This window comes from Culex quinquefasciatus, chromosome 1 (genome assembly GCF_015732765.1).
Source record: "Culex quinquefasciatus strain JHB chromosome 1, VPISU_Cqui_1.0_pri_paternal, whole genome shotgun sequence".
Taxonomy (NCBI): domain Eukaryota; kingdom Metazoa; phylum Arthropoda; class Insecta; order Diptera; family Culicidae; genus Culex; species Culex quinquefasciatus.
In genome coordinates, this window is record NC_051861.1 from 85,692,388 (window position 1) to 85,759,522 (window position 67,135).

A 67,135-nucleotide genomic window follows, 5' to 3' on the forward strand; every position below is an offset into this window, starting at 1 on the left:
CCCCTTAAATCAAACGCCACTTTAATGAAGCTATTTGTTAAAAATGTACGTGTAAAAGGTCTCAATAGAAGTTTATGCAACATGTTGTGTCGTAAATTTATCCAATTAGGTTTACTGAGTTGGATAACGTTATGATTTGAATTCCCGGACGCTTCGAAAGCCGGACACTTCATCTTGTTTTATCAAATATTAGGATATAAGTTCGCATTATGAATGTCAAAACTGTTTTATTTGACGAATTCCAACATGAACTTTCATTTAAAGTTTGTTTGAACGCTGTAGTTAATGCCAAAACAATTTAATACAATAAAATTATAAGTTTACCGAAAATGCGAAACATTTCACTTGAAATATTTCATAGGCGTTTGAAGCACCGGGAAAACAAAGTAGAATTTTATGGTTTCGATTTCCTTAAATTCTAGCAAATTTTTATACAAACTATCGATTGTTTTGATGTTAACAGCTTATTGGAGACCTAAAGAATGCCATTCACTAACATTTCAGTCCAAATTTGTGCGATTCATAAGTAAAATCGAGAGTCCGGAATTCGAAGCAAAAGTGTCCGGATTTCAAATCAGCTTTTATCAGTGTCCGGGATTCGAAGCACAACAAGTCATTTTAATTTTAAAATTCTGATGAAAAATTGTTACAAAAGACATATTTTGCATGCATTTTCTTTAAACTGACTGTTTATCCTACATCCTGATGATATTTCTACATTTCCAACTTATTACATGATTTTTTGCCAGCTATAACAAAAATTATATGTTGGGATCATCCATAAACCACGTGGACACTCATTTCAGTGCTAAAAGTAGATTTTTTCAGCACTGGTACACGGATAGAAATCCTATGAACGAATCCAGCAACTTTGTGCTGTCGAATTCGATAACATGGAAATGTTTCCAAAATCGTCAACATTTTTTCCTTTTTTGAACACCAATCAGGGATGGAATAATCGCAAAACAATCAATTTCGCTTGGGGACTTTCTTCACCCGCGAAAGAGAGAGGAGGCGAATCACGCAAATGAAAATCGCTCCCGAAATTCATTAAGAAAATCAATCTGCTGATGATTTTTGGTGAATTTCCTTGTCAGCACCACTTAGAATCATATATTTCACTTTGTTTACAAAATGTGACAGGTCATTTTTCGACGTGTGACGTTACAGTTGCAGGCGTAATAGTGAAAAAGATGTTCCGCCGAATAATTAGATTCCTTTTTTAGATTCCTTTTACCGATCTTTCGTGCGCGAGAGAGGAGAGCCATGCTCCTTTCGGATTATTTCTCTTGATGAACTTCCAAAGATTTGCTTTTGATGATGATTATTCCATCGCTGACACCAATAATGTCGATTTTGAAATCATTTACAGCGAAATTGAGAAAATTGTTGACAATTTTAGAAACATTAGCGTGCAGGATTTCTATCCGTGTATTGAATGGTATTAATTTTCCATTCCGTTATTTTCGGTAGAGAAAAAGGAGACCGTTTCGTCGCTCGAGGCAAAGTAGTTTCACGACGGAATTGCAGAAAAATCTTTTGCTCAAATTTCAACTTCGAACTGCCCACAGTGTCATTCTCACTATACGGGTGGAAATCAATGATACAAATCAAATCACTTTCAAACACCCTCGCCCCCTTGACCGCCCCTAACTGCGACAACTCAGGACTCTTTCCTTTTCTTTTATTGCCGTCGTCTGTCTAAATTGGATGAAAGGGGTTTTATTTTCTTTGCGTTAGGGGTGGGATATTCAAGGGTGGCGTCGAAAAAAAAAGAAATGTTTTCAGCGGTAAAGTAAATTTGTGTGACCGAAGCAATAAAACGCGCTGTGGGTAGTTTCAATTTGTTTCGAGCTGGGGTTTTTTTCGTTTTGGGGAGTGGTGTGGGAAGTCAGTTACCTAAATTTAACGCTTTTTTCCCTGTTCTTTTAAATTTGACAGTGATACCATCACCCACTGTAAGGCGTTTGACAAAGTGTTGAAAAATTGCTTGCAGATGCAAATGTCGATCTTTTGACGTGTTCCAGAGCACCGGTGGTGCTGAAACTGCATTTCTAAGCGTCAATCTGCACCATCAGGGACGTCAGGGATTTCGGTGTCGCGATATGAGTTGTAATAAAATTGGGATTAGCCGCGGTGTTGGAATTCTGTCACTGACGATGCCGTTTTTGGCGTTAACCTATTTTTCGTGGATGCTGCTGCTGATGTGAAGGGGGTTGCCTGGCTAGAGAAGAGATAAATCGGAAAATAAATACCTTTGTCACGTAGAGTGGGTGCTAAATTTGGAATGAGAAGATGAACATTTTGGCCGATTTGTTGAATTAAATAGTGACGTCCAAGTAGTAGGTATACTATTGAAAAGGAACTTAAAAATTGGTTCAGCATAGATTACCATCAATTTTCAGGTTTTTCAGCACGATTGCCATAACATTTTATTTAAAAAATGCCCATCTTTCTTGAATTCCACCGCCAGCAAAATCAAACCTTATTTGTGCAAATTTGCACTGGGAGGGTGAAAAATTTACATTTTCTATCGATTTAACACTTTCGTTCCGGTCATCATCCCGAGTGTGACATTTTTAAAAGAAATATAGGAAGGGCTTTGGCAACGGATTTTTTTTTATTCTTATCTGAAATGTATTTTTTGCGTTCCACTTTTTTGATGTTGGTAGAACAAAAATTAGCATATTGTTTGAAAGATTTACAGTAAAAAAAATCGTCTTTTTGTGAAAAGCATACACTAAATTTCAGCTAATTAACTCTGCTATGCCAATTCATTACACTAATTGGTTTCGATCATGCGTGTGTGTGCACAAACAGCGAGGGTTGGAGGCATCAATAATCCTGTCAGTACTGTCGATGAAAAACGATGACAAATCAATCACCCAGCTATTAACCAGAGGCTGCTATGCTATGTTGACTTTCCGGATTGATTCCTGCACGCCTTATTAATTAGCTTTTGTCCTTTTCTTGGAGGCAGATGGCCCTCCCTTGTCATTGTGGCCTCTCATGATTCACCAGAAAAAAGTTTTTCGCGCTAATTTGCGAAAAAGTTGACTTGCCAGCTCGCAAAAGAATCAACTTCTTATCACCTGAGATTTGGCCTCTCTGGAGCCACGTCGTGCTCAGATGACACTTAGCTGACGTAGGAAAAGTTTGTCGTCCCCGCTCGTCGTAACTGCCCAGAACTCGATAAGAGACCAAGAGGACTCCTCTTTGGTAGCTCAATGATCTGATGAAGCGATTTTTCTCCCACACGTCCACCAAACTGGTGGCCAATTGCTGGAGGAGAAGTTTCATAAATTATTTGCTCGCTGCTGAGCTGTCCACCGGCAGTCCGTCCAATCTCCGGAGTTTTGGCGGCACAGGACCAGTTGGCCGCACGTCGTATTCCATAAAGATAACGATAAACACATAAATTACCCTTCGGTTATCGGATCGCTTCGATTTGGGCTTCGACTCCCAGGGGGGAGGTTGTGGAAATCGACGAAAGGGAAAACTTTGTTTGAGAAAGAGGGAAATGATATGGGACAGTTGAGGGAGAGCAGGTATGACCTCTTCGAAAAATGCATCAAAAATCAGGGAACACAAACATAAAAAAAATAAACTGAAATCTCTTGAAATACTGCGAACCGAGCATTCCAAACCCATAACCTAACTTTCAATCCTAGCCAACCACATCAAACTGTGCGTCAACTGATACCACTTCAAATCCTTTTCCAATCCGTGCCACCTTCATCTACAGAGAAGAGTAATCCTTACCGATTTTTCCCGGTGAGAAAAAAAACCCCCGTTGATGACGTTGACAATAACCGAATGCCTAAGCCACCGTGCAAATAGCCACCCAGCAAACAAGATATCGGAGGAAAAAAGGGTCGTCCCAAAAATAGTCAACCAATTTATCCATTCTTTCCAAACAGGCCTGTCGATCAACGGCTACCGTGAACCACGTGGTGTTCCCCGTGTGATATGAGCCCCTCAAATTTTGGCGTGATTTGTTCGACGGGCACTGAAAGTTTGAAATTGTATGGAAATTGTATGCAAGCTTCAATAGTGCCTAATTTCTGGCGTGAATTGAATCGCTTATTACGCCTCATGTGTTGCAATTTTATTAAAAATTACTTTCACTAAATTTCACATTTTCCGTGCAGTCAGCATAAATGACAATTTAATAGCACCTCGAAATTTGCATACACATCGCTTATATTGTTTCTGGCACTGCCCGGGCGTCCGTGGATCGTCGTTTTATTAAATTCTACCGAAAAACGGGACCTCGTGGACGTCCCCGACCGAAAGCGCGGCGTCGGTGTGTGTGATCCCCGGAAAATCGCAACAACCGTGTCACACACCCGAGCATGGGTAAATAACAGGGGAAATGGGGAATAATACCTTTCTCTGGTATCAATACCAAATTTTGGTATTCCTGGACCCTTTAAAATTTGTCTTAAGGATTATGCAAGAGCAAAATGTGGTATCATACCAATTTAAGGTATTGTTTTGATATTGCAAAATTGCAGTATTTGTCAATGATCGAACACCACATTTTGGTATTCTTTTGGTATTACAGTATTTTATCAAATTCCTCTGCAACTATGGGAAAATTTTGACCAATTTTGACAAAATAATTAATTTTGCGCTAAAATGATGTCTCAAAGCGAATGCTTTCATTCAAACCCGGAAATTTCAAACTTGATTTTAAACATTTTTGATATACCCCCTATAGAAATGACTTGAAATTGTGGAAAATTTCCTAAGTCAGGATGGCACATTTTGGTATTATTTTGGTATTTAAGTGTTTTATCAATTTCCTCTGAAACTATGGGAAAATTTTGACAAAATAATTAATTTTGCGCTAAAATGATGTCTCAAAGCGAATGCTTTCATTCAAAACCGGAAATTTCAAACTTGATTTTAAACACTTTTGATATACCCCCTACAGAAATGACTTGAAATTGTGGAAAATTTTCTAAGTCAGGATGGCACATTTTGGTATTATTTGAATATTGAAAGGTTTCATCAATTTTCTCTGAAACTATGGGAAATTTGTTAAAAAAAATTTACGAGTTAATTAATTTTGCGCTAAAATGACTTGAAACCCAAAAATGTTAAAGATGATTTTATAAATTAGTGTGATATACCCACTAATATTTTTTTCAAAACGTTGAAATATCTCTAAGTCGGGATAACCAAATACTTTGAAAAACGAGTCAATCGACAGATTATAGAATTTTGGTGAATTTCAATTCAGTTTCATTTTTATAATACTTATTTTTCAATCTTGTTATTTTTCAGAAGCTTCAAGAACTTCAAGCACAGGCCGTTCATCAATGACAAATGCATTCGGTGTGGTGAAGAATATCACTAATAACAACATGGAATCATCAGGTGAGTAGATTTGGCTGTTGCATATGAATAATTTCCGTTTTTTTACTAACTGCAACTGTTGCACTAAAAATGGTATGAAAATACCAAATTTTGGTATTACTTGTTCAAATACCAGCGACCATAATGTGCTCTTAGTTGCCCAGTAATAGATGGTAAAATACCATGAAATCAAACCAAAATCATGTATGTGAAAGACCACAGAAATACCAAAATATGATTTTCCAAGGGCGCGGGAATACCTAAAAATAAAACCATGGCAATACCAAGTTTTGGTATTCAAGCGATGTTCAAAAATCCAGAAGACCTCAACTTGGTATTGAAATGGTTTTATTTTGAGGTATTATTTTACCCTTGGAATAACATGGTTTGGTATTGTTGTGCCCTTACACATACAAGATTTTGGTATGATTTCATGGTATTTTACCATCTATTACTGGGCAACCAAGGGCACATTTTGGTCGCTGTTATTTGCCCAAGTAATACCAAAATTTGGTATTCCCGTGTTATTTACCCCTGCTCGAGCACGCACGGCACGGTATACGAGACTTTCCGGGGCACCGAGGTCGGTTCGAAAACTGACGGACGAACGAAAAAAGCGCCCTAATGGCAGATTGAAGCAATTGTATTCAATTTTGTTATCGCCACGCGCTGCTTGGACGCAGGTTCCTGGCCTGAAGTTAGGAGTCGACTTCTTGTCGATGGCCGGAACCCGGGGTGACCCCGGGCTGACCGGATCCGGTGCATTGTTTCCGGTGGCGTGGCGGGTTTGATGAATTCCGGTGGTGGTGCGTGCGTGATGGATGATGGTGAGATATTGTAGTGCAACGGTCTAGTGTGACAAATTTCATGGCAAGCCGTTTTAAAAAAAATCAACATATTTGTAGAAGTTTTGGTACGATTTATATTGAAATTTTGAAGATTGAAATCCAACACCCTTTAAGGGTGTTAAAAATGGATAATCCTCCAACTCACACAAAATCGGAAAAAAATGCCCCGACACCTCTTCGATTTGCGTAAAACTTTGTCCTTTAGGGTCATTTTTGTCCCTGATCACGAATTCGAGCTCCATATTACTGATATCTCGTGACAGAGGGGCGCTACGATTCCTTCCATTATTTAAAATTTGAAAAAAAATTGCCTAAAATAATGACGAATTTTTCATCGAAAAAAAAACACAAAAAAATAAAAACTCTGCTTTTCCGTTACGCAACTGTAAAAAAATTAAACATGTCTTATTAAGGAAAATTAAATGTACTTTTCGAATCTGTTTTTTTTTTTAATTTTGTCGGGTTATTTTTTAGAGTGTAAAATGTTCTACAAAGTTGTAGATCAGACAATTACAAAAATGTGGATATATAAACATAAGGGGTTTGCTTATAAATATTACGAGTTATCGCGAGTTTACGATTTTTTTTTTTAAAGTGGTTGTCGTTGATCATGGCCATTCAAGGTTACCCGCGACAAACACGAGCACGAGCACGAGCACGAGCACGAGCATGGTTGACTGCCAATGAGCTGCTACTCCGTTATTGACGGATCAGCTGAAGTTAAACAATGAATCAAAAATGATCAGTGGGAGCCAACCATCCGTTCACTGTTTAACCTCTGAAGATCCCTACTTTATTAGTCAATACCGGCGCCCTCCCAAGAAGCCTGCAGTTCAACGAAAGGGAGGAATGTTAGTCCGATAGTTGAAGTTGTACACTCATCAAGCAGATAGTTTTTCGCTATATACTTGTTGATACCGCTTGAGACCGTTGAATCCACAGCATCTCCTTCAAGCATCACGTGATTAATTTTTTTTGAGTTAGTAGGATAAGGTATTGGCTTTTCGATGCCTCCCGAGCTACGACGCTATGGGGAGGACTTTCATAACAGATCCGTCGGCGAGCCTTCCGAGCAACGATGCTATGGGAAGGTCTTTCTGGTTAACACACAAACTCACTCACACACAGTTATTTTGCTCCACTATTAACTCAACGATCCAAATTGTCAGTGCGTCTTTCGTTCATTATATAGAAATGGCTTTTTCACCGCAAAAAATAAAACATTATTCGAAAAATTTAAACACAGTCCACCCGACGCCGATCAACGATGGTATAGGAAGGGCTTTGAAAATCACAAAACATCACTTTTCACTCTGAATATTTTTTTACGACCACGTGCTCCCTTTGCCAATTATGCACTGATGAAGCTGCATTTTCAGAGGGTAATCTTCTCCTCGCAGCACACAATTCACGACAAAAATGTGAAACAAAAGGCACACACAAAAAAATCACTTTCCACTCCGAATATTTTTTACGAACACGCGCTCCCTTGGCCAATTAACTATGCACTCACTCGAACAGCGACACAAAAGAGACGGAAAATAACACGTTAAAAATAGGACTGATCGTCCCCACAGGCACCGCACTACTGATCCTATTATTTAATTATCTCAAGGTCACCCGCGACAAACACGAACGACAAACAAAGGTAAAGGAAAGGAACTTTTTCAAAACTTTTTTTCATAAAATAAAGATAAATCGTGATGGTTACAAGCAAACTCCTTATGCCTACATATTTTTTTGTATTCCTTATTCCTTTGGGAACCAACAACGAGAGAGGTACTCCTCGGTATTAGCTCCTGAAAAGTGCTAAAAAAAAGTGCAAAAATGCCTCATGGCAAGAAAAAGAGGCGATCCTCACTAACAAAATCCGCAGATTTGAAGAAGTTAAAAAATGCCGATGCGCTACCTTTAAAGCCAGGCAGTTTGAACAAGGACGCAAAATTTCAAAAATTCGTCTGGAAATCAGTTCGCTACCCTCCCTGTGGACGTGAGCGAGAAGGAAGAAGTTGAACGACGGGAAAAGTTGCCACCCATTTCTGTGAAAACATCGTCATCGGATTCGGTGCGAAAGTGGCTGACCGGATTTATCAAATCTGGTGCTTTACGAGCTTCCATTCGCTTGTGTGCTGATGGACTCAAAATTCTGCTACCTACCAGAAAAGATTACAACTACGTTCGGGATTTCCTGAACAACACATAGATTGGATACTACAGGCATGACGATCCAGGGAAACGCCCCATAAAACAGGTCCTCCTAGGCCTGTACGACATGGATGTGAGTGTGCTGAAAGAAGAGCTCAAAACTCTGAAGTTGAACGTGACCGAAGTCTTCAAGATGACGAGACACAACAACACAATCAACGAGAACATCGAAGCCAAATGCTTCAATTGCGGTGGTGACCATTCGACCAAGAATCGAAGCTGCCCAAAACGTGCTGAGTTTGTAAAAATTCAGCAGTAAGCGACGACGAGGCACCAACCAAATCGTCGTAAAATACCACCAGCATTCACGGACGTGGATTATCCTGCTTTGGCGTCACCCGGAGCGGGATCTGTTTGAGTGGTTCCAAATCTGCAGCCATAACCGTTGAATCAGCGGCAAAGAGTTGCAGATAAAACAACACCTCCTGGCTTCAGCCAGCAACCGAGGCAAAACCAACCTGCATCAACGGTAGAAGGCAGCAGTGACCTGTTTCCACCACAAGAACTTAAACATTTTCATCAAGATGACAACAACACTGCGTGGGTGCGAAAATCGCCAGGAATAAGTAAGAACCCTTGGAGCATTCATCTTAAAATACAGTTCGTAGTTTACTCGTTCTAATGATTTTGAAGAATTCGAAGAATTTTTATTTTAGTTTTAAGTTAGGATTAGTTGTTAAAGTGATTTTTCTTTTTTACCCAAATGTATTCAATTCAATGCAAAAATGTAAAACAGTTTGAAGTAAATAAACAAATGTGATCAGTTAATGATAAAACGAAAAATACAACAAAGATGAAGAGCACTAAGCCATACCAATTAGCATGTAAAAGAAATGTAATTAGGGTAGGGTAGTCATCAATGAGACACTTTTGGTTTTCAACTTTCAATAATTTTTCTAATTTTTCTAATTTTTTCATCAGAATGTTTTAATGAGCTTTTGGTTACATTTTCTTTCTTTTAATGTGTTCTAACATTGATCAAAATATGAGATCGATCCGACATCTACAGCCAGAGTTATTCAACTGTCTCATTGTAGACGCACTTGGCAGGAACAATGAGACAGCTGGGGAACAATGAGACACTCTATTTTGCCAACAAAAGTTATACTAAAAAGTATTTAAATTTTGTAAAATACATATATTTATACCAAATAACTTTGGATTTTTTGTTAAATGTTTAACCTCACTCTATAAATACGCCAAAAATCTTTTTTGAAAGATTTCCATAGATTTTGAAAAGTTTAATGAAGAAAAATCGAAGTGTCTTATTGACTTATTGTATTGAGTGGGTAACAATGAGACAGCCCTGGATTCTGGGTATATTCTAAATTTTGGCCAAACATAATGAAAGGACATTGTAGCCCAGCTCAATCCCTATGGAACGTCGAAAGAAATTTGAGGAAATATTAGTATTTGTGTAAATGGCAGCCTACGAGCGAAAAAGTATTTTTGTCCATAATTTACTTTTACACCTCAGAAACAAACATTAATGAATAACTTTTCAAGGGAGCGTCCATAACCAAAGCCACTATTATGGCAGATAAGTATCTAGCAGACACACCTTTCCCCCAAATATGAGCCTGATTGATTGAAACTACGACTTGTGAGAGCCATTTTATCATTGTTCCCCGTATCTCATTGATGACTACTCTACCCTTTTGTAAGAATGTTCAATAAAGATATATTTAATTTAAAAAAAATCGTTTGCATTACAACTTTGTAGAACATTGTTATACTCTAACAAATAATCCTGCAAAGTTAGAAAAAAACAAGAAATTTAAAAATGATTTTTTTTGTGTGTTTACGCATACAAATCGGGCGTCAAATTTATCATAAAAGTCCTTCTAACACCAAATTTCCAAATCATCACTATTTCAAGCTAATGAAAAAAAAAAATTTTTTGCAATTCCATGAGCATGAGCATGAGAGACCACCCATGGTTGTCCTTCTCCGTTGCTGAACAGAACCGTAATATCCTTTCAGCACTACTGATCATAGGCTTCGACGATCTAGTGGTGTTTCCCTTATCAACAGCATGTATGAATGCGCTGAAAAGATAAAACACCATGACTTCCAAAACAAGATCAGTTGCGAATAGGTAACAGTCATTGGCCACCAACGGCGCCCGCCATGTCAGTTTGTAGATCTCGATTTTAAGGGACGGGAATGTTAGTTAGCGCAGGTTGCTACTAGGGCAGCTGATTTACTCTGTGCTTACACCCCACGAGCGCCAGGAACCTGAAAATTGGTTAGTAGGATAGGGTGTTTGGTCAGGATTCATCATAGAAGATGATGATGCGACCCAAAATCATAGTGTTTGTTGAAAGGTATTATGTTTTATTCTCAAGGCAAGCAATCGGATGCTGCGGATGAGACATTTCCCGTTTAACTGTTGTTAAATTTTTAATGAAATGGTTTAATCTTAGACAGCCGGCTGTGGAAAGATAAAACCAAATAATATTTGTTTATAGTATGAGGTGTTAAACGCAATGCTGCAATGATAGCGTAGTCTGATTTTTAATTATATAATCATTTAGTTCATGAATTTGTTACGGAATAGACGCGACGAACTCAATCATCAAGTGCCTTCCTATCTTCTTTCTATTAGCTAGATTAGGTATTGATTTTCGTTGCCTCTCGAGCTACGATGCTATGGAGAGGGCTTAACACACAAACAACCGACGTCGAGCCCTCCGAGCTACGGAGCTATGGGAAGGTCTTTTCAACACAAAAAAGACACACACGACGTTCTTGATGAATCAAAATAATTTTGTTACGCGATAAACCTAACGAACTCGGATCGTTTTTATCGAAAACTATATCACAATTCACGACAAAAATGCGAAACAAAAGGCACACACAAAAAAAATCACTTTTCACTCCGAATATTTTTTTTTACGACCACGCGCTCCCTTTGCCAATTATGCACTCAAAAATTTTTTTTGCAATTCCGACGTGAAACTACTTACTTTTCCTGTCATTCTTGAACGACGAAATAGCCTACTTTTCTGTACCAAAAATAACAGAATCGAATAGCAACACTTTTCAAAATAAATGCTAAAAAGTTCTACTTTTCAGCACTGAAATGGGTGCTGAAAAGTTGAACTTTTTAGCACTTGTTTTGAAAAATAACAGTTTTCAACATTTTTTTGATTTAAACGATTTATTGAGAAAATACATGAAAATTTGACTTAAAATTTCACTCAGTGTGTGTTTTTCGGAATTGCAAAAAATGTTGTATGGAACTCGTTGCAAAACTAGATTTTTTCAGCACTCTTCGTATTTATCCAACTCGGTGAACCTCGTTGGATAAATGTACGACTCGTGCTGAAAAAATCCTCTTTTTGCAACTTGTTGCATAAACTACTATTTTAGAATGTTCAAAAACAGAAGGGGTTGTACCAACCCACCGTCACGAGATATCGAAAATGGACCTTGGATTCGTGATCAGGGATGAAAATTTTCCCTAAGCACAAAATTTCACGCAAATCGAAGAGTATTCGGAGCATTTTTTTCAATTTCGTGTGAGTTAGCGTTGGTATTACCCGTATAAAAGCCCATTCTTCCAAATCATTATCGTTTCAGGCTGCAAATTATTGAAAAAACTCGTCTTTAATCGTGTTTTACAAAAAAAAGTGTCCACATGGTTTAAGGACACATCATTTAAATTTTTGTTGATCATATTTTTTTAAGACAGCAAAATACAAAAGCTGAAATAAACAATTTAACATCCTCCCAGCGCCAGGGTCAACAGCAGCACTATTTCAAGTCCGGCCCCCCAAAAACGCATATGTTACTGCTGGCAGGAGTTCCAACCGGTGCATCTGTTTTTTCGGTCCGCCTTCCGGTTGAAAAATGCCAACCCATGCAAGGTTCTACGGCCAGTCCGGATCCTGTGGAGAACATTCCCGGGAGTTGAAAATAAAATTTTTACTGCCTGACCACTTGTTCGTCCTCAGTTAGGTCTGCAAAAAGTTAAGCTTGTAGTGCCCCCTCCATGTGAGGGGAGCGGGTGAGGGTCACCTACCTCTATCCTCAGCGGGAAGCTCCTGAACACACACTACAATATTCAAATCAATTCATGTGTGAACTGGCTTTTCTAGCCCTGTGTGAATCCTGGTTGATCCTGAGCCAACAAGCGTGGCGGGGGGTTCCACCGTGCAGAACCGGTGGTTCCAGGTCCATAGAGGGGTGGAGGAGTAGGACGGAGCAGGAAGATAGTTTTATTTCCGTTTTTTAAGTGAAAAAGCTGGATGCAAAATCCTGTCAAGCTGTCTCTGGGCCGGCAATCGTAACGGCCGTATAGAGAATCGCACACGGATTGAGGTTGGGGTTTTTGCTCAACCTACCGGGAGTTTATTCTAAAAGCAATGTGTGTGTGAGGGGCGTATGATAAAAATATAATATATGTTTTCACGGTTACAAAACACTGAGAACGCTGTTTTCTTAAAACATGCATTATTTTCGAAAAAATAGTTTTCTTAAACATTTTTATTTAAAATATCATCAACAATTTCGTGTGAACGTGTTGAAAAATAGCGTCATAAACACTTTTTTTTTCGAAAAGGCACATACGCCATGATACTATGACAACAACGATAATCGTTTGAGTAAACCTTACCTTAATCTAGTCTCATCTCAGGCTAAGCAATCGAAAACTAGCATTAAAAAAAAGATTACCTTGGAGATGCCGGGGATTGAACCCGGGGCCTCTCACATGCGAAGCGAGCGCTCTACCACTGAGCTACATCCCCAATTTATATACGGATGTATCGAATTTGTGACCAAATAAGGAAAACGCAGAGATAAATATTGTTATCAAAAGAGGAATTTTCGTCAACAAACCATAACAAAAAAAAAACTAACTTAATCCACTTATGTGGTTGGAGCCTTCCTCACTCATTACCAACAGTAGCTGTACACAAATTTCATCAATTTTTTAGATCCGGAATAAAAAAGTTTATAAATATCACTTAAGTGACCATATCTCGAGACAGGGTTGCCAGATCTTCAATGTTTTGGACTCGTTGGAAAGTTCTTTTGATAACTTAACTAACGATGGGTCGGATGGTGGATCCGAAAATATTTTACATACATTTAAGTGAGATCCGTCTTTAAAAAAGTACATAAATGTCACTTAAGTGACCATATCTCGAGAGAGGGTTAGCAGATCTTCAATGTTTTGGACTCGTTTGAAAGTTTTTTTTGATAACCTAACTAACCATGAAGGTGGGGAACGCAAAAAGAACATAACAAATTTTGGGTCAGGACTAGAACAAAATAAGAACAAGACATCAAACAATTAACTAGGAGAAATACACCCATTTTAATCACTCTAAGCTATTTGACCAATTCTCATCACTTTTGTCGTTTTCCGCTATTAAATCAACATTTTCAGATGTATCAACAATGGAGAGTTGCCTGCTTACTTTTATTTGAACTATTTATTACTTTGGAACAGTCAAAAATACTTTATGAAAGCTATAATTCATGTTCAAAGTGCTGATAGGCCGATAATAGAAATTGGCTGAAAAAGGATATAGTTCCCCTAAATATCAAACTGAATTTTCCCTATTTAAGCAAAGATTTTTGCACGACGATTCAAATTATGATTTAAACTTATTTTATGAAAAAGAAAAAAAAGATAAAAATGAAAAATGCAGAGAAAGGAAAAAAAAATTCCAAGAAAAAAAAGAAGATACAATAAAAAAAATAATCAACTAAATTTTGATACATTTCCTAAAGCAATGTCAACAAAATTATTTACAACAATATTTGACTAATTTTGCAATCAAATTATTGGAGGATAATGCCAGAAGGTTTGGCAATTTCGGAATAAGAGTACAACAACTTCCTTGGATGTTGTGTATCCTAAAGATGCAACAAAATTTGCAGATAGATTGAATTTTTATTAAAATTGCTAGATATATGCCAAGTTTTTGAGTAAATCAGACGTTTTTATTTAATTATATAATATAAATATGGCATTACATCATATTGTACGGCAAACATATGACTTGTTTATGCATTTATGGCAAATAAAAAGCTGATTTTAAGTGTTAAATTGTTCCTTTAATCTAAAATAAAACAAAACAACTTTAAAATAGTTTTTTTAAACAAGTTTGCTTTTCAACTGACACATTCAACAAAATAAAACAGAGGCCAAGAGCAATAACTTTTGAAATATTTGGGTTACCATTTTTTTGGGTTTTCTTTTTGCCTATTTTTTGACAGATTCATAACATTAATCAATTTTACATTTTTAGTAAATCATATCAATGCATATACAAATTCTCAAATCCAAAGCAAAGTGAAATTAAATTGTTATTTTTTTAAGCAGTTCAATTTCTAAAAAACAAAAAAAAAAGACGATGTTCAATATCAAAATAAGAATTGGGATTCTCAAGATACTTTTTTTTCAATTGCTTTAAAAAGAAGTCAAAAATAAACATGTATTTTTAGAATTAAACTCAAATTGATATGTAGGTTAAGCGCCATTTTAGACAAAGGTTAGTTTTACTTAATATCGAACTAAATTTTTAATCGCAAATTATAACAAAACCAATAACCCGTTGTTTCATATTTTTTCCTAAGTGAGTCTTCTGAGTTTTTGGATTTCGTGCGATAATGTTTTTTCTTCAAAAAGTTTACATAAAATATTCAAATGAGTAGTTTTTTACACATCGATCGAAATATCAACACAAAAGCTTTCGAATGAATGTGCGTTGTTTTCAAGATAAAGTCACTTAAAGTTAGATTTTATCTCACAAAATCAGTTCCATGACTAACATTTCAAATACCTATGCTAGAAAATATATTATACGTCCTTTTGAAACATTATTTTAGATATCAAAGTAAATAAAAAATCATTTTGAAAAGTTCAGAAAATCACAAGTAAATAAACGTTATTTTTTTAACATCGAAAATTTCACCATTGGTTGCAGAGATATTGGCACTATTAAATGAGGAGTTGTGTTTTAGACTTAAACTTTGACCAATTTTCATGTTTCTTTTTATTTTATTCGCTGAATCTCAGAAATTAGAGGCCTATTTTTCAATTTTCCGTGGACAATGTTTAAAGAAATTTTAAATTTTCTGAACCTTTAAAAAATATTATATAATATTTCAAATAGTTGAATGAAGAGTTTTATGGGTGAGCCAATGTTACAAATTGGCTTCTTTGGTCATAGGGAAGGCCCCTAAAATATTTCAGCCAAATAAAAAAAAATAAAAAAAGGCATGAAATCAGCCGATTTGTGGAGAAATTCTCATGTAAGAAGTCCATTTTTGTTTCATGTTATGCTAATTTAATTTTTTTTCAATTTCTGAATGATTAATCATTTTATTGGCAAAAAAATGATTATGCTTCAATTTTCATTTAATTTCTGCCTGTTTAATTCTGCGAATAAAATGAAAACAGAAACTTTCAAAAAGACTGTAAAAGACGACTTTGAAAAAAAATCTCAAACTTTTTATTTAAATAGAAAATTATGTCAGATTTTTCCATAAAATAAGCACAACATTAAATAAAGATTTAAAAAAATATGAGGCAGTATTTGTAGATTCTGCTCGGTTTGTTCTAGAGGTCGTATCGAGGTGCTCCGATTTGGATGAAACTTTCAGCGTTTGTTTGTCTATGCATGAGATGAACTCATGCCAAATATGAGCCCTCTACGACAAAGGGAAGTGGGGTAAAACGGGCATTAGAGTTTGAGATCCAAAACACATGAAAATTCTTAAAATTGCTCGCATTTCCGTAAAACTTCATCAATTCCAACTCTCTTAGATGCATTCGAAAGGTCTTTTGAAGCCCTTCAAAATGTGCTACAGACATCCAGGTTTGGTTTGACTTTTTCTCATAGTTTTGCAAATTACTGTTAAAAATTGATTTTTTTTAAACCTTAATAACTTTTGGCAACAGCCTCCAACACCCATACTCCCATAGGTCAAAAGTTAGGGAATTTCATGGACTATAAGCCTACGGTATTAACTTTTTGGCCAATCGCAGTTTTTCTCATAGTTTTTAGATTTTTCTAGAACAAACATTTTACAACGTTAGTTTTTGCTCTGTAGGCCTCCATAGCGGCACTTTTTGGTCTCAATTTTGACATATTCGGAATCCTCAGAAAATTTTACATTAGATTGAGGTGTTGGAATTTTGAATTTGATTGGAAAAAATGCCATTTAGAATTAATTAAAAAATTATTTAGAATTTTGTCGGATTAGGGGTCAACAAGTTTTCGCCTACTTGATACAGCATTTGACGTATTGATCATAGGGTAAATAAGATCTATTTCTTTTTTCAAAAATGTTTTATTTAATTATTTTTTAAATCAAAATTACAACTCCAATATTTCTAACTTACGTGAAATTGACCGAGGATTCCGAATATGACAAAATTGAGACCAAAAAGTGCCGTCTTCTTGGCCTACAGGGCAAAAACTAACGTTGTAAAATGTTTGTTCTAGAAAAATCGAAAAACTATGAGAAAAACTGCGATTGGCCAAAAAGTTAATACCGTAGGCTTATAGTCCATGAAATTCCCTAACTTTTGACCTATGGGAGTATGGGTGTTGGAGGTTGTTGCCAAAAGTTATTAAGGTTTTAAAAAAATCAATTTTTGACAGTAATTTGCAAAAGCTATGAGAAAAAGTCAAACCAATCCTGGATGTCTATAGCACATTTTGAAGGGCTTCGAAAGACCTTTCGAATGCATTTAAGATAGTTGGAATTGATGAAGTTTTACGGATATGCGAGCAATTTTAAGATTTTTCATGTGTTTTGGACCTCAAACTTCAATGCCCGTTTTACCCCACTTCCCTTTGTCGTAGAGGGATCATATTTGGCATGAGTTCATCTCATGCATAGACAAACAAACGCTGAAAGTTTCATCCAAATCGGAGCACCTCGATACGACCTGTTTCACATCGGTGAAAAACTCGCTCATAATTAAACAAAATACAAAATCCCACGCATTGAAATATTGTGGGTCCAGAATAAAAAAAAATCAGGCATTTATTTATCATAAATTTCAACAAAAATATTTATCATTACACATTTTCCGTTGTTCCCCAACCTGAAAAAAAACGCGGGAAGTGCGCCCAAATTTCGTCCAGCATTTCTGTTTGGCATAAATTTAAAAGTTGCCTGACCGTTCAATACACCCGGCCACCGTAAATCATTTCGACCTACGGGGCGAAACATATTCGGGAATGTCCCTCCCTCCCAAGCAAAAAGACCCCAGTGACATGGTTCGACCAAGGATGCCGGAGTGATTAAAGCGCAATAGATTGTGCAAATATTTGCGACCGAACTAATTTTCCAATCAAGTCGAAACAAAAAAAATGTCAAGTCATTTTTGCCTGCGGCGAGCTTTGGTTTGGGATTAATTTTCCGCTCGCTTTCTGGCGGGGAAAGCATCCGTGGAGGAAAAAGATAATTACTAGAGAAGTTTTTCCTCGTTGAGGTGAACGTGATTTCTTGACGAATTTGAAGATTGTTGGCTTTTGGTGTGGCTTTTAGCGAGGATGGGGCATTGTCTACTTTTAGGCGTTAAGACTGTAATTATTTGTACGTAGCATAACTTCAGGGATTTCCATTGAAGAAAAAGTAGTTTTAATTATTAGGATAATGTTCAAAAAATAATAATTTAATTTAAGTATGCTAGTCAAAACAAAAAAAAATGATGAGATTGAAGCATAACTTCAGGCGTTTTGTCCTTTCAAATCTACCATAGTTTGCATAAATCCGAAGCGTTCTAATCACTTATTCAAAATCAGAATCAAATCAATTTGGTTTAAGATCCCATAGAAAAAAAAAAACAAAAGAGCTTACAAATTTCCATTTCCCCAGAATCTTCCTAATGTAAGTGTTCGATTTAAATAATGCAATAAAGTTCACCATCGCTATCAAAATACCTTTCGCCAGCTGCTGGCTGCAATCCTCTTCACTCTTGTTTGCCGCTGTCTTGGCGTATTGAAAAATTTATTAGACATTCCGGAATTTAATCTATCTATAAAAATAAATTCCGATAAATTAATGTTTATGGTGGTCTGACAGAGGACCCTAAGATTGTCCTCTGCTCGGCGTTATCTTGGCCCCCCTCCCTCTCCGTAACAAGGGAAATAATTGTAAAAATGTCCGGAATCGCCTTTTTAAAAGTGTGTTTATACATCGATTTGCGTTGACTTTCGACTTCGATTGGCTCCTTTGCCGTGCCGTGCGGAAGGATAAAGTATTTTATGAATTCGATAAATTTGCATTTTATTGTTATTTGTACCTCCCTCTCGTCGTGGTCCCATCGGAGTCAACGGCAATACCTATGTCAAATCGGATTGCTTCTTGGCTTGGCTTTTTTTCTGTGGCTGCTTGCCGAACGTCGATGGATCGAAATCTACGGAAAAGGCGAAAAATCTCTCCTCCCCTTAACTGTGGAATTTTTCCCACGTTTATTGTCCCTTGACGAGGGATCCTCACCCGAGTGGAGGGACCATCATTGCCATTTGTATGGAGTTTCGATTTGTGGAGACAAGTGAGAAATTATGGCTTGCTGAAGTGATTGTCGAAGAACAAAGTGATAAATAAATCTGGGCAGGCAATTGAAATTATTTGAATACGATTTGGAGCACGATGGAGGAGTTTTTTTTCCTTTTCAGGGTTCGAAGGATTGTCCGGGGCTCTACAGGGAGGAATAAATTTGAATTTTGGAGGATTTGTCCTCAATTGAAGTCAATTGAAATGGCTGTGTTTGAGTGATTACAACTTTCTAACAAACACTACTCAAAATCCAAATGTTCAAAATTCCGAAAAAACCCTCTTTGAAATTCCAAAACCAGAACCAGAACCAGAACCAGAACCAGAACCAGAACCAGAACCAGAACCAGAACCAGAACCAGAACCAGAACCAGAACCAGAACCAGAACCAGAACCAGAACCAGAACCAGAACCAGAACCAGAACCAGAACCAGAACCAGAACCAGAACCAGAACCAGAACCAGAACCAGAACCAGAACCAGAACCAGAACCAGAACCAGAACCAGAACCAGAACCAGAACCAGAACCAGAACCAGAACCAGAACCAGAACCAGAACCAGAACCAGAACCAGAACCAGAACCAGAACCAGAACCAGAACCAGAACCAGAACCAGAACCAGAACCAGAACCAGAACCAGAACCAGAACCAGAACCAGAACCAGAACCAGAACCAGAACCAGAACCAGAACCAGAACCAGAACCAGAACCAGAACCAGAACCAGAACCAGAACCAGAACCAGAACCAGAACCAGAACCAGAACCAGAACCAGAACCAGAACCAGAACCAGAACCAGAACCAGAACCAGAACCAGAACCAGAACCAGAACCAGAACCAGAACCAGAACCAGAACCAGAACCAGAACCAGAACCAGAACCAGAACCAGAACCAGAACCAGAACCAGAACCAGAACCAGAACCAGAACCAGAACCAGAACCAGAACCAGAACCAGAACCAGAACCAGAACCAGAACCAGAACCAGAACCAGAACCAGAACCAGAACCAGAACCAGAACCAGAACCAGAACCAGAACCAGAACCAGAACCAGAACCAGAACCAGAACCAGAACCAGAACCAGAACCAGAACCAGAACCAGAACCAGAACCAGAACCAGAACCAGAACCAGAACCAGAACCAGAACCAGAACCAGAACCAGAACCAGAACCAGAACCAGAACCAGAACCAGAACCAGAACCAGAACCAGAACCAGAACCAGAACCAGAACCAGAACCAGAACCAGAACCAGAACCAGAACCAGAACCAGAACCAGAACCAGAACCAGAACCAGAACCAGAACCAGAACCAGAACCAGAACCAGAACCAGAACCAGAACCAGAACCAGAACCAGAACCAGAACCAGAACCAGAACCAGAACCAGAACCAGAACCAGAACCAGAACCAGAACCAGAACCAGAACCAGAACCAGAACCAGAACCAGAACCAGAACCAGAACCAGAACCAGAACCAGAACCAGAACCAGAACCAGAACCAGAACCAGAACCAGAACCAGAACCAGAACCAGAACCAGAACCAGAACCAGAACCAGAACCAGAACCAGAACCAGAACCAGAACCAGAACCAGAACCAGAACTTGCCAAGGGGATTTCAGGTCAGAACGCGTTTGACATAAGTACAAGTAAGACTACCGTAAACATTTGTAATATTAACTTGGGATTCAGGCAACCAAATTCAACCAAACTTCAGGACAATGCTTCGGGTCAGCCAAATAAAAAGTGTTTGTTATTGTTGATATTGCGTGATCTTATTATTATTAATTTATGATCAAACATTATAACGCGTTTTTCTCGGATCGTCAAAAAACGACGTGCGACAAGATAGCACGACAGCGTCGAAATTGAACAATTAGTTAGTACCAATCGATAAGTATGTTTAAAGAAATAATAATTCAAGGAAACAGCCTACAACAATAAATATGATAAAAATCTCCAAAACAATCGTTGTAAAAATCTAAACAAAGATATGAAACTTCCAAAGTCTCACTTTTCAGCAAGGTTTCCAACGTTCTAAATGCACGAATTCCATCTCAAGAGCGCTACTGCTTCAAGGAGTGCATTCTCCTCTTCAAAACTACTAGCATCTACTCCGGTAGAGTTCCGGCAGCAGCGGAAATTGAACAAGTTTTCCCCGTGGTGGCTGACGGGGTGGCATGCAGATTTTCCACCGTCCATTATCCGCTCTCACATATCCCAAAAACCGCAAAAACCAACCTTTAAAGTGGGTTCGTTGTGCAAAACTGCTTGAAAGTTTGTGTATTTTTATTTCTCCCTCACTAGAATAAGTAGTGTTTTCTCTTTCTGTGAAGAGGTGTGGATATGAGCTTGCTCTAACATTTGTTTACTAAAAAGTGTCCTCGAAACGAGAACGTTTCCAGATTCAAATTTGAGGGAAAAGTTTGTTCGCTTCTGAGGAAGCTACTTGAAAGACAAATAGAATTTGCATTTTTCCCTGTAAATCATCCTCGCGTGTTTGTACACAACACAATCGCAAATATTGCAACTATCCATCTTTTCAAGTCTGCTCTAAGAAAGCCCCATTCAATAACCCGTATTATAAGGGGTGTCCCCGGGCCGATCTTGAGCAAATGGAGCAGCAACGTCTCGAAGAAAACGACAATCGGAAGTAATTATAATCCGCTAATCATCTTGGCAAGCACACACGCGAGCAGCAAATTATGAACTCTCATACTATGCTTCGACGGCAGATAGTTGGATATAATAATAATGTGTTGCCAGTTTTGGCCACGATGGAGGCAAATGCTACTAGTGACAACATTGTGTCGGTGGCAGCGATAATAGAGTTGGTGGATTGGTCTTTGGTTTTGGAAGAGCAAAGACAAGCGGATTTGAAATTGTTTTTCATATCGAAAACTTTTCATCTAAATCTTCATAAACTTTGTCATTTCACACAGTACAGGGCTAACATTGTTTAATGTGGCAATTTTGGTCCCTAATTTTGAGTCCGGGGACTAGGGTGACAATAAAAAATCGATATCAGCCATTTGAGTTTAAGGTTAAAGGTTAAATTTTTGCGATTTTTTTTTCATACAAACTTTAACGATCAATAGCGACCCTTAACCGATTTTTCTCAAAATTGGCACAGTTACTTATTTTTTCCTTTAAAAATCAAGACAGATGGTATTTCTTAACAATTTCAAAAATTACAAATTTTCCTGTCACCCTAATGTGCACACAAGGTCAAACGGATTACGGTCGAAAAAAATGTCAGAAGGTCGACTTAACAATGGAATACCCGTAAAATTGTTGAGGGGTTTTTCCCTTCTCAATTCAATTTTATTTTTTTATTAACGAGCAGATCATTTTAGAGTTTTATGAAACGACTAAATTCTAACATCATTTATTTTATTTATATTTTTAATATTATTTTTTATTCTGAACAACACATGTTCTTGTTGCTGGAATATTTTTGAGATTTTCTCCATACTTTCAAACATAAGCGAACTGCTTTAAGAAGGTTTAAGTTTTTAAGAAAAAATCTGAAATTTGAAATTTCATTTGAATTTCCATACAAATTGATTTCAGGAATATTTTCCAAAAAAAAAGATAACTGAACCGTGAATTTAAAAGCGACTCATACTAATTTTGAACTAATTTTATACTAATACTTAAGGCTACCAACTCTTGCTGAGCAAAAATCCGTACACTTTGCCGATATGACACTACGGCATAACAAAAACTTTCAATCAATTATTTAGATAAATTAAATTTAATAAATCTGAGAATTAAAAATATAAAACTGTGTCGTTTTTACAGCTAACAAATTTCACAAAATGCTATCAGAGTGCTTATGACTTGCACGTTGAAAAGTGTTCATAAAATAAACCGTGATTTGAATCAAATCATTAAGTTCTTCAATTTTTTTTTGTTAAACGTTTAAAAGTTTACGAAATGTCAAGTTATCTAGAAGGTTTTTTTTTTATTTTTCCTTCTCTTGCCAAATCCATTGTTAGAATATCCAATTACATCAAAATTAATTATAGTTCACATCATAGTTGAAAGGTTAATCAAGTAAGTAACCGACACAAAATAACGACACAAAGTAAAAACTTTAAGTTGATTTTTTCCTTCTTAAGATCAACTGTAAATGTTCACAATTAGCGGACACTAACTTTACAAATTATATCTGATTTTGATTCCCAACATAAATATAATTTGATATGCAAAACACAAAATTACTTATTGACATAAAAAAAAGGAAATCACCTCGATACAGCGAGAATAAAAAAAAACAAGATTATGAGTTTGTCTATGCTTGATAGAGGATATAGAAATCAAACTTATCTTGAAAAGGTTTTCCTTCTTAAAAATAATAAATATTTCATTACTGGTGTATTACTGCTTTTACGGTAAATTTTGGGGTCCACATTTTTTGGTTACTCTCAATTATAGTTATTGGAATTTTTTAAACGTTTAAATTTACACTTTTAGAATAAGAAGATTAGAGAAGCATTGGTTTATTCAAATTTGAGAATCGAACATTGAACATCCAATATTCTAAACAATTTTGAATTTTTCAAATGTTTTTCTGATTAAATTTTTAATTTTGGGTCGATATTTGTAAGTATAAAATTTCCCGGGAGTCTCGACCAAATTTCCCGGGAATCGAGAGGGCCAAAATTGGTCGATTTCCCGGGAAATTTTTCCCGGGAATTCCCGCTCGTCACCCTCTACTCCCTGATGCTATCTGGATATGATCTTAGGTCAAAATCCACCGACCTCTGCCATGCTACGGCGGTAGACCCATTGACCGTAATTCCCGGGACTCTACAGAAGACCCAGAACATCACCACATATCGGTAGACTAGTCCCTGAACCTCCCTGATGCTATCTGGATATGATCTTAGGTCAAAATCCACCGACCTCTGCCGTGTTACGGCGATAGACCCATCGGTCGTACCTCCCGGGACTCTACAGAAGACCCAGAACATCACTACATATCGGTAGACTAGTCCCTGAACCTCCCTGAGGCTATCTGGATATGATCTGAGGTCTAAAACTACCGACCTCTGCCGTGTTACGGCGGTAGACCCATCGGACGTACCTTCAGGGACTCTACAGAAGACCCAGAACATCACTACATATCGGTAGACTAGTCCCTGAACCTCCCTGAGGCTATCTGGATATGATCTGAGGTCTAAAACTACCGACCTCTGCCGTGTTACGGCGGTAGACCCATCGGACGTACCTTCAGGGACTCTACAGAAGACCCAGAACATCACCACATACCGGTAGACTAGTCCCTGAACCTCCCTGAGGCTATCTGGATATGATCTGAGGTCTAAAACTACCGACCTCTGCCGTGTTACGGCGGTAGACCCATCGGACGTACCTTCAGGGACTCTACAGAAGACCCAGAACATCACTACATATCGGTAGACTAGTCCCTGAACCTCCCTGAGGCTATCTGGATATGATCTGAGGTCTAAAACTACCGACCTCTGCCGTGTTACGGCGGTAGACCCATCGGACGTACCTTCAGGGACTCTACAGAAGACCCAGAACATCACTACATATCGGTAGACTAGTCCCTGAACCTCCCTGAGGTTATCCGGATATGACCTGTGGTCAAAAACCACAGTCAAATCGCCTACCTCATACTTGTACGGCGTTGAACACATAGGCCTTAACTTGACGAAGTTTCGGATGACCTAGAACATCGTAAACCATGTAAATTTGGTGTAGCTGTAAAGCTGACTTCATAACGATTCCAAAACACTATAAATTTGTATAGTTTAGTTGATTTTTTATTAAAATATCGCCCATGTCTCCCATATAGCCAAAATCCCATAAGCCCTGTACCTCGCATATGCGTGCTTCGCATAAGAAACCCCCATATGAGGTGCATATGCGAGGTTTAACTGTACCTCTGGAAATGTGTAATTTTACCACTTTTCTGGTGTAATGCAACTTTTTCAGTCTAAACTGAGGTAAAATTATATCATAAAAACGGTAATATTCAACCTTCCAAAATTACAGCTTCCAAATTTAATTATTTTTTACTGTGCTAAGAACAATTTTACGTTAGAAGAATTTCGTTGTTATTTATTATTTTTTTTTGAAAACTAGTTTTAAACTTTCTGACAGATTTTTTTCAAAAATAATGCTTTTCAAAAGAGAGAAAAGCGTTAAAAACTAATGAAATTATGGATGTAATTTTCAAACCTTCATTTGTCTGTGATTATCGACTCGTGTCGCGTGCATCATCACTAAAACCAACATTGCATAGAGAAGATGGTCCCGAGGATTTTGGCGGAGCACATGAGAGTGCAATAATAAACAAAAATGCTTTTCGCAAATAAACAGCAGCAGCACAAATGGTAATGGCAATAATTCGAGCGATCCAAGATAAAAGAAGGCCAATCTGGTTAGTCTCGAAATAAGGGACTCTCAAACTCTTTCCCTCATTTGGCACGGCCAATTTGAAAGAAAGCATATTTATATTAACTCTTGCTGCAAGATTGTTGGCCAAAAAAGGAAGCAAAAGTGTGGGGAGGGGGGGTAGAGGAAGTTGGCAGTTATTGTCTTTTCGTGGCCATGATTTGATGGTGTAATTTCACCCCCAACTCTGCCGCCAGACCGCCGAAGGGTGACAGTAGAATCGTGCGTGTGTCCTGTCATGTTGTGATATTAAATACGACCGAATAATTGCCAAATTGCGAGCACTTTTGGCGCCTTAATAGGCGATTATGGCAGATTTATGGGAGGACATTCCGAGGGCCCCGGGAATCGACGCGGCCAATGTGTGATGTTGACTTGGTAGATTTTGTAGAACTCTGATGCTAAACTGTATTTTTTTTTTGAAACTTGTAATAAGATAAAACTAATAGTACAACAATTTATTACTCTCTAAAAACTTGACAAAATTTGCAAGAATCACACGGACTCATCTCGTCGTCCAACATTAACCAACCTTGCCTCCCTCATTATTGTTCAGGTCATTTACTGCGACACAACCTGCAAGTGCAACTTACCAACATTCCCTACACCGAAGCATTTGAGAGGTCCTCAACCTGGTTCAGCACTCGTCCGGTGCGCTCATCCGAGAGACGATGATAGATGATTTGCAGATTGAAGGTAGTTATTCTTGCTAATTGTCTATGGCCATCAGCCGTCTACTGTCTTCCCTGATGGAAGGCCACGTGCAGATAACCTTCTACTGCCTTGTTCTGTTTATTTTGTAGGGAAAATTAGATTATTTTTCTTGCAAATATTTTTTAATTATCTTTTTAAATATTTTCAACAAAAAAAGTTTAATTTCCAGCAGTTTGGTGAATACTTTGTCTTAAACTAGAGTTGTTGAAACTAAATTAAGGGTTAAGTTCCCCTCCCTTCCCAGACAGCTTAAGGTAAGGACCCTCCACCAGCCATCTCCCGACTATGATTAATTGTAAATTCTTTGTCTTGCCTTGGCCAACGCAGAATAACCTGGGTGGGGATCGTGAACCACGACTTCGTTCTAACAAAAACACCGGCGCGGGTCTTCCCGGTCTGCGTACGTACTTAGTGCCCAAACGGTCCACCGACAGTCGTGTGTCGAGTGCTTATTAGAACAATTTCTGGGTGCGCAACATTGTTGTACTGCCAGGAGGGGGGACTATTTTCAGCGCACATTTGGAGCATCAGAGAGATCCACTGTTTGAGTTAAGGTAGAGCGATGTCTGACTAAGGCCACCGGTGTGTTCAGATCTCGGTAACGTAAATATCCCCCTCACATGCCTTGCTGCTACGAAAGCATTTCACTCGACACTTTTTTGCAGAAAGGTAAGGTGACATTTATGGGTCTCATGTTATTAAAGCATCGTTTTCAGAATTTTGAAAAAAAAATTACCTGGAAATTCTATTTTTTATTGTTTTTGGCTAGCCTTTCAGGAATAAACAAAATTGTACTCATAAAAAATACTCTTTTACTTAATGATTCTAATTATAAATGGAGTTTTTCTATCATTTTAAATTAAATTATAAAAAAAATATTGAAATATCGCATTGCTTAACATCATTTTTTAAATAACAATTTAAACAAAAATCCATTTTATGAAAATTGAACCAGTTAATGATAATGATTCATTGACTTTTTTTAATTTATATGAAATCTTGTCCATCAATGGTTTCTCCAAACAAACTCCAATCCAATCCAATCCAATCCAATCCAATCCAATCCAATCCAACCCAATACAATCCAATCCAATCCAATCCAATCCAATCCAATCCAATCCAATCCAATCCAATCCAATCCAATACAATCCAATCCAATCCAATCCAATCCAATCCAATCCAATCCAATCCAATCCAATCTAAATCAAAATATTATTGATGTGCCCTTTGATTTTTACGATATGGCCTTTCAAAATATATTAATTCTAGATTACATTTTCAAAAGGTCCAACTGAATAGGAAAGTCATGAACATTTTGAGCTTTACCGTAGCCGTCACAATCGCCATATAACCTATCAGCCAAAACCAACATTAAAACCACTAAGTAGCAACAGCCTTGCCAGAACCCCGAAATACCCCTCTTAAACCCCAAAGGGGCCTCCGCAAAAGGTTGTCACGGGGTTGTGTACATGTTCTAAGTTTTACTTTACTTAACTATTCTAAGCTAAGTGATTGTAGATAGGCCATTATTTATAAACCCTTCATATGCGTACAAGGCTTTACAACTGAATCTTAGCAAACTCATCAAAGCCTTAATGAAGTTTTTGTCGACATAAAAATGACATTTCATACGTCTTCAAACGTATTCAGCCAAACAGGTTTTATTCTGGCAAAAAATAAGTCTTAGTTTTGCCAATGATAAAACAAATTAAATTGAAGGTAATTTAATTAATATGAGAGCTTATTTCTTGCATTAGGTGGCTCTATTTCAGCTGCGGTTAAATTTTATCGCTGAAAGTGAGGGAGATGATTCAAAATCCGGACACTTTTGATTCGAATTCCGGACACTCAATTTTGCTTATGATTCACACAAATTCGGACTAAAATTTTAGTGAGTGGCATTTGTTAGGTCTCAAATATGCTGTTAACATCAAAACAATCAAGGTTTTGTATACAATTTTGATTACATTTAAGGAAATCAGAACCATAATTTTCTGCTTTGCCTTCCCGGTGCTTACACGCCTATGAAATATTTCAGTGAAATGTTTCACTTTTTTTGGTAAATGTATACTTTTACTTTATTTCATTGTTTTGGCATTGACTTTAGCATAATTTATCAAATCATACAGTATTGACAATTATAATGCGAATTTATATCCAAATAATTGATAAAACAAGATGAGGTGTTCGGGTTTTGAATCGTCCGGGAAGCATGACGTTAAAGCAAAAAAAATCAACTATCTCCATGAAGAATGAATTCTGCATTACTGTGTGTTTTCATCAAATATTAATCAAATTTACTGCTTTTTCTATTATTCTTTTTCCTGCCAAGATGGTTGTCAATCACATTCAATCAGACCACGCTTTAAGCGCGATGTTTATGCACTGCTTTTTGGCCGCGAGAAATGCTTAATTAGGAGCTTATGGTTTTATGTAACTTGACAGCTAATCCACCCTTGGTTTTAAAGAAGCATGCGATAAAACTGTTTGGCGTGGTATTGCCATCGGATTTTCACGACTCTCTTAAAACTTACATAAAACCTGATTAAAAGCCATTTGGGTTTGTCACCTGGTTTTATGTTCGAGGCATAAAACTTTCTTAGAACCTATTAATCAGCTCTTGCTTATTGGTTGCGTTAAATGCCGAAATAAAACTAGGTTATGGCTAGTTGGTTTAAAACGTTGCATGGGATAGGTTGTTATGCGAATTTACTTTAGAATTTAGAAAATCCCTCATTTTTCAACCGACGATATTTTGGAAACTTTTGATTCAATATTTAAGGAGTTATATACATGTAAATCCACTAAACCGATGGTTTTCAATCACTCCTTAAAAGTTTCATGAAGATTTGTTCTATTTGATGTGAGCAAGAGACGATTAAAGCTAACAAATTTTGCCATGTTTGTGAACTGTCATACTTTGAGAGCGTTTTTCTCTAAACATCGAGTTGATTTACGAGGGCTACGATATCTCGAGATTGAGCCAAATTGGCTGAAATTTAGGGTGAATACTCTCGCGACATATCCCGTGTGCATGACGAAGCCCAATTTTTATATTTTCGTTTTAAAAAATACAAAAATAAAAAACTGACGACATCAAGATATTTTTACCTATTTTCTAAATGATTTTTTTTAAATCGAGTTTTCAAGAAATCAAGAAATATGTGGGATCAACTGGGTTTTAATTATTGAATAAATTGCTTAAAATCAATGTTTTTTAATGTTTTATGAGCAATATTAGTTTATTTCACGCAGAAATCATGAATTCATAATGATTTTTAACAATCGCGAACCTTCATGCAGTTTCAAGACAGCCCCCGTTACCCTAATTTCACCAAAAGGGGATTATCAAACGGGGTTCTCGTTTGTAGCTGACACCGGGGGACACGGCATCACGAGCTCGAGATAAATTCCGATTGTTTTCAAATTAAAATTTAATGTCAGCATAGAATGTGCACCTGTGGCTTCGAGTTTTGCAGCATCAGATGTATATATAACAAAGAGTAGACAACAGACAGAGACAACTTGGAAGACACGGTAAGTGCGCCCTCTGTTGACGTCGTTGAAGTCGTTGTTTCGCATCGGTTCAGTGAGCTGCTGAGTGACTGATGAGATGGATCTGCTGAAAGGTTGGACACAATGAGCGGGAGCGGTGCTGTGAAATCGGGTGGTCGATGAGAACCTTTATGGGATGTTTTGGTATAAGTGGATGTTGGAGCCGTTTGATACGATGAAATGAAGTACTTCTTCAAGCATTTCATTTGATAGAGAATTATGATTTTTTCTGAAGCAAAGGGCGATTTTCTATCCCACAGAACAAAATGTTTTACTCTAACAAATCACTACACTGTAACGCCCTCTTAATTAAATATTCTAGACCTGGTAAATCTGACTTGGTATAGCGACCAAGTTTCACAGTTGGTCCCAGAAGATAAATTATCTCCCGCGTTGAAACCCCTCAAGTAGGCGCCGACAATGTGCTTACAATGTTGCACGACCTGATCCAAGCAGCCAGGTTCTGCGCCGCTGATTGAGATAGTCACCGCGCGATGGCGTTGCGTTGCGACTGACTGACCGTCTAGATTAGGTTTAGTCTAAGAAGAGAAGAAGAGTGCGCACCAAGGTGGATTAGGTGGGACCTAATAATTAAGGTCTGCTACTCACGTTATGAAGATTTTGGATGATTGTCAGCATCAACTGCACGTTTTGAGCATTTGTGAATGGTATCTAAATTAAATTTATTTTATATGTTGTAAAAAATTTCGTTTTATACCAAAAATATAAGTAAATTAACTGTCAACTACTCACCAAAGTGCCTCAGAATCATTTATTTTCATCAAAAATATCCACTAATTTCTAAAGAGTCCCTAGAGTCGCGGCTGACCTGAACTGTAACCATCCAACAGAGTGTCAGCGAGAAAGGCTAAACTGTTGCAATTGGCCCTCGTGGCGCGAAAGGTGGCGCGGCGGTAATTCGATACGGCCAATTGTGAATCGCTAGCGCAACCAACTCTAGCGGCTAACGGCCATTAAAATCTGTCGCCTGCAACGCGTCAAAACGACCGGGCAAATATTAACCAACTCCGGGGCGAGAAAATTGCTCATTTAGCACAGTTGTGGTTAATGCGTTAATCAATTCGAAAACGGTTGGTCTCGGAATGGTCCTCCAAAGGGCCATTCAAGAACCTTTTCCGAGCGAAGAACTCACTCACAATCTCCGGCTTGAGATCTCAATTTGGGGGCTAGACGCATAAATCAGCGTGGCTTATGATGGTGCGCGGTGTTTTGTTGTTGGGACCACGCAGGAGGAGGTTGTAAATTTGGCAGTAAGTCATACGCATAAGACTATGGAAGGAAATTCAACTCCTTAGCTCCTGCTTAGAGAGCGCGGCAAGTTTTAATGGTTTTATTACAGTTGACAGGGCAAAATTGGATTTGCCTTTGTTAGATTTACAGCTTGGAATGATGTAATCCAGGGTAATTTGTTCATAAAGTTAAAAATCATTTATTTTCAAGCAATTATTTCGTATAATATTCAGCATTATAAATTTTCTTCTTTTTTTTAAATTGTTTATTCGTAAAACTTTTGTAGACTACTTACAATCCATCTTACATGCTAGGTTTTTTTCTCGCTATAAAATTAATAATTGTAAATATTTTAAAACATCTCATTTCAAAACGGGAAATTTACTGCACTAAAAAAATCAAGTGTTTAATTTGACTAGCGAGTTAATTCCATTTAATTGTTTGGGATGGCCAAATATCTTTTCTCCTAAGTGTTCATGGAGAGTTGGGGCGTCGTTGCTGCAAACAAGTCGAACATTTTGTGCATTTTCTGAGACTGAACTTTGGTAAATCGCGTACAATCGTGTTATTTTGTGAAGTTTTCCAGCAAAACTTACCCTTTTATATATTTTATTGATTTTCTGTTGTGATATATACTTCAAAAACATGTTTCTTTAAAATAGAAAAAAAAAACAAGAAGGCGGACTGGGTTATTGTTGAAAATTATTTTTTTGCAATTCTTTCGTGAAACTACTTACTTTTTCTGTCATTCTCGGAGGACAAAACAACCTTCTTTTCTCTACCAAAAGTAACAGAATGGAAAAGTAACCCTTTTCAAAACAAATGCTGAAAAGTTTTTCGGAATTGCAAAAAAAAAATGTATGGAACTCGTTGCAAAACTTGATTTTTTCATCACTCGTCGTATTTTTCCAACTCGGTGAACCTCGTTGAATCAATGTACGACTCGTGCTAAAAAAATCCTTGTTTTTGCAACTTGTTGCATAAACTACTATTTTGCAATTCCGTTTAATTAATTTTAATTTACCTACCAAAAATAACAGAATGGTAAATTAATACCTTTCAATACCAGTGCTGAAAAGTGCTACTGAAATGGGTGCTGACAAGTTGAACTTTTCATTACTTGTATCGAAAAGTAACATTTTTCAATATAATTTTCATTTGAACGGTGAATTTTAATTTACGCATGGATGTTAGACAATTCTTTTTATTCAAATTTTTTTTCGCTGCAAAAATTTATTTTTTCAGTACTCGCCGTATTTATCCATTTCGGTAAACCTCGTTGGATAAATGTACGACTCGTGCTGAAAATATCTTCTTTTTACAACTTGTTGCATAAATTACTATTCCAAGAATTTACATGTCACATTTAACCATTTTTATGAAGAAAAAAACATAATGCCCCGTCAAATTAGGGTGGAATTTGAAGCTGAAAAGTATTAAAAAAATTTACATTTTTCCTTCCAGTGGCCACAAAATTTGTGACCATAGCGACAGTTCAGTGTACCACCAGCTTTTGATGGAATTTATGACGTTAGCCTTAGAAAAGGCAGCTAACAAGAAACGTCAAGCTATTTCCCCCTGAAGAAGGCGCCAATCAGCGCCGAAACGTCGGACACAGCATAAACGGCGTTTCACTTTGCCCAGACTTAGTAGCCGATCAAACTCAAATAATAACAACAGTCGAACTCTCATCAATTATAATTATTGAAAGATCGATAAATAATCGTTATCTTCCCGATCACATTTTTTCTCAGACTTTTTGTGTTTTTAGCACAACAGCTTTTTTAGGGATGTCCGCTTAAAATCTGTTTGAAATTTTTGAAATTAGATATGTCTTTATTGAACTTTCTTATAATAATTACATTTCATTTACATTCTAAGTGGTATGGCTACATGCTCTTCATCTTTGTTATATTTTTCGTTTTATTATTAACTGTTCACATTCATTTATTTACTTCAAATTGTTTTACACTTTTGCATTGAATCGAATACATTTGGGTAAAAAAGAAAAAAAATCACCTTAACAACTAATCCTAACTTAAAACTAAAAAAATAAATTCATTGAAATATTCAAAATCATTTGAACGAGTAAACTACGAACTGTATGTTAAAATAAATCCTCCAAGCGTTCTTACTTGTTCCGCACGAGTTTTGCAACCACGCAGTGTTGTTGTCATCTCGATGAAAATGTTCAGAAGTTCTTGTGGTGAAAACAGGTCACTACTGCCTTCATCCATTGATGCTGGTTGGTTTCCGCTCGGTTGCTGACTGAAACCTGGAGGTGTTGTATTTTCTGCAACTTTTGGCCGCTGATTCAACGGCAATGGCTGCAGATTTGGAACCACTCGAGTAGATCCTGCTCCAGGTGACGCCAAAGCAGGAAAATCCACGTCCGTGTATGCTGGTGGTGTTTTGCGACGATTTGTTTGGTGCCTCGTCGTCGCTTGCTGCCGAATTTTCACAAACTCAGCACGTTTTGGGCAGCTTCGATTCTTGGTAGAATGGTCGCCGCCGCAATTGAAGCATTTAGCTTCGATGTTCTCGTTGATTGTTTCGCAAGCTTGAGTTTTGTGCTCACCTCCGCAGGTTGCACAACGACTCTTGATGAAACAGTTCCTTCCACCATGTCCAAACTGCAAACAGTTCGAACACTGCGTCACGTCACGGTGCACTGGACGATAACGTTCCCAAGTCACGATGATGTTGAAAATAGCTTTCAGCTCAGACGGCGTTGTCGATCCTTTCTCGAGATGAACCAGGTACAGTTGATCACGATACTTGATGTCCTTGTTGTGTCTCGTCATCTTGAAGACTTCGATCACGTTCAACTTAAGAGTTTTGAGCTCTTCTTTCAGCACACTCACATCCATGTCGTACAGGCCTCGGAGGACCTGTTTCATGGGGCGTTCACTTGGATCGTCATGGCTGTAGTATTCAATCTTTGTGTTGTTCAGGAAATCCCGAACATAGTTGTAATCCTTTCTGGTAGGTAGCAGAATTTTGAGTCCATCAGCACACAAGCGAATGGAAGCTCGTAAAGCACCAGATTTGATAAACCCGGTCAGCCACTTTCGCACCGAATCCGATGACGATGTTTCCACAAAAATGGGTGGCAACTTTTCCCGTCGTTCAAATTCTTTCTTCTCGCTCACGTCCACAGGGAGGGTAGCGAACTGGTTTCCAGACAATTTTTGAGCGTCCTTGCTCAAACTGCCTGGCTTTGCAGGTAGCGCTTCGGCATTCTTTAGCTTCTTCAAATCTGCCGATCCTGCTGGTGAGGACCGCCTCTTTTTCTTGCCCTGAGGCATTTTTTGCACTTTTTAGCACTTTTTTGGTTTGTGAGGGACGCACGTCTGACTCGCTTCTCTGCTGATCGCAGACTCCCGCTTATAATCTTTTTTTTTCCTATAGTATAATATCACTAACACTCACAGTGGTTTTTTATACCTATTCGATCAAATCAAGCCAAATTTACTAGAACTAATGTCAACGCGGCAATCCATCTCTGACAGCTTCAAAATGTTTCAATTTCTAGCAACTTTTGTAAGGTCCATTAACCGAGAAAACTCAATCGACCGTTCGAGTTCTTTGTTTTGAGATCCAATTTTTCCTCCTTTTTTCAGAAGACATCTGGTTGGCACCGGCCCCGCACGATGGAATGTTTCGAGTTCCCATGGAATTCTTGATAGGTGGCGTAATTTGCTGTCTCTCTCTCTGCTTAAGTATCGCGTGGATACTATTTCAAGCACTTTGGTGCCACCACCATACTAAGCGCGAATGATGGCGTCGTCGTTGTCGTCTTGTTTAAGCCGTCGTCGTCGTTGGCAAGCATAAACGCGTTAAAAATTTGGATCAGCAGCATATCATCAAACATGTGGCCGCAACGCCACATGTTTTGTTTGTTTTGTTCCACACGTCCCCTCTTCCCACCTCGGAAATTGGAACCATTTTTGGGGTGTCGATTCTTGGCGCTAATGTAAGGAATTTGAGTGATCATTGTGCCTCGTAGGATTGAGAACAGGTTGTTGGTTTTGGTTTGAATTATAAATAAGAATTTTGATTCAAATCAATAAAAATATAACCCTCCCCGACGGGGAATTGAACCCCGGTCTCCCGCGTGACAGGCGGGGATACTGACCACTATACTATCGAGGACTGCATGGAAAGGCAAATTCTTCAAATTTTCTGTTCAAATAACTTCGATCAAACGAAATCAATCTCTGCCCAAGCATCCGTCGTCAATCCGGTAATGAAGCCGGGATCCTTTCCACTTCCACAAAAAAAACACAAAAGGAATTCCTCCTGGCTATTTTACTCTGTCAGAGAAACACAGTTTCTGCCCTCAAACCACACGTTTCGATTCCCCTTTTCTTGAAAAGTTTCCTCTTATTCCTTAAGGAGTTGCTGATGCGGTTGCTGCTTGCTTCCAGAACGACGACGACGGAAACTTACACGTTCTAGTGCAAAGATCTTGGCAAAAAGTTGGCCCAAAAAACCGCAACGCATCGCAAAAGTCCCTACAATATGGGAAATCGAACCAACCTGCGGTTTTGGCCGGCAGGCATCGAGTCCAGAATTTTGCATTAAACTGAGAAAACTATTTGCAAGTTGTATGTTTTCGCTAAGAAAAGGGGAAAAAAAAATATTGCGCCCCCGGGTGGACTCGAACCACCAACCTTTCGGTTAACAGCCGAACGCGCTAACCGATTGCGCCACGAAGGCGGCTTGCTAAAACGGGAAAATTATATCGAAAAAAATGATTCTCTTATCAGCTTGAACCCTTGCTGATGTCTAATGGGAATTTGGTGGGAAAATTAAATTAATCACCAACAATTAGGCATCTCATGGAAACGTGTGCGAACACGTTCTAACTAAAGTAGGGGAAATATGCCCATTTTGACCTAGTAAGCGGTCGTGTTTGAATGATGCTGGATAATCTGGATTGTTCCTTGAAATTCACTAAAACCAAGTACACCAACGAGTAGAGCAACTTTTTGTGAACATTTCTGTTTATTTTCACTTTTATTAAAGGTTATGCTATTCCTTTTGCAAGCATTTAAAAAACTATTTCAAAAATGCATTCTAATCAGTCGAGTGCATTGGGCCACGCCCATTTTTCTATTTTCAGCTTAGTTCTTTTTTTCTTCCAGCGCTCTTTTGGGTCTGCTTAGTGCTGCCAAAACTTATGAAATTTTAAGCGAACACTCACGAAAAGTAGCATTCTTAGCGAAAGTTTCCTGGCAGCACTTGCTCACTCCAACAGGCGCTGCACCAGCATGTTGGTGGTGTTGGTGGCCACCCTTTGTTCTTTATTTGCCTTCGCTCCTCGCTCGGTTTTCTTCAGCCTTCGATTAGAACCGGTGTTCAAAATTGAAACCTCAAAAGACTTAGCGCGTTTGTTTTTTTGATGGTGCTTGCTAATTATTTACATTTTTCGGGATTATTTTTCAAGTGAGTGACTAACTAATGGTCAGAAGAACATGTTGCCGTTAGTTGAAGCAATTTTATATCTAAGCGCTTTGAAATCGTTAGCGCAAGTGAAAAGATATTGATGGCGACTTTCGTTAAGCAGGTAACCTCTGATCTTGCGTGTGGATGTGTGTGCCACCAAAATGATGAGAAATGGTCTCGCAAAATAGAAATTATGATCAAAAGTGCATTAAATTTGATCTTTTTGGTCAGTAAGTGGCATAAATTTGCGTGCTTACTCGAGGCGGTGCTGTTGCTGGTATGTTTATAGCCTGAAAAGTATTTTTGGAGCTTTAATCGAGCATCAAACTCTCCATATGACGAAGATAGGTGTTTGATTAGAAAGGGTATATTTCCCCTACTGCAAGGGTGAGGAGAGGTTGAGGCGATGAGCAGCAGAGTGGAACGATACAATATTCTTTTAAAATTTGGATCAGCAGCATATCATCAAACATGTGGCCGCAACGCCACATGTTTTGTTTGTTTTGTTCCACACGTCCCCTCTTCCCACCTCGGAAATTGGAACCATTTTTGGGGTGTCGATTCTTGGCGCTAATGTAAGGAATTTGAGTGATCATTGTGCCTCGTAGGATTGAGAACAGGTTGTTGGTTTTGGTTTGAATTATAAATAAGAATTTTGATTCAAATCAATAAAAATATAACCCTCCCCGACGGGGAATTGAACCCCGGTCTCCCGCGTGACAGGCGGGGATACTGACCACTATACTATCGAGGACTGCATGGAAAGGCAAATTCTTCAAATTTTCTGTTCAAATAACTTCGATCAAACGAAATCAATCTCTGCCCAAGCATCCGTCGTCAATCCGGTAATGAAGCCGGGATCCTTTCCACTTCCACAAAAAACACAAAAGGAATTCCTCCTGGCTATTTTACTCTGTCAGAGAAACACAGTTTCTGCCCTCAAACCACACGTTTCGATTCCCCTTTTCTTGAAAAGTTTCCTCTTATTCCTTAAGGAGTTGCTGATGCGGTTGCTGCTTGCTTCCAGAACGACGACGACGGAAACTTACACGTTCTAGTGCAAAGATCTTGGCAAAAAGTTGGCCCAAAAAACCGCAACGCATCGCAAAAGTCCCTACAATATGGGAAATCGAACCAACCTGCGGTTTTGGCCGGCAGGCATCGAGTCCAGAATTTTGCATTAAACTGAGAAAACTATTTGCAAGTTGTATGTTTTCGCTAAGAAAAGGGGAAAAAATATTGCGCCCCGGGTGGACTCGAACCACCAACCTTTCGGTTAACAGCCGAACGCGCTAACCGATTGCGCCACGAAGGCGGCTTGCTAAAACGGGAAAATTATATCGAAAAAAATGATTCTCTTATCAGCTTGAACCCTTGCTGATGTCTAATGGGAATTTGGTGGGAAAATTAAATTAATCACCAACAATTAGGCATCTCATGGAAACGTGTGCGAACACGTTCTAACTAAAGTAGGGAAATATGCCCATTTTGACCTAGTAAGCGGTCGTGTTTGAATGATGCTGGATAATCTGGATTGTTCCTTGAAATTCACTAAAACCAAGTACACCAACGAGTAGAGCAACTTTTTGTGAACATTTCTGTTTATTTTCACTTTTATTAAAGGTTATGCTATTCCTTTTGCAAGCATTTAAAAAACTATTTCAAAAATGCATTCTAATCAGTCGAGTGCATTGGGCCACGCCCATTTTTCTATTTTCAGCTTAGTTCTTTTTTTCTTCCAGCGCTCTTTTGGGTCTGCTTAGTGCTGCCAAAACTTATGAAATTTTAAGCGAACACTCACGAAAAGTAGCATTCTTAGCGAAAGTTTCCTGGCAGCACTTGCTCACTCCAACAGGCGCTGCACCAGCATGTTGGTGGTGTTGGTGGCCACCCTTTGTTCTTTATTTGCCTTCGCTCCTCGCTCGGTTTTCTTCAGCCTTCGATTAGAACCGGTGTTCAAAATTGAAACCTCAAAAGACTTAGCGCGTTTGTTTTTTTGATGGTGCTTGCTAATTATTTACATTTTTCGGGATTATTTTTCAAGTGAGTGACTAACTAATGGTCAGAAGAACATGTTGCCGTTAGTTGGAAGCAATTTTATATCTAAGCGCTTTGAAATCGTTAGCGCAAGTGAAAAGATATTGATGGCGACTTTCGTTAAGCAGGTAACCTCTGATCTTGCGTGTGGATGTGTGTGCCACCAAAATGATGAGAAATGGTCTCGCAAAATAGAAATTATGATCAAAAGTGCATTAAATTTGATCTTTTTGGTCAGTAAGTGGCATAAATTTGCGTGCTTACTCGAGGCGGTGCTGTTGCTGGTATGTTTATAGCCTGAAAAGTATTTTTGGAGCTTTAATCGAGCATCAAACTCTCCATATGACGAAGATAGGTGTTTGATTAGAAAGGGTATATTTCCCCTACTGCAAGGGTGAGGAGAGGTTGAGGCGATGAGCAGCAGAGTGGAACGATACAATATTCTTTCCTCGCGGAGACAGTCTCCGTAGCAAACCACAAAAGTCAAAGTGGAAAAGAGCAGACTGAAGTGGTTGGTTTGAAGGGGTCATGCGGAAATGATGTAGTTTAAAAAAATGGAATTTTAACAACTCGGTCGTTGGACGTTGAACTTGGTTATGTCCACCTCTGTCATTGAGAAAAACAGAAATTTTGAAATCACGAGGTTACAATCCGTAGTTTATGAATGACCCCAGTAGGTGGAACACGGAGTAGTTGTCTCCAAAACACCTCGGGGTCACCGTCGTCGTCCTCGTCAGTCGGTGGTTTTTATGTGCTTTGATAACCTTGGGGACCTGGGGATTGAACCACGGAGCAAGATCTATTTCCTGCAGAATCAGGAGGAAAGGTTAATTTGCTTTCCTTTTGGCCGGTACAACACCGTAAAACACAAGAAGTCGTACAGGCACGTTGCAATGCTGAGTCGCAGAGAGAGAGATCACCTTTGGGAAATTTCGTTCTAACTTGTTCGTTTAATACCTATTATGCGAATCAGTCTGGAGGAAATTGAAACCGGTGGGAGTTGGTGGCCTCAAGGGCTAATCTATTTCTTGATTGTTTTATTTTTATTTTCAGGTTACTTGAATTTGTATGCAGATTTTTGAAATAGAGTAAAACATCTAACAAATTTTCCATCAGAAATCATCAAACCTCTTCAAATTATCAATCTTAATTGAGCAAAAAATCATATTAAATGAATGTATAATGTACTCCTCGATAGTATAGTGGTCAGTATCCCCGCCTGTCACGCGGGAGACCGGGGTTCAATTCCCCGTCGGGGAGGTTATTTTTTGTTAGTTGATGAATTACCGGAAAAAGATTAAAGACAGGTCAAATGTGCCAAAAACATATAGTGTATCAAATGATTATCTCAAGTGTCCAAAAATGTCTGGAGGTATTTCAAACGTCGAAAAAATTTTTTTTTGACAAAGGACTTTGTCTTAAAGCTCAATCTGCGGTGTTAATGCAAAATTTTTCGAAAATGTAGCGTTACCGTCGCATGCCCTCGGCGTGACATTCTGTTTCTGCTGCGTGGATGCCGTGCCAACTATTTAAGCTAAAAGTTAACCTCTGGAGGATTTAGTGTCCATCAGATTTTCATCAAAGACAGACCTTACGTTGGGAATTTTATTGCTCACACACACACGCCCACGTTGAAAGAAACAGGTGGTGCACGAACTTGAGAGGAGGTCCAAGAAGTTATTGACGGTTGCCAGAACGGTCACCGGATTACCGAAATGATTGGGAACGAATTGGTAGAGTATCGGCCACACCCGGAGTGGCCATTGCCCTGAGGGAAGGTTCTCCCGGAAGGACATTTACGGAACCATACAGGTTTGGTCAATATGGGTATCAAAATTTATGGTTTTTGATACTGGTAATGAAAATGGCCATTTTGACAGGATTGGCCACACCCGGAGTGGCCATTACCCTGAGGGAAGGTTCTCCCGGAAGGAAATTTACGGAACCATACAGGTTTGGGCAATATGGGAATCAAAATTCATGGTTTTTGATACTGGTAATGAAAATGGCCATTTTGACAGGATTGGCCACACCCGGAGTGGCCATTGCCCTGAGGGAAGGTTCTCCCGGAAGGATATTTACGGAACCATACAGGTTTGGTCAATATGGGTATCAAAATTTATGGTTTTTGATACTGGTAATGAAAATGGCCATTTTGACAGGATTGGCCACACCCGGAGTGGCCATTACCCTGAGGGAAGGTTCTCCCGGAAGGAAATTTACGGAACCATACAGGTTTGGGCAATATGGGAATCAAAATTCATGGTTTTTGATACTGGTAATGAAAATGGCCATTTTGACAGGATTGGCCACACCCGGAGTGGCCATTGCCCTGAGGGAAGGTTCTCCCGGGAGGACATTTACGGAACCATACAAATTTGGGCAATATGGGTATTAAAATTCATGGTTTTGATACTGGTAATGAAAACGGCCATTTTGACAGGATTGGCCACACGGAGTGGCCATTACCCTGAGGAAAGGTTCTCCCGGAAGGACATTTACGGAACCATACAGATTTGGGCAATATGGGTATCAAAATTTATGGTTTTTGATACTGGTAATGAAAATGGTCATTTTGACAGGATTGGCCACACCCGGAGTGGCCATTGCCCTGAGGGAAGGTTCTCCCGGAAGGATATTTACGGAACCATACAGGTTTGGTCAATATGGGTATCAAAATTTATGGTTTTTGATACTGGTAATGAAAATGGCCATTTTGACAGGATTGGCCACACCCGGAGTGGCCATTACCCTGAGGGAAGGTTCTCCCGGAAGGAAATTTACGGAACCATACAGGTTTGGGCAATATGGGAATCAAAATTCATGGTTTTTGATACTGGTAATGAAAATGGCCATTTTGACAGGATTGGCCACACCCGGAGTGGCCATTGCCCTGAGGGAAGGTTCTCCCGGAAGGACATTTACGGAACCATACAGATTGGGGCAATATGGGTATCAAAATTCATGGTTTTTGATACTGGTAATGAAAATGGTCATTTTGACAGGATTGGCCACACCCGGAGTGGCCATTGCCCTGAGGGAAGGTTCTCCCGGAAGGATATTTACGGAACCATACAGGTTTGGTCAATATGGGTATCAAAATTTATGGTTTTGATACTGGTAATGAAAATGGCCATTTTGACAGGATTGGCCACACCCGGAGTGGCCATTACCCTGAGGGAAGGTTCTCCCGGAAGGAAATTTACGGAACCATACAGGTTTGGGCAATATGGGAATCAAAATTCATGGTTTTTGATACTGGTAATGAAAATGGCCATTTTGACAGGATTGGCCACACCCGGAGTGGCCATTGCCCTGAGGGAAGGTTCTCCCGGAAGGACATTTACGGAACCATACAGATTGGGGCAATATGGGTATCAAAATTCATGGTTTTTGATACTGGTAATGAAAATGGTCATTTTGACAGGATTGGCCACACCCGGAGTGGCCATTGCCCTGAGGGAAGGTTCTCCCGGAAGGATATTTACGGAACCATACAGGTTTGGTCAATATGGGTATCAAAATTTATGGTTTTTGATACTGGTAATGAAAATGGCCATTTTGACAGGATTGGCCACACCCGGAGTGGCCATTACCCTGAGGGAAGGTTCTCCCGGAAGGAAATTTACGGAACCATACAGGTTTGGGCAATATGGGAATCAAAATTCATGGTTTTTGATACTGGTAATGAAAATGGCCATTTTGACAGGATTGGCCACACCCGGAGTGGCCATTGCCCTGAGGGAAGGTTCTCCCGGGAGGACATTTACGGAACCATACAAATTTGGGCAATATGGGTATTAAAATTCATAGTTTTTGATACTGGTAATGAAAACGGCCATTTTGACAGGATTGGCCACACGGAGTGGCCATTACCCTGAGGAAAGGTTCTCCCGGAAGGACATTTACGGAACCATACAGATTTGGGCAATATGGGTATCAAAATTTATGGTTTTTGATACTGGTAATGAAAATGGCCATTTTGACAGGATTGGCCACACCCGGAGTGGCCATTACCCTGAGGGAAGGTTCTCCCGGAAGGACATTTACGGAACCATACAGATTTGGGCAATATGGGTATCAAAATTTATGGTTTTTGATACTGGTAATGAAAATGGCCATTTTGACAGGATTGGCCACACCCGGAGTGGCCATTACCCTGAGGGAAGGTTCTCCCGGAAGGAAATTTACGGAACCATACAAATTGGGGCAATATGGGTATCAAAATTCATGGTTTTTGATACTGGTAATGAAAATTGCCATTTTGACAGGATTGGCCACACCCGGAGTGGCCATTGCCCTGATGGAAGGTTCTCCCGAGAGGACATTTACGGAACCATACAGATTTGGGCAATATGGGAATCAAAATTCATGGTTTTTGATACTGGTAATGAAAATGGCCATTTTGACAGGATTGGCCACACCCGGAGTGGCCAGGTCCCTGAGGGAAGGTTCTCCCGGGAGGACATTTACGGAACCATACAGATTTGGGCAATATGGGTATTAAAATTCATGGTTTTTGATACTGGTAATGAAAACGGCCATTTTGACAGGATTGGCCACACGGAGTGGCCATTACCCTGAGGAAAGGTTCTCCCGGAAGGACATTTACGGAACCATACAGATTTGGGCAATATGGGTATCAAAATTTATGGTTTTTGATACTGGTAATGAAAATGGCCATTTTGACAGGATTGGCCACACCCGGAGTGGCCATTACCCTGAGGGAAGGTTCTCCCGGAAGGAAATTTACGGAACCATACAGGTTTGGTCAATATGGGTATCAAAATTTATGGTTTTTGATACTGGTAATGAAAATGGCCATTTTGACAGGATTGGCCACACCCGGAGTGGCCATTGCCCTGAGGGAAGGTTCTCCCGGGAGGACATTTACGGAACCATACAGATTTGGGCAATATGGGTATTAAAATTCATGGTTTTTGATACTGGTAATGAAAACGGCCATTTTGACAGGATTGGCCACACGGAGTGGCCATTACCCTGAGGAAAGGTTCTCCCGGAAGGACATTTACGGAACCATACAGGTTTGGTCAATATGGGTATCAAAATTTATGGTTTTTGATACTGGTAATGAAAATGGCCATTTTGACAGGATTGGCCACACCCGGAGTGGCCATTACCCTGAGGGAAGGTTCTCCCGGAAGGAAATTTACGGAACCATACAGGTTTGGTCAATATGGGTATCAAAATTTATGGTTTTGATACTGGTAATGAAAATGGCCATTTTGACAGGATTGGCCACACCAGGTGGCCATTGCCCTGATGGAAGGTTCTCCCGAGAGGACATTTACGGAACCATACAGATTTGGGCAATATGGGAATCAAAATTCATGGTTTTTGATACTGGTAATGAAAATGGCCATTTTGACAGGATTGGCCACACCCGGAGTGGCCAGTGCCCTGAGGGAAGGTTCTCCCGGAAGGAAATTTACGGAACCATACAGGTTTGGTCAATATGGGTATCAAAATTTATGGTTTTTGATACTGGTAATGAAAATGGCCATTTTGACAGGATTGGCCACACCCGGAGTGGCCATTACCCTGAGGGAAGGTTCTCCCGGAAGGAAATTTACGGAACCATACAGGTTTGGTCAATATGGGTATCAAAATTTATGGTTTTTGATACTGGTAATGAAAATGGCCATTTTGACAGGATTGGCCACACCCGGAGTGGCCATTGCCCTGAGGGAAGGTTCTCCCGGGAGGACATTTACGGAACCATACAAATTTGGGCAATATGGGTATTAAAATTCATGGTTTTTGATACTGGTAATGAAAACGGCCATTTTGACAGGATTGGCCACACGGAGTGGCCATTACCCTGAGGAAAGGTTCTCCCGGAAGGACATTTACGGAACCATACAGATTTGGGCAATATGGGTATCAAAATTTATGGTTTTTGATACTGGTAATGAAAATGGCCATTTTGACAGGATTGGCCACACCCGGAGTGGCCATTACCCTGGGGGAAGGTTCTCCCGGAAGGACATTTACGGAACCATACAGATTTGGGCAATATGGGTATCAAAATTTATGGTTTTTGATACTGGTAATGAAAATGGCCATTTTGACAGGATTGGCCACACCCGGAGTGGCCATTGCCCTGAGGGAAGGTTCTCCCGGAAGGAAATTTACGGAACCATACAAATTGGGGCAATATGGGTATCAAAATTCATGGTTTTTGATACTGGTAATGAAAATTGCCATTTTGACAGGATTGGCCACACCCGGAGTGGCCAGTGCCCTGAGGGAAGGTTCTCCCGGGAGGACATTTACGGAACCATACAGATTTGGGCAATATGGGTATTAAAATTCATGGTTTTTGATACTGGTAATGAAAACGGCCATTTTGACAGGATTGGCCATTACCCTGAGGAAAGGTTCTCCCGGAAGGACATTTACGGAACCATACAGGTTTGGTCAATATGGGTATCAAAATTTATGGTTTTTGATACTGGTAATGAAAATGGCCATTTTGACAGGATTGGCCACACCCGGAGTGGCCATTACCCTGAGGGAAGGTTCTCCCGGAAGGAAATTTACGGAACCATACAGGTTTGGTCAATATGGGTATCAAAATTTATGGTTTTTGATACTGGTAATGAAAATGGCCATTTTGACAGGATTGGCCACACCCGGAGTGGCCATTGCCCTGAGGGAAGGTTCTCCCGGGAGGACATTTACGGAACCATACAAATTGGGGCAATATGGGTATCAAAATTCATGGTTTTTGATACTGGTAATGAAAATGGCCATTTTGACAGGATTGGCCACACCCGGAGTGGCCATTGCCCTGATGGAAGGTTCTCCCGAGAGGACATTTACGGAACCATACAGATTTGGGCAATATGGGAATCAAAATTCATGGTTTTTGATACTGGTAATGAAAATGGCCATTTTGACAGGATTGGCCACACCCGGAGTGGCCAGTGCCCTGAGGGAAGGTTCTCCCGGGAGGACATTTACGGAACCATACAGATTTGGGCAATATGGGTATTAAAATTCATGGTTTTTGATACTGGTAATGAAAACGGCCATTTTGACAGGATTGGCCATTACCCTGAGGAAAGGTTCTCCCGGAAGGACATTTACGGAACCATACAGGTTTGGTCAATATGGGTATCAAAATTTATGGTTTTTGATACTGGTAATGAAAATGGCCATTTTGACAGGATTGGCCACACCCGGAGTGGCCATTACCCTGAGGGAAGGTTCTCCCGGAAGGAAATTTACGGAACCATACAGGTTTGGTCAATATGGGTATCAAAATTTATGGTTTTTGATACTGGTAATGAAAATGGCCATTTTGACAGGATTGGCCACACCCGGAGTGGCCATTGCCCTGAGGGAAGGTTCTCCCGGGAGGACATTTACGGAACCATACAAATTGGGGCAATATGGGTATCAAAATTCATGGTTTTTGATACTGGTAATGAAAATTGCCATTTTGACAGGATTGGCCACACCCGGAGTGGCCATTGCCCTGATGGAAGGTTCTCCCGAGAGGACATTTACGGAACCATACAGATTTGGGCAATATGGGAATCAAAATTCATGGTTTTTGATACTGGTAATGAAAATGGCCATTTTGACAGGATTGGCCACACCCGGAGTGGCCATTGCCCTGAGGGAAGGTTCTCCCGGGAGGACATTTACGGAACCATACAAATTTGGGCAATATGGGTATTAAAATTCATGGTTTTTGATACTGGTAATGAAAACGGCCATTTTGACAGGATTGGCCACACGGAGTGGCCATTACCCTGAGGAAAGGTTCTCCCGGAAGGACATTTACGGAACCATACAGATTTGGGCAATATGGGTATCAAAATTTATGGTTTTTGATACTGGTAATGAAAATGGCCATTTTGACAGGATTGGCCACACCCGGAGTGGCCATTACCCTGGGGGAAGGTTCTCCCGGAAGGACATTTACGGAACCATACAGATTTGGGCAATATGGGTATCAAAATTTATGGTTTTTGATACTGGTAATGAAAATGGCCATTTTGACAGGATTGGCCACACCCGGAGTGGCCATTACCCTGAGGGAAGGTTCTCCCGGAAGGACATTTACGGAACCATACAGATTTGGGCAATATGGGTATCAAAATTTATGGTTTTTGATACTGGTAATGAAAATGGCCATTTTGACAGGATTGGCCACACCCGGAGTGGCCATTACCCTGAGGGAAGGTTCTCCCGGAAGGACATTTACGGAACCATACAGATTTGGGCAATATGGGTATCAAAATTTATGGTTTTGATACTGGTAATGAAAATGGCCATTTTGACAGGATTGGCCACACCCGGAGTGGCCATTGCCCTGAGGGAAGGTTCTCCCGGGAGGAAATTTACGGAACCATACAAATTGGGGCAATATGGGTATCAAAATTCATGGTTTTTGATACTGGTAATGAAAATGGCCATTTTGACAGGATTGGCCACACCCGGAGTGGCCATTGCCCTGAGGGAAGGTTCTCCCGGGAGGAAATTTACGGAACCATACAAATTGGGGCAATATGGGTATCAAAATGCATGGTTTTTTAAACTGGTAATGAAAATGACCATTTTGACAGGATTCGCCACACCCGGAGTGGCCATTGCCCTGAGGGAAGGTTCTCTCGGGAGGTCATTTATGGAACAATACAAATTGGGTCAACATGGGTATCAAAATGCATGGTTTTTTAAACTGGTAATGAAAATGACCATTTTGACAGGATTCGCCACACCCGGAGTTTTCCGAAACATGCTTGTTTCGGCAATATTTTCGTTTTTTGGCAATTTGTTTCCACAGAGGTGCCAATTATTGAGAACATTAAATTAGAATTAATTATTAAAGATTAAATAAATTGGCGAAGAATTTAAAAATATAAATAAAAATGGATTTAATTTTTAGAGTTTTGTACAAAGTTCTTTGTCATATTGGTCATGTAGGACATAACCACCTGCACCTTTTTTGCTTGTTGTGTGCTTTTGAAAACCCCTGATTTAAGGTGGTTTCAAAAACGCTTGAATAATAAGTTAAGAATAAGTTAGAAATTGTAAAAAATAGTCTAAAAAGACTTTAATGAATAAGACTGGCAGAATAATCTACAATGAGCACTCCAAAAATATTGTTATATTTTTTACAGTTCTGACAAATGTCTCAAAGTACATAATATTTTCACGAGCCTCCAAAGAGTTCTAAAGGTTCCCAATAGAATCTCCAAGCAGAATCTAAAGAACACTCAAATCAAACACTCAAACAGTGTAAAATATGACTCAACAATATCAGACATAACAGCACCTTAACAGTCCCCTGCAAGTACAGTCATCCCTCATATTCGGAACAGTTTACAGATCGGCCAATGTGCAAAAAAAATCACAGCAAATCGATAACTAAACTTAACGATACGCTTTTGCGTAATTCTCCGCCAACTCACACAGCAGTTGCCCCGACCCCCCTTCGATTTGCATGAAATTTTGTCCTAATGGGTTACTTTTGTCCGTGATGAAGGGGCGGTACGGTACGATTTTTGCCAGCCTGAAACAGTGATGAGATGGAAACTTGATGTCAAAGGTACTTTTATGTAATGTTGAAAAAAAAAACTTATTTTTCATCGAAAAAAAAACAATAAAAAAATTAAATCAAGACTATTATTTCAAAAGGGCATAACATTTGGCATAATATTTGCCCTTTTGAAATATTAGTCTTGATTTAAAAATTTTCAAAATATTGTTTTCGAGAAGATCGGAAAATTTCATGACTGTATCATATTTTAACATTGTAAATCGGACCATTAGTTGCTGAGATATCGACGTTAGAAAATGGTGGGTTGTTTTGGTGAGACTTAGAAAACATCAATTTTCCTGTTTTAAAACCTTTGCATATAGAGATTTTTTTCGGCTTTTAAAATTGTTTTTTTTTCCGAAGGTGGGAAAACATGTGCACTTATTTAAAAAAACTAAAAACTGCGACTACTTTCAAAAAAATTACCTAGTAATGTCTTAAACTTGAAAACGGTGCAATTTATCAAAATTTCCCTACAGTACTTTTTGATTGCAAATTCGATTTCACATCAAAAAATGAAGTTGAACATTTTTGGCGACCAATATTTTGATTTTTTGAAAAAAATAGTATTAATTCAAAAATTCAAAACTCGGTCAAAAATGTTTTGCCCGTTCTATAAAATTTCTGAAAGGTTGGAATTTATGTCCTCTAAAACATATAAAAAAATAAATTTAAAATAGTGTTTTTTTTGCGAATCAAGTTTTAGTGACAAAAAGTTAAATTAAAAATCAACAAATTTCGGACTGGTATTGTTGTAGAGCGAACATTTTGATTTAGTTTGATATTTAACTGTACTATTTCCATGTTTTAATATGATATGCCTAACTTGTTATAAGATTGATAGTGTTTTGGGCAGAAGTAAGTTTTGTTTTGATGAATACATTAATAGTGAACGTTCTTCATGATCAATAATATATTCTATTGAATTCTAACTATGAGTGTACCAACATTACTTTAGTCAATTATAAAATGTTATTTTTATTTTATGACGATAACTGCAATGTTGGAAAATAATTGATTGGTTTGAAATATTAATCCTGTGGGAAGTTGTGTTATTAACCTTTTGCTAATTATAATCATTACACAGGGTATTAAAACTATATGAGCTATCATGAAGTATGGTTTAAAACAAAAAAAAGAACTCTATTCTAATTCAATGTCACAAACTTGCCACGTCCAAAAATTTGTTGCCCTAATATTTTTATTGTTTTATTTGATTTCAGTAGGAATTGATTCAGAACTGATAAATGTGAACAAAAAAAGCAAAGCAATCCACTTTAACGACTCCCGGGTCTTTTGTAGTCTCTGTTGCAAGTTACTGCTCATTTCTAGGCGTCCGAAGGTTATGTGTGGTGATTCACCTAAAACCTCTTTTACGCAAATGGACCGACGTTTTGCTTCCCCATCCGATAGATGGCCAGGAGGATAAGGCGGGAATCGAACCCGCGCCCCACAGCAACTTAGGGATCGGCAGAAAAATGTGAGCATCATTTTCAAATTTAGAGGATTCCAGGAGATTTTTAATTTATTTTAATTTAGTTAATTTAAAATCAACAGGCTTTTTTTTAAACAGAATCAGCAGATTTGCGTAGCAATATCACCATATTGCTTTGTGGGAAGATAAATAGACCAAATTAATCTGTCTACAAATAAATAAATTAACATAAAATTCAAGCTTATCAAAGCAATCTTTATGCGTTTGTTGCTACAATGTCAGCTCTTGGCCCAAGGTAACCCAATTTTAAGTTATTTTTGTGCAATCTAGATTTTCTTGACTTTAAATTCCCTGATGAAGGAGTTTTTTTTTAATATTAAGGTACAAACTTGTAAATAGTATACTTAAGTCACTTGACTTAGGCTTGATCCGGCTAAGTCAGTGCTGTAAATCGTTTTTATATCATTCTGCTTCATGTTAGTACAATTTTAAACCATGACCAGCAATGTTTCGGGGATAAAACATTGAAACTTTGATCTTTTCCTACGCATTTTACATGCGATTTCTCATTAATTTTTACTCAAAATACTAAAAAAAAATTTCTGCCGGCAAATATTTTGAAACTCTGCCCACAGGTTTTCAATGGGCCTAAGAACCATGTCCAATCATTGGTTTGGGTGGACATTTTTTCCATAATAACGGTCTGTGGGGGACCCGTGGAGTAACTTATGAGTTGAAATAGATATTCAATAATGTTTTAAAAACATTTCAAGGATTTGAAAAATGTCTCAAATAAAGGGAGCATTCGTTAGGTACGTAACGCACAGTTGGGGAGGGAGAGAGGGTTGGATACTATGTTACGCTCTTTTTTTTTTAAAAAAATTGTATGGAAATTTTCCAACAATTCAAATTCTTGCGGTACGTAAAATAAAGAACGCTCCCAAATCGGTTATCAGTATTCAAAGAGTGAACTGAGCGTCGAAAAGGTTGACTTTTTTTAACTCTCCAAAGAATCTAATCTATCAACATATCGTAAAAAGAATCGAAGCCGTTTCACTTCTTAGAAATCATTTCCCAACATCATAATGTAAAACTTGCTGCCAGGAATTTCATTAAGCAGTTCCAACCCCCAGGCTAACCGTTTCGAATCTTACATGGGCGGATCTCATCTTACCAGCCCAAAGAAACCCGATTATTATCTGCTCCAGGATCTGATTAAAAGCACCCAAGAAAAACCCAATAAACGCCTTCTAGTGAAAGTGTGTTTCTTTTCTAATAAGATTTTAGGGCCGGTCACAATTGCTGCTGGGTCTTGTCCACTCATGTGAAAAGTGCTGCCGCAACCGGACACTGGCCAAGATGCAAATTTGGTTCGTCCTTTATTTTTTTTGGAAGGGGAGAGGGCGTGCAGGCAAATTTTAATAGTAACATATTTTGATTAAAATTCCTTTTTCTTAAGGGACGGTTTTCGAATGGCAAGGAGAGGTGGATTTTAATATCCTTGCGCTTTGTTTTGTCACGCCGAAATGCTTTGGATGGGAGGACTGACGGTCATGCTGATGAGATGGGATAATTCCGGTCCAGTGACCAACAAGAAGGTTGACCAAAGAAGTGCCTCGGGTGTTTATTGAGATATTTCACTGTGAATGGAGGGAAATTAAAATCTTGGTAGGTACATTGAGAAAGTGAAACGGATGGCCACCGCTGCCGGTGTGAATGGGAGTGAAACAGGATCATCAAATTATCTTGGATAGTAACATTAACACAAGTTTTTTTTTTTTTTTTTTTGAAGCTGGGCACTTTTTGCACAGACTTGTGGCGAAGATGAATTGCTTGATTTAAGGTTGTCTGACACTTTTTTCAGATATAAAAAAATAAACAAGAAACAAGAAACAAGAAACAAGAAACAAGAAACAAGAAACAAGAAACAAGAAACAAGAAACAAGAAACAAGAAACAAGAAACAAGAAACAAGAAACAAGAAACAAGAAACAAGAAACAAGAAATTAAATTATTTTTTGTCGTTTTTCACCTGATTTTTTTTTATTTGTTCTGTAGTTTTTTTACTTATATTTTTTCATATTTTTGTTGATACAAACTTTGCAACTTTTTGGTCTGTTATATTGAATTCATATTAAATGTCAAGCATTTCATCTGTCCTATTAAGTCTCCGATCCCAAGAAGGCCTAGCCCACACTCTGCTGCCATTTTTGACCGTCCAATAAAAGACCCCGAGAAATATTTCCTTCAATTAAATCCGACTCCTTTCGTCGAATCCTCGACGCTCATGTTCTCATCCCTTCCCCCTTTCTAACGGTCTCAATTTCAATCCTGCCGGCCAGTGATTATTGTCACTGTTTACGACGTCGTCGTCGTCCAGTCAAGAAAAGCAAAATTAATTCCTTCTTTTATCACATCATCACCATCAGTCCACTCCTCCTGCTTCCAAGCACAGAGGGGTTCAGGACCAGGCTAAGGTCCATCCAGAGCTGCCTCAAATTGGCAGCCAAAAACACAACACTTTCCTCCTTGTTCCAAATGAATATGCATTCAACCCTTTCTTTTTTCACTTCCAACTTCTTTGATTTGAGAGTTTCGAAGGGGTTGGGAAATCTTCACCGCTCGTTTCGACCGGCCTCAGCCGGAAGTATAAAAACAAATTAAATAATAAAATAATTTTAAGAAACAGAAAATTGGATTAAATGGGCCCTTTTTCCTCATGGTTTTTCTAAGCGCTATTGGAAGAGGGAAAATCCGCTTGACTGGCTGTCCGCTTTTTCCAAAGGGACGGAAATCTTAGATCCAGTCCTTAAGAAGTGGCTGCTGCACAGAACTCAACGAAGGAAAAAAAAACTCGTGACAAATAACTCAATTTGTATAAATAATTGTACCTTCCCCTGTCGGTGGCAGTTTTCTTTTTTTTTCCTCTCCCTATCCCGATTCTGGTTCTGATTACCGCGATTTTCCAACGCTCGACACCCGAAGGGGCACGTCCTCCTAATTTTATCGAGCCTTAATCACTGCCGGCCCTTAAGTTGGACCTGGTGGAGAGGTGTCAGTGGCGACAGGAGAAAAAAAAGTGTCCCGAAAAAAAGGCGCAAATTAGTATTAATGATTACTTTATTATGCTTATCAGCGGAAGGTTCTTCCGAATTTGTTTTCCGCAGGAAATCATCAGAGGTGGTGATTTGGAGGGATTTTCTTTTTTTTTTTTGACGACGATGCCGACGACGTGGTCTGATTTTGATGGGTTTGATGAAAAGGGTTTTTTCCCTCGCAAAAGTTTTTTTTTTCTCGTGATAGGATTAAATTTGAAAAATGTTCTCGGGTGTTGACGCAGCAGGACGTGAAAAATATTAATTATTGGCCCGTAAGTTGGAGTCGTGATAAGATTGCGTAATTGGAGCAACTTGTGATTTTTTTTAACGTGGAAATACTTTGAAATTATGATAGCTTTCATTAATCACTTTTGTTAAGATAGAAAAAACAAGGCTTATTGCACTCGTTCAAAGTAAAACCTTTGAATGGTTTCTTCTCCAGTTGCGTCGAGATAAGTGTCACACCCCAAAACAGTACTGAAAATTATTACTTTTCGGTACATGTTCTGAAATAGTAGTTTATGCAACAAGTTGCAAAAAGAGGATTTTTTCAGCACGAGTCGTACATTTATCCAACGAGGTTCACCGAGTTGGATAAATACGACGAGTGATGAAAAAATCAAGTTTTGCAGCGAGTTCCATACAACATTTTTTGCAATCCCGAAAAACACTCATTGAATAGAATTATAGGTCAAATGTCCATGCATTTATTTCAGTGCTGAAAAGTAGAACTTTTCAGCATTTGTTTTGAAAAGGGTTACTATTCGATTCTGTTATTTTTGGTAGGGAAAAGTAGGCTGTTTCGTCGTTGGAGAATGACAAGAAAAGTAAGTAGTTTCACGATGGAATTGCAAAAAGATGAACTTTTTGTTCTCAAATAGAAGCTGAAAAGTACTTTTCAGTAGTGTTATTATTGGCGATGGAACTTGTTGCTCATTTTTGGAAATTGAGATCAGAATGCTTACCAAATCAGCAAAAGTTGTAAATTTGTTAAAAATAAAACAATTGCATGCATGAATTCCAGTTATGTGTAGATCATCACACTTTCATATCCATCTACAGTTTACTACCTTTTTTAGGGAAAACAGTAACGCGTTTTCTATAGAAATTTCTGAAAAACATGAGTTTTGAACTACTCATCATTGACATATGATTTAAAAAAAAATCAACAAAATTCCCCTCCCTTCCAACCTTCTTTCCACCACTTTCCCCTTTCCCATAATGGGTGGCGGTGGTAATCTTGAGCGCAAATCCAATTTGCTAGAAGCCATCGCGCTGCTACAAATCTCCGGATCAGGGAAGAGTTTCAATTTCCTCCGCCAAAACATGGTCCAGAATCCGAGCGGTGGATAGCAGGCAGCAAATGGCACTAGTGAAAGTGGTCCAACCGACCAACGAGTGAGCGGCTGCTGCTAATCAGATAAAACCTATCCAATTCGGGAGATTGCAAGAGCAAGAAGCACTTGTAACCAGAACCAAGCGGGGCAGCACAACAATATTGCTCCTTAAGATATAGTGAGGACAACTACGCCCCTCGTGGATGTCCCCAGAAAAAAAAAAAAGAAATCACGCTAGCAACCAGAAGTGATCAAGCGTTGAGCGAGGAATAAATTTCAAATATAAATTCTATATCACGTTTTATGAATATCTTTTCCCTACACGGTGCAAAAAAAAACATCGACAAGTCCGAGCAAACAAAGCAGTGCGTTTTACTCTGCTGGCATCGAAAGTCATAAAAAAAGAAAAATTGTTTTGCTTGCCGTAGATATCTGCTCTCGGAAAATGGCACTCCTCACATGCATAATGTACTCACAAGTCATGTTCGTTGGCATTCTGAGATGGATGGTGATTTTACCCCTCAGAAGGTGGTCAGAAAATTATCTCAAAACATACTGTATGCTGCTTTGTATTGAACCAGCGATTTTCAACGGTAGAACCGAACCTTTTCGATTGACATGGTAGGGTACCAGCCTAGGAAAAGGTTGAGAATCGATGTATTAAACCAGGCCTGCCCAACGTCCGGCCCGCGGGTCGGATCCGGCCCGTGAAGCCATTTCATCCGGCCCGGGACGGCTTTTCAAAATATTTCTTTGACCGTCCCTTAAGGCTGTTAATGAAATTTTAAATAAATAAATTGATTGTCTGAATTAAAAAAAAATCTTGAGATCTAATTTTACCAAATTTAAACAACATTCTTCATGTTTGAATTTAATTCTTATAATTTCTATATTTCTAAACTGAAAATGGTGCAAGAAAACAAAATTATCCATTTCATAAAATTGTTCAATTTATGAAAAAAAAACTTGAATTGTTCTCTAAAAATGTACAGAAAGTTTAAATTTAAATTTCTCTCAGTTTTGACTGTGTTTACTTCAAATTGAAGTTTTTTTCTATTTTTTAAAATAAACTATTGTAATTTTCCAGAACAACTTTTCACTTATAAAGTTTTTTGAAATAAAAGCTTAAAATGTCAAATTATTCATATAAATAATAAATCGCTGCATATATTTAATAAATATTTAAAAAATGTCTCAAAACCATACACCCATGTTACTAATAGGGACGTGGCGTTACATCGTGCTGCCATCTGGTTTTTTTAAGTGCAAGAGTGGAAAAGTGCTGAGTCATCGTCTAAAAATAGACGGCGTCCTATCTCGCCCAGCAAAGTTAAGTCGATAAAGTAGTCGGTTTCGATGAGAAAAAGTGGAAAACGGGGTCTAAAAATAGCGACGCCATCCCCCTATGCGCCAGAACATTTAAGAGTGAGTTTTTTGTGTAGTCTGCTCATGAGTTTCTGTTAAATTTTCAACTCCAACATGTCAAAGAACGCCGAACTTTTTACTAACATGACATGAGAAAAATGTCCACCAAAATTAAAAGTTCAACAATACAGCTAAGGTGTCCAGATTTCGAAGCATCCGGAAATTCAAAGCATGGCGTTATTTGGTATTAAGTATTGAAAGTTTTAAATAAAAAAATCTTATTATGGGAAAATCTTCCCAATCAATTACTCCAGAATAATTGTCTACGTTTTCATTTTTCATTTTTTTCTTTTTTTTTTATCTATTTTTTCCGATGAAACATTACCTATGTCGAAAGATGCAAATTTGCGGGCTGTTGTATGTTGTTTGGGTGTATGAATAATCGAAAATCTGTATCTTGACAAGACTGCCGCTCAAATCAAGTCCGTCCCATATGTAATTTCGTCAATTTTGAGTTAATAATGCATTTTGGTTCGTAATCATGTGAACCATCAGAAGAAAAAAAAACCAATAAAATTTAAAACTTTGTTTCAGAGAAAAATTTTAACACATAACCATGGGCGGGACGAATTTGACTTGCGTTTTTTCGGCTTGCTATTTTTACGTATGGGACAGACTCGATTAGAGCGGCAGAAGATTTTCTTTGATCGATTTGGTGCATTCAGTAATGTTTTAGGTTAGGAATACGATTTTGAAAAATAGGCACAGTGTCACTTTTTAAGTTAAAAAATGAATTTATTTATTTTTGATCAGTTTCAGGAAGTTTTCAGTTCCGATTTTGGCGCTATAGTTTAAGATGGTGCAAATCATACATGTTTAAAAATTTTTTTTTTTGAAATCATCAGAAATATTGCCAAACAAAATGCATCATGTCAAGATGCAAAATAAAGTTTTTGCAATTTTGTCGTGAAACTACTTACTTTTCCTGTCATTCTTGAACGACGAATTAGCCTACTTTTCTGTACCAAAAATAACAGAATCGAATAGCAACACTTTTCAAAAAAAATGCTGAAAAGTTCTACTTTTCAGCACTGAAATGGGTGCTGAAAAGTTGAACTTTTCAGCACTTGTTTCGAAAAGTAACACTTTTCAACATTTTTTTTTTTGATTTAATCGATTTATTGACAAAATACATGCAAATTTGACTTAAAATTTGACTCAATGGGTATTTTTCGGAATAGCAAAAAATGTTGTATGGAACTCGTTGCAAAACTTGATTTTTTCAGCACTCTTCGTGTTTATCCAACTCGGTAAACCTCGTTGGATAAATGTACGACTCGTGCCGAAAAAGTCCTCTTTTTGCAACTTGTTGCATAAACTACTATTTCAATTGACAATACTCTTACAAATTTTTCGAAACATTGCACCGTTTTCAACCTTGAAATGTATTTCTTCGTAATGGCACTTAAGTCACACAGTCAAATCAATGAAAGCTATAGGTTTTGCTTGTAAATCGCTGTAGCTGAAGCAGTGGTGTAAATGATAAAATTGAGTTTTATAGGAAATTTTGAAAATTTGCATTTTTTAATTTACTAAAATGGCTGTATCTTGGCACTGACTTCTTGGGTAATCAGTTATTAATGTATGAAAAGATTGTTCCGGAGGCAAAAACCTATCGAAAAAAATAGTTCTATAAAAAAGAATACTTGCATCGGCCGGGAATCGAACCCGGGCCGCCCGCGTGGCAGGCGAGCATTCTACCACTGAACCACCGATGCTTCTTAAGAACGATGAGAAAATTTAGCGAATGCAGAAATTTATATTTTTAAAAGAAGAATGTTTCAAAATTCCAAAATTCAACTATTTTTGCCTCCCTCACCTTACTGAGGAAAGGCTATAAAATCACTCAAAAAATGAACTTTTTGATTAGACCTCTTAGACCTACCGTCATTTATACATAGCGACTCAGAATCACCAGCTGAGCAAAAGTCTGTGTGTTTGGCTGTATGTAGACATGTGTACCAAATCAACGTCACTGGAATATCTCGTCACTGACTGAGCCGATTTTGACCGTATTGGCCTCATTCGATTCGTCTTGGGGTCCCATAAGTCCCTATTAGAATTTATAAGATTTAGTTAAGTACATCAAAGGTTATGCTTAAAAAACTGCTGCATATAAATTTCACAATTTGCTAAAAAGGGTGTTTTTTGCATGAAAACCTGCCATATTTTATATGTTTAGGAAGGTTTTGAAATTACCTTTCTTGTGGATTATAAATTTTCAAGATCTGACATACCTATCTAAAATTACAAGCAGTTTAAAAATGGTTTGAGTTTACATAACCTTAAATGGTCGGGTCTGATCGCCACGAAAAAGCCGTGAAGAGGGATGCCATTTTCCTCAAAGGCGGTGTCTGTATAGTCTTGGCAAAAAAGTCTGTAGGTAGTCTGTTTTTTTACTCATCACTTACTTTTATTAGGACCTCTTAGCTGCTGCGATCACGTTAGCGGAGATCCATAAACAATGTGGATACTTTAGGGGGATTGGAATCACTCTATAAATGAGAGAAAGGCACTAACCACCTAAAGGTGGATTAAGGATCGTTTTTTGCTGTGAAACTATACTTTTACATAATTTCACTTCCAGCCAGCGGGTATTGGATTGAACAAAATCTGTCACCATTTCCTGATGAATATTACCATATTTTTTCTGTGATGTTAAAAGTAAGAAAACAGATAAATACGATATAAAAAAAGCCTTCGGATGGTTGAGATTTCGCATTTAAGCGCATAAGGTTTATCCCATATTCAGATTGCCGTCCCGATTCACTCCAGTGACCGGCATTCTGTAAAAATGCATTCCAGATTAAAAAAGATATTAAATCTAGAGATCTTTTTTTTTTTTTTGAAGGTCTTACTAAGCTGTTGTGTTTTTTTTATGTTTAGGCTGGTACAAATATTTTTAAAAGTTTTTGTCACCCCCCCCTTCAAAATTGGCCCGAAAAATCAGGGGGCAAAAAAAATATTTTTACAATAAACTTCAAAATTTCAATGAAAATTCAAGTGCAACCAGCTGAAATCAAATTAAAATACATTCTTCTGCGTTTAAAATCATTTTTAGCATGTTTGGGTTTATTAAAAAAACTTAAGATTTTTTGAAAATTTTCGATGCAAAACCTTTTTTTCGATACAATTTTGTTTTTGTCAGATCTTAGATTTTTTTAAAACTAATGATTGCAAAACAACTGAACTAGTGTAAAATGCATTTTAAAACACTTTTTTCATTTAAATGTGAAGACTATGGCTTGTTATTTAAATTTTTATATTTTTTTATTTTTTTGCCCCCCCTTGACCTCGGCCAGGGCCGAGGGACAAAAACTTTTTTTAATATTCGCATCGGCCTTATAGGACCTTTAAAAAAACTCTGAAAATGCTATCATCGTCCTATGACAAAATAACAAAAATATGGTAAACTCATAAATGTAAGCACATGTACGCTCACAACTCACCATTCCCCCACCACAAACCTGAAGAGAAAAAAAACCGTAAATATCCACGGACTCCTCTGCTAAATCCCCCTCCATCCAAAGGGGTCAAAAGAGCCCCGGTTACGGGACAAAACCTTATTTTCCTTTTGAACTGCTGCTAACAAGCGAAAAACGGCGAAGAAAATTGCGAAACCCCCCTGCTCGACCCATGTGTGAGTGTGTACCACCACGGAACACACATATAACAAGCCGATGACAATTTTGGGATCGATGGTGGTGGAAAGGACACAACTGCAATAAAAGAAGATAATCTTAATTCAATTATTTATGGCCGCGACAATGTTCTACATGTAAATTTATTGTCGTTTATTGCGAAACAAAAAGTTAAAAGAAGGAGAAAGTGCGGAAGGCTTGTTGTAAAAATGGCCAATTATATTTGCTGGTCGAAGTCATACAAAGAAGTCTACCTTCAGGCGTCAAAATATTCAAATTATGTCAAAAAGAAGCTGTCGATTCTAATTTGTTCAGTTTGAAAGCGAGAATTTTAATTGTAGCATTCGTCAAATCATAATTCCGCTCATACCAGAAGCCGAGTGATTTCTTCAAAACACTAAAAAGGAAACCCATGGAAGTTGAAAAAAAAGTTATTAATGATTTTCAAAGCAGCACAAACACGGCATCATTACTCATTATAGTCGTGTCAAATGGCACATTTTTCCACGGGATGCCTCGCATCTGCCAAATGAAAATTTGGAGAAAAAAAAAGAAACAACGCCAAACTGTCACACCCGCCGCGAAGTCGTCGATTTTTCTAAGCAAGGGTGCAGGAAAAAACGCAAAGACAAATTTTTATCGCGCTTCGGAAATTTTTCCATTTGGTCCCCGGCGCGCAGTGTCATAAAGGCAAAAGACAACACAATTAAATGATAAATGAAATAGTATGTTTTTTTTTGGTTGTTGCTTCAGTGATGCTTGAAAAAGGAAACGAAAGGAGAAAAAAGTCCTGTTCAAACAATAATCAATTAACAGTGAAGAAACAAAACGCCACCGCGAAAGAATTGTGAATTGGCTTTTTTTTATTTTAAGAAAAAAAAAGTGACCAAAAAGAGGAGCAAAAACTAATGATAACAAAGCAACAAAACAAGCGAAGTAAAAAAGTGGAAAAGGAAAATAACAATTATGACAATCGATTTTCGCGACCAAGAGAAAAAGGTTTGATGAAAAAGTGTCTCAAAAAAACTAAACAGACAAGATGATGACGCACTCGAGGAGCGAAACGAGATGGCATTGATCCTTGAAATTATGATCCTTTTTTCTTGTGTCAAGGATGAAAAAAAAGCGAAGCACGAAAAGGAAAACTTAGACAAGGACGAACATAATTAACAATTTGTTTCGACGCGCGGGCGTAACATTTTTACATCCGCCGTGAAGCTCTCCGCGAGGGAAAGTGACCAAGTGTTTGACAAGTCAGTCCCGCGTGATTAATGAGCCAAACTGTTGGTTTTGTTTTTTTTTTTCAGTACGGCTGTTACGCCGGGAGTTCGACTAGCGTTGACGCACAGCAAATCATTTGCCTGGAGTTAGGCTAAACTATTTAAATATTTGTAAACATAACTTAACAAGCATCTCCTGAGGCTACAATTACCCATTTCTATACGATAAAAGGTTCTGTTTTCAGACATACATCGTCCTCATTACACCATTACTCTCACCGTACAAAGGAATCGTTGCAGCAAGAATGGTAAAACCTCAAAAGCTAATGAACCTCGTTTGCTGTTTAAAAGCATCAGAGAGCGTTTCTTTTTTGGCTTCTACTGGTCAGATAAACGTCAACGTTGTGTTCTATTGACAAACATAAGAAAAAAACATAAAAAGTGTAGTTGGTATAGGGCCGAACGAGAATTTCGAAAAATCTTTATAGAAAACTAAGTTAATCCACATATGTGGTTGATGCCTTCCTAACTTTTTATCAGGGTAATTATCCGCCAACTCACACAGCAGTTGCCCCGACCCCTCTTAGATTTGCGTGAAACTTTGTCGTGGGGGTAACTTTTGTTCCTGATCACGAATCCGAGGTCCATTTTTTGATATCTCGTGACGGAGGGGCGGTACGACCCCTTCCATTTTTGAACATGCGAAATAAGAGGTGTTTTCAATAATTTACAGCCTAAAACGGTGATGAGATAGAAATTCGGTGTCAAATGGACTTTTATGTAAAATTAGACGCCCGATTTGACGGCGTTCTCAGAAGTTTTGAAAACTCTACCATTTTCCGTTGCTCGACTGTAAAATTTTTTGGGACATGCCATTTCAAGGGAAATTTAATGTTCTTTTTGAATCTACATTGACCAAGAAGGGTAATTTTTTCATTTAGAACAAAATTTTTCATTTTAAAATTTCGTGTTTTTTCTAACTTTGCAGGGTTGTTTTTTAGAGTGTAACAGTAGTGTTCTACAAAGTTGTAGAGCAGACAATTACAAAAAAAATTATATATAGACATAAGGGGTTTGCTTATAAACATCACGAGTTATCGCGATTTTACGAAAAAAAGTTTTGAAAAAGTTGGTCGTCATCGATCATGGCCGTTCATGGTCACCCGCGACAGACACGGACGACGAAACAAAGAGAAACGCAAAAAGTTACTTTTTTGCAATTCCGTCGTGAAACTACTAACTTTTCCTGTCATTCTTGAACGACGAAATAGCCTACTTTTCTGTACCAAAAATAACAGAATCGAATAGCAACACTTTTCAAAATAAATGCTGAAAAGTTCTACTTTTCAGCACTCAAATGGGTGCTGAAAAGTTGAACTTTTCAACACTTGAAAAGTAACACTTTTCAACATTTTTTTGATTTAAACGATTTATTGACAAAATACATGAAAATTTCACATAAAATTTCACTCAGTGTGTGTTTTTTGGAATTGCAAAAAATGTTGTATGGAACTCGTTGCAAAACTTGATTTTTTCAGCACTCTTCGTATTTATCCAACTCGGTGAACCTCGTTGGATAAATGTACAACTCGTGCTGAAAAAAACCTCTTTTTGCAACTTGTTGCATAAACTACTATTTCAAAACTTTTTTTTCGTAAAATCGCGATAGCTCGTGATGTTTATAAGCAAACCCCTTATGTCTATATATCAAAATTTTTGTAATTGTCTGCTCTACAACTTTGTAAAACATTGTTACACTCTAAAAAATAACCCTGCAAAGTTAGAAAAAACACGAAATCTCAAAATGAAAAATTTTGTTCTAAATGAAAAAATGACCCTTCTGGGTCAATGTAGATTCGAAATGAACATTAAATTTCCCATAAAATGACATGTTCCAAATTTTTTTACAGTCGAGTAACGGAAAATGGGAGAATTTTTAAAACTTTTTTAGTGTTTTTTTCGATGAAAAATACGTTTTTTCGGAATTCTGAGTACGTCATTAAATCGGGCGTCTAATTTTACATAATAGTAGTTTATGCAACAAGTTGCAAAAAGAGAATTTTTTCAACACGAGTCGTACATTTATCCAACGAGGTTCACCGAGTTGGATAAATACGACGAGTGCTGAAAAAATCAAATTTTGCAACGAGTTCCATACAACATTTTTTGCAATTTCAAAAAACACTTATTGAGTGATATTGTAAGTCGAATTTTCATGTATTTTGTCAATAAATCGTTTAAATCAAAAAAATGTTGAAAAGTGTTACTTTTCGAAACAAGTGCTGAAAAGTTCAACTTTTCAGCACCCATTTCAGTGCTGAAAAGTAGAACTTTTCAGCATTTATTTTGAAATGTGTTGCTATTCGATTCTGTTATTTTTGGTAGAGAAAAGTAGGCGGTTTCGTCGTTCAAGAATGACAGGAATAGTAAGTAGTTTCACGACGGAATTGCAAAAAAGTCCCTTTGACACCAAATTTCTATCTCATCACCGTTTCAGACTGCAAATTATTGAAAAACACCTCTTTTTTCGCATGTTCAAAAATTTAAGGGGTCGTACCGCCCCTCCGTCACGAGATATCAAAAAACGGACCTCGGATTTGTGATTAGGGACAAAAGTTACCCCATAAGACAAAGTTTCACGCAAATTAAAGAGGGGTCGGGGCAACTTTTCCCGATTTCGTGTGAGTTGGTAGAGAATTACCCGTATATGTTGACTAGGATGACAAAAAAATCGACATAACAGATACTCCCCGGAATCTGGGCCAAATATGAGCATAATCGGTCCACATTAGGGTGATGAACGGCCCGAGCGGTTTTAGGCTTTCAGGATTTTTGTGATATTTACTTGCAGAGTCAAAACAGATCAGTAAACTTCACTTGTTTGTCTATTACACTTTTTAAAGATTACATTTTTTTCGGTAACACTCTTAACTTTTACGCGCACGATCACATCACTTTGCATTAAGATCTTCGTCGAGTTCTCTATGTTGAAGCCAGACTTGTCCTCCAGATCTCTACGCCGAGCCATGCCAGACTCCCGAACTCCTAAGTCCCGGGTGGACTCTTCACGGCAGCTAAGTCCCGGCGGACTCTTCACGGCTGCTAAGTCCCGGCGGACTGCGGCCTCCACCGCTAAGTCCGGCTGGACTGGGGCCTCTGCTACTGGTGGCTGCTGGCGGGTCCGGCTGGTCTGGGGCTTCTTCTGGAACTGGAACTGGACTGGAGTTGAGCTGGCTGGAACTGACTGGAACTAATCCTGGAACTAACTGCCCTCCTCAAGAATTTTGGGGTTTTTATAGTCAGTCCCCGAAAACTCTACTAAATTTTGTTCTACTAAAAGTTGTCCGTTCCGATGAGAAGCATCGATGAACCTCATGAATTAAATTGTGCAGACCTCTGCAATTCTTCATGACTTTCCGTATGGTGTAGTGAGTACACCTCAAAATCGGAAGTCATGGGTTCGAACCATTGTCGTGAAACTTTAAATTATGTTATTGGAATATCAAAATAATGTTCCTCAAATATTCTCAAAAATGTAAGTCAATAATGAGAAGGTCGAATTCTCCATTGAACAAACATGCCAATGAATTTGGTTAAGCCACACCTTCAATTTCCCCTGTGGAATAACATCGCACATTCATAATTGAAAGCTTAACCATTTTTTTGATTGCCTAAAAATTGGCGAAAATTAATAAAGGGCTTTTCAGGTGAGGATGACTCATGATCCACACCTGTACATAAGCTTAATTATTTGTCGCGCAACGCGAGTCGACGGGTAAAATTATTTATGCTTGCGTAAGCGCGCATGGTCAGAACTGTGGTGAGGTTCGAAAAATGGACAAATTTAATGATTTAAATTTGAGGTCGCTGCAGTGACAAGAAAAATTGTAAATTTTGAAAAATCTCTGGAGATATCCCTTGACTTGATTTTTTAGTTAGACAATAATGAATTCAATAAATTCCAAAACCGTTTCATGATTTTGGCGGCAACTCCGAACTTCGTGAACTTTCCGACAAAGTTGTAGAGAATTGAATCTCCTACAAGAATCTCACACTTGACTGTCACAATTTTTGACGAGACCTGCGCCACCTGCCACCAAAATTCTTAGTCGTTTTCGTGAATGTATTGAATTCATTTTTGCCTAACTAAAGAATCAAGCAATTAAATTTTTCTTGTCACCCGAATGTTGACCGATTTTGCTCATATTTTGCCTAGATTCCTTAAATAGCTCTAGAAGCATGGTTTTGATAAAAAAGGACTCATATTCTGGGCACCTTATGTGGATTTCCTGAAATATCTGGAAATAAATAAGTTTAAATAAATATCTGCGCAATCTTATGAAAAATTGAAAAAAAACATCATGTTGCATATTTGAAATCAGAATACTAAACAACGAAAATTGAGAAAAATGCATATACATACACAGAGAAAAAAGAGTTCCCAAAATCGTGTCATAGTCTAAAACCTCCTTTACACGGAGGAAAATGAGTTGCCAAAATCGTGAACAAGCATTCATGAAATTGGGAACCACGAACAAAGTGTTCAAATCTCATGGTACGTTTTTGAAAAACGTACCATGGAATTTGAACACTTTGTTCGTGGTTCTCATTTTCATGAACGCTTGTTCACGATTTTCGGAACACTTTTTTCTCCGTGTACGTTATTTATATAGCGATTATTTAAAAAATATATTCATTTCGGTATTTGCGATAAAAAATGCGTAAACAGACCTCTAACTTGTCGGAATGACTACCCTCCAAAAAAAAGCCAAGTAAAATAAGCAAAATGTCATCCCGAAAGTGCCCAAGTCCGATTCGCTTCCTTTACGGTCCCGTTTAACGACGTCTTCTTTTCCACAACTTTTTTTTTTCACCGTCGTCCAAATAGATCTTAGTTCTCCAGTCCATTTGCAATTCGTTTCGGACTTTTCATCATATCATCACACAGATAGAGAGAAAACAGAAAAGAACGACAAGAGTGCAAAAGGCGCAGCAAAAGCATAATTTTACTCTTACAGAAGCTACCAAACTACTTCAGCCCTCCCCGTATCGGCGATGTTGCTGCTCAAAGAAGAGTAGTTCTTTTCACGCGGGGGTTTCCATCTACGCGGGTAGGGGTGCTTTTATGTCAAGCATTTGTATAAATAAGATGTTACATTGAGAGTACAAACACTATTCACATGGGAGGGGGACACCCACCCAACATTACCAAGTTATGCTGTCATTCTGGGTTTTTCATTTTCCAGATTCATTCCCAGTATCACGCTCTTTAGTAAGATGGATTGGAACAGATCTTCCGGAAAGAAGTGGATGCGAGTTTATTTTATCGGTGATAGTTGTGAGGTATTTAGAAAGGATCTGATACAAAAATTACTTTGAAAATCTTGAGGGGTTTATAGATTAGGGGCATTCCATGACAAATTAGTACCCTTTTGGACTCGACCTTTACCGATTTGGACAAAATTTTATCGATAGTTCACAAATTCATATAATGAATGCTTTATATTTATGGTAATGAAAATCAATAAACTTAGTGTCACGAATATATCAGATTTCTTTTCAGTACCCACGTGAAACCACAAAAGTAAGTTATTAAATGAATAAACATAAAATTTCCCTCCTAACATCCCACATGAGGAGTGCTTGAAAAGGGGTGAATCCGTAAACTGTCATCGTTTTTGTTGTTCACCACAACTGTCAACGAAGTTTACCGTGACCGACAGTGATCAGGAAAATGGTTTCCGAAATTTTGTTTTTTCTTGTAACTTCCTTGTTGGCAGAAATCCAATCAAAGCAAGTGACGATACACATTCGGAGCTCCTTAATTTGATTATTGGCAGAACGCACGTCCGAATCCACGTGGAACCCTAATCAGATTAGCCGCACACCGTGCCATGGGGTGCAATTCTTTTGCTTCCTGGGCTGTCATCACACATGGTTCGTTTTAAAAAAATTGATATTAATAGTCTTGGCAGCTCCCTCGCCAAAACCATCAGAGGTGATAATTGAATTAAATATCCATTTAACGTGCACGCACTCACTTTTACATTATCCGTGAAGAGAAAGAAAAAATATCATCCCCGGAAAACGGCTTTGTTTTCCATCAAGAACCATCATGAGTCATTAGAAACCATCAAGCGGCCCGTTCCCCTCCGGTCCTTCGGTGTCATGTCCTTTTGGCACACTCACTAAGGAGAAGGTTCGTTCGACTTAAGGAACCGTGCATAATCCTGTGCCGAGAGGCGTAAATTTGTAATTAATGATCTGCTCTTCAGGATTTTGTGTTTTTTTTTTTTTTTTGACTGAAAAAGAAAAAAATCCCTCCATTTGGCGTGCAGTGAGATGTAAATTTGCTTCCATTGTTTTTAAAGGATCGTCGAGGACAGAGAAGAAAAAAATCTCGTAACTTATCAGCCAGTATCAATTTCAGGACAGGAAAAAAAGCCGTTCGTCTTCCCCCGCAACTAATCGAGAATCGAAGGAAGGAACTGTTGCTGAAAAAAAACTCTCAAGATGGGAAAGGCGACGAGTTGAAGGGGCGCCAATTTTCTCCTTCATTTAGCGATCAAATTGAAATATTAAAAAGTAATTTACGCGATATCTGTTTGCGATTGCGGGCGATGAAAGGTTAAACACTTTCTTTTATTTTAACGGATTTTTTTTCATTATTGGAAAGTGTGGTTCGCATTATTGGAACTGGATCTCTGTGTCATCAGAGATTGACAAAGTAATCGAGAAATTGAAAGTTCAACATTGAGTTAAACTTTCTTTCAAGCAGAGTGTCTAACTAAAAGTTTTGCTGTTTTAACACAATTTTCTGCTACGATGGCAGACATTTGGCAGCCGTAGAAATGGCATTTGAGCAGAGATTGACGGACTCAACAAATGTTTGAAAAAACTTAATGATTGAAGCTAAATGTGTGTTATTAAGTGGCAGGGTGTTGTGGAATTGATCACTCGATTGAATTTAATATCATCATATTGCAAAACTGCTTTACAGCTTTCAGTTATGTTTATACAAATGGATTTTTTCA

At 38.3% G+C, this 67,135-nt stretch overlaps 1 protein-coding gene and 7 non-coding genes across 8 annotated transcripts; 2 read left to right on the forward strand and 6 right to left on the reverse strand.

Moving 5' to 3' along the window:
* Positions 1 to 13,099: 13,099 nt before the first annotated feature.
* On the reverse strand, positions 13,100 to 13,171 carry Trnaa-cgc. The gene has a single exon. It is a non-coding gene; the product is annotated as a tRNA-Ala (tRNA).
* Positions 13,172 to 19,395: 6,224 nt separating this feature from the next.
* On the forward strand, positions 19,396 to 20,499 carry LOC119766923 (vegetative cell wall protein gp1-like; the record flags this gene model as incomplete). Its single annotated transcript, XM_038253424.1, has 1 exon — positions 19,396 to 20,499. A coding segment is annotated over one exon (1,104 nt), but the record flags the coding sequence as incomplete, so codon positions are not given.
* A 14,468-nt stretch (positions 20,500 to 34,967) lies between these two features.
* Positions 34,968 to 35,039, reverse strand: Trnad-guc. The gene has a single exon. It is a non-coding gene; the product is annotated as a tRNA-Asp (tRNA).
* A 493-nt stretch (positions 35,040 to 35,532) lies between these two features.
* Positions 35,533 to 35,606, reverse strand: Trnan-guu. Its single transcript has one exon. It is a non-coding gene; the product is annotated as a tRNA-Asn (tRNA).
* Positions 35,607 to 37,017: 1,411 nt separating this feature from the next.
* On the reverse strand, positions 37,018 to 37,089 carry Trnad-guc. The gene has a single exon. It is a non-coding gene; the product is annotated as a tRNA-Asp (tRNA).
* A 486-nt stretch (positions 37,090 to 37,575) lies between these two features.
* Positions 37,576 to 37,650, reverse strand: Trnan-guu. The gene has a single exon. It is a non-coding gene; the product is annotated as a tRNA-Asn (tRNA).
* Positions 37,651 to 39,560: 1,910 nt separating this feature from the next.
* Trnad-guc lies at positions 39,561 to 39,632 on the forward strand. The gene has a single exon. It is a non-coding gene; the product is annotated as a tRNA-Asp (tRNA).
* A 17,255-nt stretch (positions 39,633 to 56,887) lies between these two features.
* Trnag-gcc lies at positions 56,888 to 56,958 on the reverse strand. The gene has a single exon. It is a non-coding gene; the product is annotated as a tRNA-Gly (tRNA).
* Between the last annotated feature and the right edge of the window lie 10,177 nt (positions 56,959 to 67,135).